At 37.7% G+C, this 72,089-nt stretch overlaps 5 protein-coding genes across 5 annotated transcripts; 3 read left to right on the top strand and 2 right to left on the bottom strand.

The window, feature by feature from the left end:
• Positions 1 to 22,462: 22,462 nt before the first annotated feature.
• On the bottom strand, positions 22,463 to 25,930 carry LOC132904196 (uncharacterized). Its single transcript, XM_060954110.1, has 3 exons — positions 25,831 to 25,930; positions 24,047 to 24,258; positions 22,463 to 23,326 (listed from the first exon to the last, which is right to left on the bottom strand). The coding sequence occupies exons 1-3, from the start codon at positions 25,928 to 25,930 to the stop codon at positions 22,463 to 22,465; spliced, it is 1,176 nt and encodes a 391-aa protein (XP_060810093.1).
• Positions 25,931 to 30,320: 4,390 nt separating this feature from the next.
• Positions 30,321 to 31,196, top strand: LOC132904195 (uncharacterized). The gene has a single exon (XM_060954108.1). It carries the CDS (start codon positions 30,321 to 30,323, stop codon positions 31,194 to 31,196), a length of 876 nt encoding a protein of 291 aa, XP_060810091.1.
• A 10,078-nt stretch (positions 31,197 to 41,274) lies between these two features.
• LOC106136118 (uncharacterized) lies at positions 41,275 to 42,210 on the top strand. The gene has a single exon (XM_060954107.1). It carries the CDS (start codon positions 41,275 to 41,277, stop codon positions 42,208 to 42,210), a length of 936 nt encoding a protein of 311 aa, XP_060810090.1.
• Positions 42,211 to 46,522: 4,312 nt separating this feature from the next.
• LOC132904261 (piggyBac transposable element-derived protein 4-like) lies at positions 46,523 to 52,552 on the bottom strand. Its single transcript, XM_060954188.1, has 4 exons — positions 52,219 to 52,552; positions 51,447 to 51,629; positions 51,216 to 51,359; positions 46,523 to 50,615 (listed from the first exon to the last, which is right to left on the bottom strand). The coding sequence occupies exons 1-4, from the start codon at positions 52,236 to 52,238 to the stop codon at positions 48,665 to 48,667; spliced, it is 2,298 nt and encodes a 765-aa protein (XP_060810171.1). The 5' UTR covers positions 52,239 to 52,552; the 3' UTR covers positions 46,523 to 48,664.
• A 15,638-nt stretch (positions 52,553 to 68,190) lies between these two features.
• Positions 68,191 to 69,066, top strand: LOC132904194 (uncharacterized). The gene has a single exon (XM_060954105.1). The coding sequence runs from the start codon at positions 68,191 to 68,193 to the stop codon at positions 69,064 to 69,066; it is 876 nt and encodes a 291-aa protein (XP_060810088.1).
• The last annotated feature ends 3,023 nt before the right edge of the window (positions 69,067 to 72,089 follow it).

The raw sequence follows: 72,089 nt of genomic DNA, 5'->3' as shown, positions 1-72,089 counted from the left end.
GTCAACCATTGGGTCTTACAGAGAACTTAATGTGGGGTTAAACAAAATATATATAATATATAAAATATATAAAAATAAATATATGTATTTATACCTACAAAAAATATAAAATAAAATAATTATAATATACATACAAAAAACTACAAAAGATAAACAATATACATAAATAAATAGGTGCAGCGATTACCGAAATGAGTGAAAAGGCGATATTAAATACCCTCGCGACACAAGAAAAACCTGTATACCCGCGATTTAAAACTAGAACGACTTGTCGATGTCCTGATGGACTCAGGAAGTGAATTCCAGAGCCTAACGGCCATAACGGCGATAGAATTGGAGGCAATACCTGTACGGTGAAAAGGGATAGCTCTTAGTTAACTTATTTGAAGAACGTAGGACTTTTTCGTGAGTAGAACTTAATAGTTGGAAGTCTTTTTTAAGATAGTCTGGGGCAAGCTGATTATTGAGAATGGTATAGAGCTGACATAAAATGTGAAGATTTCTACGGTTACGGATAGGGAGCCATTTTATCTGAGAACGGTATTCAAAAATATGATCGTACTTCCGAAGGCAGAATACAAACCTAATACAATTGTTAAGAATACGTTCTAATTTGTTGAGATGCTCTTCAGTTAAATCCAGATAACACACATCAGCACAATCAATTATAGGCAGAAGAAGTGCATGGGCAAGCAAAATCTTCGTCTTTGTTGGAAGAAAATGTTTTAAGTGTTGCAGATAATGCAGAACACTGTAAACTTTCCGACTGGTTGCAACAACGTGTGAATCCCAATGTAATTTGGTATCAATATGTATCTCCGAGACGTCCTGATCGTTACGAATTTGCGAGCCAATCACCACAGGGCGAGTGAGTCACGAATCCAAACGGGCAGAAATTTCCTGCACGTGCTCCGGAGGTAGGGAACGGGCATAACGTCCTCACGCCTCAAAAGTACGAACCGGAATGTGACTGGGGACCTTATTTATTCAAAAACCATTTTTGTTTGATAGCTTTAACAGCGAACAACCATAGCGAGTTCTTATACGGCACAGCGCCATCTAGTTTCAGGAATCTAAACTAATGCTAACATTACCGGCCCCCAAGGACTAGCTGGCTAGTCCTTTAAAAGGCTTGAAGTTATAACTATAAACCAAAACTAGAAATATAATTTAAACATAGAAAATAAAAGCATCGTCAATCAACTCCACTGAATAAGAAATCTAAATAACAAAAAAAATTAACCTAATTATCAAAAGGAAGGGGACATATTTTAGTGATTGGTCGTTTAAAAATATTATTTTTATACTTGACAGTTACCACCCTGTTCAATCCATCCTTTCCGGGGTGTTTTTCAATAATACGAACCAATAACCACTTTCTGGGAGGAAGTCTCTCGTCCTTGACAAGTACCATTGTACCAACATCAGGTTCCAAAGTGCAATGCCACCATTTACGGCGATTTTGTAAAGTGGTTAAATATTCGATACTCCAGCGAGCCCATACAGTTTGAACCATTTTTTGAATGAGCTGCCAACGATCCAGATGCGAAATTTTATCAGGGAGACTTACTTCCGGAACAGTCACGGTAGCTTCGTCAATCAGAAAATGGCTCGGCGTCAGTGGAGAAATGTCATCAATAGAGGCATAAAGGTCTGGAATTTACGCAAGCTTCAACTTGACTTAACATAGTGGTGTACTCCTCAAAGGTAAGATAAGTCTGGCCTATTACTCTCTTAATATGGGATTTAATGGATTTCACTCCCGCTTCCCATAACCCACCAAAATGGGGAGATCCAGGAGAAATAAAATGCCACTTAGTATTCTCATTAGCAAGAAGTTCTGAGATTTCTCCAACCACTGTGGATGACCTATTTTTAAACATAATATCCAATTCCTTTGAGGCCCCAACAAAATTAGTAGCGCAATCACTCCACAAATCACTACAGTGGCCACGCCTAGACGTGTGGAGAGATCGCTCACCAATTCTAAATGTATAGCCTTGGTAACAGTACATATAAACAAACAGATATAAGCTTTAGTAGTACGTTGACATCGTCCTGGATATAGTTTAAGTGTGACAGGTCCTGCGTAGTCTACTCCACTATTGCGGAAAGGTTTAGTAGGAGTAACTCTGCAGGTGGGTAATTGACCCATCAATTGGCTGATCGGAGTAGCAGAGTATTTAAAACAAGTTATACATTGACGTATAGTCTTTCTAACTAAATTCTTTCCTCCGATTATCCAATAATTTTTTCTTACAGTATAATGCGTCAATTGAGGTCCTCCGTGTAACGTCTTAAGATGGATATCTCTAACAATTAACAATGCTAAATGACATTTAGACGATAAAATATTAGGTGACTTTACATCAAATTCAATTTCAGCGTTGCGCCCTGTAGCTCTTAAAATCAGATCTTCATCAAAATAAGGAGTTAATGATCGTAATTTACTAGATTTAGAAAGCTTTTCTCCAGTCCTTTACCTTTGAATTTCATTGTGAAAACTATTTAATTGGGACAAACGAATACAAACATTCTTAGCCTTAATTAATTCGTCAACGGTTAAATAGTTAGGAAAAGATACAACGATAGTCTGATCAATCTCAGTCTGAAGGCGAGTTTTACATATTTGGTAAAACCTAAAAACGTAAGCAGTAACACGTATCAGTTTCTTAAAATTTGAAAACTTGGTTAAAAATTGCAATCCATCATTAATATCTACTACAGCCGAAACATGTACCTTTAACTTACTTTCTAGATTTGTTTCGGGAATATCAGGGTAACACAATGGAATATCATCGGATTCTTGCAAAAATTGTGGTCCATGCCACCACAAGTCACATAACTTTAAAGATTCAGGGTTCAATCCTCGCGTCGCACAATCTGCGGGATTGTCTTTTGATTTAATATGGTGCCACTGGTCAGTACTTAAAATATTTAATATCTCAGTAGTTCGGTTTGCCACATAAGTTTTCCAGTAGTTTGGGCTCTTTCTCAACCAAGATAACACAATAGTGGAATCTGTCCAAGCAAAAACGGAATCATTCGCAATCTTTAAACTAGTTTTAACATCCTTTAATAGTTTTGATAACAACACAGCTCCGCACAACTCTAATCTAGGTAGTGAAACTTGTTTCACGGGAGCAACTTTGGTTTTTGCAAGAACAAGTGAAACATATGTTTTATTACTAGTAATAACTCTAACGTAAATGACTGCGGCGTACGCTAGACATGAAGCGTCACTGAACCCATGAATTTCCATCTTCTCTATGTCATTAAATTGTGTAAAAAACCAACGATTTATTTGTAGGGTTTCCATGTGCAATAATTGGTTTCGATATAATAATAATATAATAATATTTCTTTATTTGCATAAACATGGTAAGTACAATTTGCTGTTACATTTTACAAGTATCACATGTTTGCCTTTGCGGCATGCAAAAAATATTTGTAAGACGCTGTATTTAGTCATAATGAAGGTTGCTATAATAATTCAAATTACATTGTCAGTATTCAATTATTACTACTAAATAAATCCATTTACAAAATATCATTTACACTATAGAATTGTTTAGTCAATAACATTCTTTTAATTTATTTTTAAACTGTTTCAGTGGTAAAATTTTTAGGTCATTAGGAATTTTGTTAAAGATTTTGATGCACATATTATAGCTATTTTCCTGATATAATATTGTGTTCGGTATCCGATCCAGTATCAACCTGCTTGTGTTTCTTGTACCTCTCTTATAAACATCTGAAGCTTTTTTGAAGATTTCTGGGTGCATTTTAGTAAATACACAAATTTCATATATATATAAGCATGGTAGTGTGAGTATGTTAAGTTTTATAAAGAGTGGTTTGCAAGATTCATAGTATCTTTTACCACAAATTGCACGCACACACTTTTTTGTGCTATGAATGCTATTTTTGCAAGTACACTATTTCCCCAAATCAACAAACCCTACCGCAGTACAGAACCAATGTAGCCATGATATGCCGTTAATGCTGTTTTTAGTGATACCGTACGCCGTAATTTATTTAGTACATATACGAACCTATTCAATTTTGTACACACTTTTGATACATGTGCCTTCCAATTGCATTCTTTATCCATTGTTATTCCCAAGAAAGTATGTTCATTTACTTCTTGTAATTGTTTACCATTATAGTGTAGTTTAAGTGGTTGTGTTTTACTATTTTTTGTTGTAAATTGCATGAAACTAGTCTTTGTGAGATTAACTTGTAGATTATTCCTATCTAACCATAATATTATTTTATTTATTTCATTTTTTTTTTCGTATAAATGTATGTCATTTTTATTATCTTTTGTTACAATAAGAGATATATCGTCCGCAAATAATACACAAGAATAGTCTGTTACATCAGGTAAATCGTTAACATATAAAAGAAATAACAATGGCCCGAGGACGCTACCTTGGGGTACCCCACATTTGCTAAATAACCTCTTCGATTTATATGTTTTGGTTACGTTATTATTATCACAGATTTGAATCTCTACATATTGAACACGATTTTTTAGGTAAGATGTAATCCATTTCAGTGGTGGTCCTCTGATACCATATTTTTCTAATTTAACTAGTAGATTGTCATGGGAGACAAAATCGAATGCCTTGCTCATGTCAAAATATACAACTGTCACTTTTTGTTTACTATCTAGGCCACTTATGATTCTTTTAGAAAGGTCAAAGCATGCATGTGTGGTTGATTTACCTTTTTGAAATCCATACTGTTCATGTTTTAGTAAATCATTGCTTATTAAATATTGTAACATTTGTCTGTATAGAGCTTTTTCGAATATCTTTGAAAATATTGAGACTAGAGTGATAGGGTGAAAGTTGCCTATGTGCAATTTTGAACCATTTTTATGTATCGGCTTTATTACAGAAATTTTTAATTTTCAGGGAAATTACCACTTTCAAATGACAAGTTAATAATGTATGTCAAAACTGGCGCTATTTCCTCTTTACATTGTTTGATTATTTTAGTTGCAAATCCGTCATGGCCCTCTGTATTAGAATCATTTAGCGATGAAATTAAGCTAATTGTATCATTTATGCCTATAGGTTTTAGAAACATACTATTTTCTTTCGTTTTAATACTATCTTTCATCGGTTTTGTGTTACCAGGAGCTAGATTTGCGAAGCAATTATTAAATGCATCCGCGATTTTTTCAGGGCAGTATATGATCTCACCATTTATTTCCAATGCAGTTATGTCAGAAATATATGTTTTGTTTTCTGTTTTTATGATGTTCCATGATGCTTTGCCTTTGTTTTTACTATTTTTTATAAAATTTTCATTATCATTTTTTTTTTGACATTTCTATGCACTTCTTCAAAACTTTTGCGTATTTTTGATATTTTATCTTACTTTCAACTGTTTTATTCAGATAATATTTTTTCCTTAATTTTATTTTTGTCAAACAACTTCGCTTAATTCCTTTTGTTATCCATTTATTGATCGCTTTTTCGGTGTCATTTTTAATTTTTTTTAGTGGAAAACAAAGTTTGTAAAACATTGTATAGATTAATGAATTTGTCATAAGCTTTATTTACATCATTTTCGATAAAAATTTCATTAAATGTCAAGTTATTTATGTGTTGCCTAAACATGTCGATATTTTGTCTTGCATAGTCTCTTTTATAATACCATGATTTCGAGCAATTTTTTTTTACATGGTATCCATCAAATCGCATTATTTGAGCTGTGTCATGGTCAGATAAATACAATTGTTTTACTATTGTTTCAGTTGCGGCTATGTTAGGGGAAGAGGTACTTTTGTTGGCCCCCCTTCAATGATTGACCTTTTGAACTTTTTAGGTAAATAATAAAGATTACCAGCAGAAAAATAACTAACCAAATAAAGAAAATACTACTATCATTTCTTAGCTAGCAACACCAATCGGTAGTTTTTGATTTGGTGTGTAGCAACACTGTCAAAAAAAAATATTTTGTTCGGGTGTCATGATCGCACCGAGATCCTGCAAATTCTTAAGAAAAACCGTTAAGATTGGGTAAGTTTATTAAATAAAATAAAATATAAATAAATATATACGGGACAAATTACACAGATTGAGTTAGCCTCGAAGTAAGTTCGAGACTTGTGTTACGAGATACCAACTCAACGATACTATATTTTATAATAAATACTTATATAGATAAACATCCAAAACCCAAGCCAATCAGAAAAAGTTCGTTTCTCATCATGCCCTGGCCGGGATTCGAACCCGGGACCCCCGGTGTCACAGACAAGCGTACTACCGCTGCGCCACAGAGGCCGTCAAAATTTGCTTTGTTTCTTGTTTATTATTAACCGGTAATGTAAATGAGTTGTGTTTTATCCTTCCATAGTTAATTAGGAGCTAGTTATAACTAAAATATAATCCGCCAACTGACTCAAAAAGGAAATATTATGAGGCCAATCATTGTATTGTGGATTTATATGGAAGTCCAATTGAATGACCTGACGGCCAATAAATAAAAAACGGTTTAACAATATTCGATACGATTTTAAACTTCATTTGTATTTATTTATATGTGCTATTATTAAATTTGTTGTGGGAACAGGCATAGGTAATATATAAACAAAAACTGGCAGGGCCAATCATTGTGTTTTTTAGTCGATTGACCATGCCAATAACTGCATGCAATGAGGGCCAATCACTAGATCGATTCAAAAGCGATGTAGTAGTGATGTGCGCGATTATTTAGGTAGGTACCTAGTAGGCGATGAAGGTACCTTTTTCTTTACTAAGTAATCCACACAAATTTTTAATTAACTTTTTAAAGTAAAAGTTTACTATTCATAGTACTAGTAAATTATTTTAATTATAAATTCTATATGCCTTTAGGAGTGATATAGGCAACTTTTTTTCCACTGTTAGTCCAACGGATGAAACCCGCGCAGAGTGGTAGTCTAATAGTATAATATAAAGTTAGCTAATATTTTATGTTATTGTATAGATCATGCCGAAACCACCATCCGGAAAACTTTATGAAAAAAAATATTCAGAAGAAGATTTAACGGCAGCAGTAGCTGCATATGAAAATGGGATGCCCAAAAGAGAAGCTGCTCGGAAATTTAATATTCCGAGAGCAACTTTACAGTATAGACTTAGTGGAAAACTTATAAAAACTAGACCAGGTCCACCAACCATTCTCACAGAAACCGAAGAGCAAAAGCTCGCCGAGTGGATAATCACCTCTAGCAAAAAAGGTTTTCCCAGAAGAAAGGAAGATGTTCTTTATAGTGTAGAGCAGTTCATGAAAAAAACACCAAGACCAAGTAAATTTAAAGACAACAAGCCTGGAGAAGGGTGGTATAAACTATATTTAAAGAGACATCCAGAAATTACCAAAAGAACTGCAGAAGCAGTTACCTCTGCAAGTTCCAATGTCTCTCAAGATAATATTAGAAATTGGTTCAAACAAATAGAAAAAACACTTACAGACGAAGAGCTTAAAATCCTTAAAGACCCAACTAGAATCTTTAATGGAGACGAGACGGGGTTTCAACTTTGTCCTAAACAAGGAAAAGTTTTGGCCGAAAAAGGATCCAGAGATGTCTACGAAATTGATATGGCAGCAGCTAAGTCAAGTATAACTGTCAACAACTTTTTCGGCTAGTGGGTCAGTTACACCACCCTTGGTAATATACCCATTGAAGCGGATGCGTGCAGATATAAGAGATTCTGTTCCCTCGCATTGGGGTATATCTCTATCTGATAACGGGTGGATGACCAAAGAAATATTTTCTCAATATATTACGAACATTTTATACCCTCACCTTAAAAGTAAAAATGTTGAATTTCCAATAATCTTTTTCGTCGATGGCCATAAAAGCCATATAAACTATGAATTGAGTCAGAAATGCAAAGAGTTAGGTATAGTATTAGTTGCGTTGTATCCAAATGCGACTAGAATCTTGCAACCAGCGGATGTGTCAGCCTTTAAACCCATTAAAAATAATTGGAGGAAAGCTTTGCTCGAATGGCGGCGGAACAATTTAAGGAAACAACTGACCAAAGTAGATTTTGGAGGAATCCTCACCACTGTAGTGGAACAGCACATAAAAAAAGAAACAATAATTAATGGGTTTAGAGTATGCGGATTATATCCCTGGAATCCTGACGCCATAAACTATGCCAAATGTCTAGGAAAACAAAGTTTTTGTTCTCCAGTTGAGACAGCGCCCAGAGAGAAAAAGAAACTGACTATGTCAGATTTTCAAAATCTTGTGAATCCAGATATTCTTACAATGCTTCAGAATGAAGTTTCGATCCAAAACAATATTTTTTACGAATCTTTAAAAAACATTTACAAATCACTGAAAGACGAAAAGATATCAGTCGAAGATTCAAACGATAAGGGATACTTATACATTGAAAATAATTGGGTATCAATCGAGGATCTCTCTATGGTTATAATTCCAGGTGCTAGTAAACCGGATGAAGTATTTTGCACTACCACAGAAGATAAAAGTAACAACAACATAAATAATATAGAAGAAATCAATATAGAAAGTTTTAATGAAGATAATTTAGATAACATATATATCAAGACAAAATGTATAGAAAACACTGAGAAAGTTATAATTCCAGGCGCTAGTAAACCGGATGAAAAATTTTGCACTACCCCAGAAGATGAAAGTAACAACATAAATAATATAGAAGAAATCAATATAGAAAGCTTTAATGAAGATAATTTAGATAACATATATATCAAGACAAAATGTATAGAAAACACTGAGAAAGTTATAATTCCAGGCGCTAGTAAACCGGATGAAAAATTTTGCACTACCCCAGAAGATGAAAGTAACAACATAAATAATATAGAAGAAATCAATATAGAAAGCTTTAATGAAGATAATTTAGATAACATATATATCAAGACAAAATGTATAGAAAACACTGAGAAAGTTATAATTCTAGGCGCTAGTAAACCGGATGAAAAATTTTGCACTACCCCAGAAGATGAAAGTAACAACATAAATAATATAGAAGAAATCAATATAGAAAGTTTTAATGAAGATAATTTAGATAACATATGTAATGAGACAAAATGTATAGAGAACACTGAGAAAGTTATAATTCCAGGCGCTAGTAAACCGGATGAAGAATTTTGCACTATCCCTACATTTATTGAAGACACTGAGAAAGTTACAGAAAACATGAAAAAATTGGATTTTCTTTTTGAAAAACTAGACGTCATTGAAGACTTTACCGAAATAACAACTGCGACGAAACTTGAGGATTTCCTTCCCAAGGCACCGACACCTAAGCGCAAAGGGAAAATGTTGTCTAAAAATTCTGGTGTGTATGTTTTAACCAGCGAAAAATGGTTCGAATATGAAAAGGCGAAACAAAACGAAAAAGAAAAAAATATAGCAGATAAAGAAGAGCGCAAAAAGGCCAGACAACTAGCCAAGCAAGCTAAAGAAATAAAGAAGGAAGAAAATAAAAGAAGTAATAAAAGGAAATGTACAGAGGAAAAGAAATTTAAGCCAATTGTGGGCAAAAAACGAAAAGTAGAAGTCAATAAAAATAAAGAGAAGAAAAACATTTCATATAAAAACGAGAATATCTTATGTACAAAAGAAGAAATAATTGCAGAAACTAAGAAAATAAATGTGAATGACATCGAAGTGAACAAAACACAACAACTGAATAATCTAAATATAGTTACTAAAAAGACTGATGACAAAGCGACTGATTACAATAAGACTGACAAGAAAAAGAAATGAAGAAAATGGGTGTTACTGAAACATTTATACGTACTAAACCAGCTGAGAAAAAGAGTAAAATAAATATAATTTCAAATATTTCCATTCCAGCAAATCATAATGTGAGGCGAATACTTTTCGACAACGACTGTGCTGTCAAGCCAGATATGGTTTTAAGCAGAGCTAAAATACTCAATCGACGAACCACATTCAGGAATGAACAAGAACTGCAGGAGTATTTAAATAAATGCAGTCCCTAGTTCCCCTTGTTTTTTACTAGCTTTTTAAAGATAATTTGGTTTTTTTTTTTAAGATATTTTTTTGTGCGTATAATTAAAGTGAATTTTAAGTTTGTTAAAGAATTTTTGATTTTAGAAGAACAAAATGTGCCTTATTGTTTTTATGTTAACTAGAAATGTAAAAGAATTTAACTTTTGTTTTTGTGACAGATATTCATAAGTGAATTTTTAATTTGTTTTAGATGAAAACAATGTTCCTTGTTCTTGTGATGTTAACTATAACTTGAGAATTTAATTATTTTAGTATAAGATTTTAATTTTTTATTTTATAAAGATTATTTAAAACAATCAAGTAGGTACCTATTATTTTGCCTCCTAGGGACTTAATAAAACTCCCTTTTCCCATCACTATTCCTTATTCCGCTACAATAATCGGCACACCACGTATGCAATGATTGGCACGGCCATTCTTTGTCAGGTAACTAGGTCAATTACTGTGCTCAAGGGGGCCAATATTACTACTTTTGGGTGTTGATTTAAAAAAAACACTTAAAACTACACCATAACATTAAGGCATAAAGCCCAAACTGTATCAAATATTTTATAAGTCCTTTCGGACTTGTGATATGTAAATTCAACAACAAGTTTCATGAAAATATTAAAAGAAACATCGGGTTAAACTGGGCACTATGCTTAAAAGGCCAATCATTGTACCTCTTCCCCTACTTGTTATATGGTCAATACAATTGTTTTTGCGAGTTGGTTCCTTAACGTGTAGTTTTAAGTTAAAATTTTCCACCAACTCCACAAGGTCAATACTATCTTGTGTTTGTTCTAATATATTTATATTTAAATCACCCGCAATGATAATTTTCTTTTTATCGTTTATAGTTAGATTTTCAATAATTAATTTTAATTTCTTAAAAAATATTTTAATGTTAGAAATTGGTGTTCTATATAAACAAACTATGAATAAATTTTGTGATGGAATTTCAACTCCACAACTCTCAAAATTCCTTGGTTCTGACAAATTGTTTACATAGGTAATCTCCTTACATTCAATGTCTTTTCTTATCATTATACAAACTCCGCCTCTTTTTTTATTTTCACGACAAAAAGACGATGCCAACTTAAATCCTGACAACGTTATATATTTTTCTTCGCCGCGAATCACAAAAGTTTCAGTGAAGCACATTGCATTTATAAAAAATTATCGGAATTAAAGAGCTCAGTTAGTATAATTTCTAAGGTATCTGTTTTTGAAAGTAAACTTTGTATATTCTGATGGATGACAGTAAATTTACTGGCGAAAAAAATCATTTTTTGTTGTTTGATTTGTGGACTTTTTTATATATTGTTGTTTTTTTTTTATTTATTTATTCTTTATTGTAACAATTACAATTTGTAAAGTACAATAGGCGGACTTAATGCCAATAGCATTATCTAACAGTCTACCATTGGGTTAAGCAGAGAACCTTTGTGTTCTTTGGGTGATAATAAAAATTTATAATAAACATACTTACTATACCATTTATACTATAAACCTATACTTAATATATACATATATATACCCATAAACTACACTACACATACATACATATATAAATATACATACATACATAACATACATACATAAACTCACGCCTCTTTCCCGGAGGGGTAGGCAGAGACTACCTCTTTCCACTTGCCACGATCCCTGCATACTTCCTTTGCTTCATCCACATTCATAACTCTCTTCATGCAAGCTCGGCGGTTTCGGGCACTTTTGACCTGACCCTTCACCAGGACGTCCTTAATTTGATCAAGATATGTTCGTCTAGGTCTTCCCACCCCGACCTTTCCCTCCACACTCTCCTTGTATATCTGCTTAGTCAACCTGTTTTCATTCATCCTCTCCACATGACCGAACCATCTCAACATACCCTTTTCTATTCCTGTAACTACATCTTCTTTCACATCACAACATTCCCTTATCACGCTGTTCCTTATCCGGTCACTCAATTTCACACCCAACATACTCCTTAACGCTCTCATTTCCACTGAATTTATTCTGCTTTCGTGCTTCTTTTGCCATACCCAACTTTCACTCCCATACATTAATGTCGGGACCAACACGCCCTTGTGCACAGCCAGTCGAGCCTTTTTGGATAGTTTCTGACTGCTCATAAAGGCATGCAAAGCTCCATTCACCATGTTCCCCGCGTTCACTCTCCTTTCAATATCACTATCACACTTGCCATCTGATGTAAACTTTGATCCTAGATATACAAACTCTTTCACTTGCTCAACTTTTTCTCCTCCAATCAAAATATTACATGCTGTCATTTCTTTCTCCATTTTAAAAACCAGTGTTTTAGTTTTACTTACGTTCACTTTCATTCCTTTCTCTTTTAAAGCTTCATGCATACAGTTTACCATCTCCTGTAACTCCTCCGCTGATGACGCCAGTATAACCTGATCGTCGGCATAGAGCAGACATTTGACGAGTAATTCATTCATCCTTAATCCACTTTCAGACTCTTTCAAATCTGTCAAACAACTATCCATAAATAGGTTGAACAGCCACGGTGACGCAACACATCCCTGCCTAACACCTTTCTCAATCTTAAACCACTCAGTGTGCGCTCCGTTTATCCTGACACAAGCACTCGAATCCTCATATAAGGATTTCAGTGCTCGTATCAAGAGACTGCTCACCCCATGCATAGAAAGTGCTGACCACAATTCATTCCTCTCAACTCTGTCATAGGCCTTTTCCAAATCCACGCATGTGCAATAGACTTTTTGACTCTTGGCCAAAAACTTTTCGGCTATGCACCGCAAAGAAAAGACCTGATCAGTACATCCCATTCCCTTTCGAAATCCCGCTTGAGCATCCCATATTTTGTCATCAGTTTCATTCCTGACTCTATTAATCAATACCTTAGCATACAATTTGCCGACGACGCTAAGCAGGCTTATACCACGATATTTTTTGCAGTCCAGTTGTGACCCTTTTCCTTTGTAAAGTGGCACAATAACAGCCTTACACCAATCTTTTGGTACTCGGCCGCTTCTCCAACACAAATTGAAAAGGCAGTACAACTGTCTGGCTATGACGCCTTTTCCTGCTTTAAGCATCTCGACCGACACTCTATCATACCCGGCAGCCTTACCCGCTTTCATACTCTTACGTGCTTCCACAATTTCAAACATTTCAATTTCGCCTTCCATCTCATTCTCTTTTTCTTCGCTATAGCAGAACTCTTTCTTATTTTCTTTCTTTTTTTCAAATAAACTCTCAAAATAGTCCTTCCATATCTTTAGCACACATTCTTCTCCTTTCACAACGCTACCATCCTGGCATCTGATCCTAGTCAGCTCTCTGGTTATAGTTTTTCCTCGGGCTGACCTTACGGATTTCCAGAATACTTTCAGATTTGACTGAAAGTCTTCTGATAGCCTTTTATCAAAATCCTCTTTATACTCTTCTTTCTTTCTAATCACAGCTTTCTTAACCAAATCTTTCATTTTTTTATATTCCTTACGTGCTTCATTCACATCCTCATCTATAACCTCTTGCATTCTTAAGTTAGCTTTTGCTGCTAACAAATCCAGCCATGCTTTCTTCTTTAATCGCACAAGTTCTTGCACATCTTTACTCATCCACGCATTTTTGTGATTTTTCCCTTTCCTTCTTCTACTTACACCACACACTTCAACAGCTACTTTCACAATTCTTTCTTTAAATTCCTTCCATCCATCTTCAATATTGCTCCTCTCATCTAAATCTTCAATTTCATCCTTCAGTCTATTAATATACTTCTTACCTACATCCATATCTTGCAAATTTTCTACTCTCACTCTTTCCAAAGCGCTGGTTTGCTCCCTTACCCTGTGCCGCCAGCGATTGAAGATACCCCTTATCCGGGATATCACCAGTAAATGGTCCGAGTTAATGCCAGCACCGCGATATGCACGGGTATCCAGCACTTTTTCTTCAATCTTTCATCTACAATCACAAAGTCTATCATACTTTTTAAAATACCTTCCACTCTTGTATAGGTGTGGATCTCTTTATGTTCAAACATTGAGTTCGACACAAAAAGATCCCACTCTAGACAAATTTCTAATACACTTCTTCCATTATCATTCACCTTTTCGTCACCAAACGCACCAAGCACCTTTTCATATCCATCACGCTTTACACCCACCCATCCATTAAAATCACCTAACATAATAATCTTCTCATTTGGCTTGGTAACTTTCAATACTTCTCTTACACTATTCCAGAACTCCTCGTTTTCGCTTTTTGCTGATGTTGTACCCCTCGAACCCACATCCCACGGTGCATAAACACCTAAAACGAAGATCCGAGTGATTCCAACTTTCAGCCTAATCCATAGAAGACGAGGGCTGACACACTCATATTCATTCACACACTCAGCCATTCGTGCAGAAAGGATTAGACCGACCCCTTGACAGCCTCGGCTGGTACTGGAAATTCCAGACGCATTCAATACGCCGTGTAAGGGCCGTGCTGCGTCGCGTCGCATCCTTTCCGCTTCGTTTCATTCACGCACAACACATCCAAACGTCTTTCATCCATCATCTGGCATACTTCCTCAATCTTATCCTTCATTCCTCCTCTTACATTCATCGTCGCAAAACGGCTTTCAGCAGACCGCATACCGCTCCCGCCGGGAACGAGACGTGATGGGGTGCGGACACCATCGCCATATTTATATATATATGTATATATATACATATATATATTATATATATATATATATATATATATATATATATATATATATATATATATATATAATTTATAAATATATATATATTTGCAGCAGATTACATACAGAGATTATTTACTCTCTCATGACTGAGTCAGAAACAACTGGACCACGTGCGACTTAAAACTGGCGCGGCTCAGAGAAGCTTGAACGGAATCGGGAAGTGCATTCCAAAGTCTGACAGCTGTAGCAGCGAAAGAATTTGAATAGAAACCTGTACGGTGAAAAGGTGTTGCAAGGGTCAACCTGTTAGAGGAACGTAGGATTCTTTCATGGGTGGAACTTAATAAGCTTGAACGTCTTCTCAATAAGTTGTTCTTCAGTTAGATCCAAACAACACACATCAGCATAATCAATAATGGGTATAACAAGTGCTTGCGCCAGCATTACCTTAGTTTTGATGGAAAGAAAATGTTTAAGACGTTGCAGGTAATGTAGGGACCCGTAGACCTTTCGAATGAGCTCAACGACATATGGGTTCCAGCAAAGGTTTGAATCAATAAGAAGACCGAGGTCTTTGACAGTCGGACTAAAAGGTATCGGAGTGCTGTCGAACATCAGAGGCGGCGTACTATTGAGGTATAAATTATTTATTTGATAGGCACTTCCCACTACAACCGCCTGACACTTTTTTACATTAACGTGAATCCCAAAGTTTTTAGACCACCCTAGTATAGTGTTTAAATTGTGATTTAATATGGAAATTGAACTATCTATGTCGTCTATATTAGTATGTGTATAAAGCTGCAAGTCATCTGCATAAAAATGATAAGAGCATGTTATATGAGACGAGAGAAGATTAATAAAAATAGAAAAAAGGATAGGAGATAAAATACCGCCTTGCGGTACGCCGGCTTTCAGATCACACCAGTCGGATGTCTCCGCACCGTTGCGAACCCGCTGCCGACGACCGCGAAGATAACTCGAGAACCAATCAATCACCGACGGCCTCTGTGGCTCAGCGGTAGTACGCTTGTCTGTGACACCGGAGGTCCCGGGTTCGAATCCCGGTCAAGGCATGATGAGAAAAGAACTTTTTCTGATTGTCCTGGGTCTTGGATGTTTATCTATATAAGTATTTATTATAAAATATAGTATCGTTGAGTTAGTATCTCGTAACACAAGTTTCGAACTTACTTCGAGGCTAACTCAATCAGTGTAATTTGTCCCATATATATTTATTTATTTATTTACCGAAGGGGATACGTTGCAACGGGTTAGAACAGTTAATAAAACATCAATATCGACAGTATTAAACGCGTTACTAAAATCAATTAACACCAATATGGTAACTTTTTGGTTTTCCATCCCCTTTCTTATGTCATCAGTAACACGAAGCAGTGCAGTAGTTGTACTGTGTCCGGGCCTAAAACCAGACTGATATCGATTGAGAAGATTGTTGTCAATCAAGTGTTTTAAAAACTAATTAAAGACAGATGCTTCGAGGATTTTAGACAGAAAGGGAAGGATGGAAATGGGACGCACATCATTTAAACGGATAGGATCAGGAATCTTGGGGAGAGGACGAACAAAAGCATTAAGCCATGAGGTAGGAAAACGATGTTTTATGAAGCTGGTATTTATAATGTGCGTGATGACAGGGAGAATAAAGCTGAGAATTGGGATCAACATCACGCGACTAATTTCATCTGGCCCAACAGCATTAGAAGTTATGGATCGGATGGTTTTTGAGACATCGTCCTCGGTGACTGTGGAAAATTCGAATAAACTACCATCAGGAACAGGCAAATCAAAAATATAAGAAATAGTACAGTTTTTAACTGTGCGATCCAAGAGTGGGACAGTTGTAAAATGATTGTTGAGAGCATTCAAGGAAAAAGGTATTTTTGAAGATTCATTTTTTATTTTGCCTATGCCCTGAGAATTGAGAAATTTCCAGAGATTAGCAGAAGAAACATTTTCGATGTGTTCAGTGAAATAGCGGCGTTTAGCGTTTCTACAAAATTGGTTGCATCGATTCCTTGCAGCTTTCTACAATAACCAATTTTCATTACTGCGTTCCCGTTTAAATCTACGAAAAGCATTGTTCCGTCGTCTCATGGCTATACGAACTGCATTAGTTATCCACGGTGCGGGAGGACGCTTTATTTTGACTGTTCTCACTGGAGCATGCGCATCATACAGAGCCAAGATTTTATTATTAAACAGACAAATTTTCTCATCCACTGTATTCGCTGCAGTCACCGGAGACCAGTCAATTTTAGAGGCGTCAGTTATTAAGGCCCTGTGGTCTATTTTTGAGAAGCAGCGCAGTTGGAGGATTTAAGGCTTTATTTTGGAAACTCTAAACTTGTAAGAGACAAAAATTAAGTCATGATGAGAAAATCCCGGGGCCGGTATTTGACCATGACTGGCGACAAGCTTTTCTGAGGAAGTTATTATCAAGTCAAGCAAGGTAGGTCTATGTTCTGTGAAGTGTGTTGGCCCAGATGGGAGAATAGAAAAATTAACCGACTTGACAATATTTAGTAATTTAGAAGTTCTAGAATTTCCCTTCAAAAGGCACGTGTTAAAATCCCCAAGGATCAGATGATGTGCATAGTCTGAACAAACCGATTCCAGAAGCGACTCAAAGGTAGAAAAATAATCTATCTTTAAAGAAGGGGAATAAAAGATGCCAAGAATAGATTTACAACCCTTAACTGTGACCTCTAACAAGATATACTCCATTGAAGCTGAATATTCAGAAGGTGACATGGAGATTACGCGGTAAGGAATGTCACTACGCAAATATATAGCAACACCTCCCGACCCCTTATCAACACGATCATTTCGTATCAGTACGAATCCAGGCAACGAGTAGCTAGTAGAAGGTAGATTAGGCTTAAACCAGGTTTCTGAGACAAGTACTGCACTCAGTTCATCAAAAGAAAAAGCTTCAACGAGGTCAGAGTAATGAGCGGGAATGCTCTGTGCATTTATGTGGCACACATTGAAATTTTGAGAAAAGCGGTGGAAGGCGTCCCTGACAAATTCTCCCAGTGTCCCTGAAGAGCCATGAGAGGCAAAACTGGAGGAACCAGAGTCCTCTGCAGTGCATAAGGAGTCATTATTGTTAATTGAATGTTGCTGTTGCTGCATAATAAATAAACACAATATATATATATGGTTCTTACAAACTAACTATTAATATAAGGGTGTATTTAGTTTGACGAACTAAAGCAAAAGTTCTCGCCAAACCCGCCAGCCGGACTTAACAAACAAAGGAAATAAAAAAGTAAAAACACAAATTATCACAAACCGAAGCAAGAACACCATGGCTGTATGTAAGAAACAACCAAGCATACAATTGAATGAAGTTGACAGTTACAAAAACAAAAAAAAGTTGACATTGACATTCACGAAATGAACGGCGAACGGCAATAGAAAAGAAGGAAAAAAACAAAGCAAAATATTTAAATAACGCCTGTGAAGTGTCATTTACGAAACAAATAACTATAAATTTTAAAACTGTCTACCCGTTTTTGAATAATATAAAACTATGTATTAAAAGGTTCTGAGTTTGTAAGCTTGCTACCTACTTCTTACAATTGAAATAGCCTACAGGCAAAAGTACACAAACCAAACAGTACAATAAGGAGACGTTACACCCTTTACTTGGACTTGCCTGCCTGCATCTGACGACGAGTCATGTTTTTAGCAACAATGGTGGCAGTTTTTTTGGAAGGCTGCGTCTGCAACAAGGAGCTCCGCGGTTGATCGGTTCGCTGCTTGTTTTCCACTGGCGACACTCGCTTGTTATCAGCATCTACAGCAGGAAACCTCTTCGTCAAAACGGCCAACTCAGCAGCTGTGGTGAACTTCACGCGGTCACCCGCCGGAGTCCTGACACAAATTACGCCATCTATAGTCCAACACCGCCTCATACCAAAGTGCAATCGAGTAGCCATGAACACCTCCTGCCTGGCACGAGTGAGGAACTCTGAGACACTTATTGGAGATCCTTTTAAAACAGTTTTTTTGTTCCACACAGTTGTTCTGGCATCTGTCGAATTGAATCGGACAAGAACAGGTCTTGCACGATCCGGTTTAGTAGCTCCTAAGCGGTGACATACTTTGATGTGACTACTACCATCAGTGAAACCAAATTGGTCAGCAAGAATGCTGCATATTGTATGAGAGATATTTTCATCGGAGTCCTCCTGTATGCCATTAAACAGCAAGACTTTCCTACAAGTCCTCATCTCAATGGAGTCAATTTTGCTGCTCAAATTATAGATCTGTTGTTTCAACAGAAGGAAGATTGAGTGCACAATATTCTTAAAATCTGAGTACTCTTCCCGCAACTGACTAACCTCTGCAGCAGGAGTGATGGTTAGCCGCTTCTCAAAATTGGCCATGCGATCAGCCAGTGACTTCTCCAGTTGCCAGTTGTTGTTTAAAATAAAACGGTATTGTCCCCTTTTTAGGCTTTGTATCATCTTTACATGTAGAAACTGTGCTGTGGCTGTTTGTGGTACACTGTGTTTTTAACTTATTGAAATAGAATGGAATACTTAGTACCTTTTTTTGCAATATCATATCTTTTTCTTACGCATTGAGAAGTAGAGGACCTGATACGTTCCCTTATTTTTCCTAAAGTCAGAAATTCTGATTTATAATCTGAATAATCGATACATACTACTCTGTCAAGAAAGTAGCAGGAAAAGATCAATAATACACAAACTGTTTGTTATTTATCCAAATTTATTTTATCACCTTCAAAATATGCTCCTTTAGAAACGATACACTTACGCCAACGAATAATCCAATCATCAAAACATTTTTTAAACGCTGTTTCCGGAATTGAGGTCAGTTCTCGCCGCGAATTCTCTTTTATGTCTTCTACCGATTGAAAACGGGTGCCACGAAGTGGTAATTTGAGTTTAGGAAAAAGAAAAAAGTCGGCTGGAGCCATATCTGGTGAATATGGTGGTTGCTCGATGGTATTTGTTGAGTGTTTGGTTAAAAATTCGTTCACAATGATGGCCTTGTGCGAAGGTGCATTATCATGGTGCAAAATCCAAGAATTTTCTTTCCACAAATCTGGCCTTTTTCGTCGGATTTGCTCTCTTAAACGCCGCATAACACTCAAATAATATTCCTTATTTACCGTTTGACCTTCCGGCAAGAATTCCGAGTGCACAACACCGCGATAGTCAAAGAAAACAGTCAACATGACTTTGACTTTTGAACGACTTTGGCGTGGTTTTTTCGGTTTCGGTTCAGTTGGAAGGCGCCACTCCGAAGCTTGTTGACTAGTTTGCATGTCAAACTCGTAAACCCACGTCTCGTCACCAGTAACAATGCGTTTCATGAATGTTGGGTCGGAATTGACTCGTTCTAGCATGTCCTCAGCGACTCTCATGCGATTGAGTTTTTGAAAAAAATTCAGGTCTTTTGGGACTAGCCGAGCGGCAACATGTTTCATACCCAAATTATTAGTTAAAATGGTACGGATCGACTCGTGAGATACAGAAAGTTCGGTGGCTATCTCTCTCAAAGTTGAATGAGGATTTTCAGTCACTATTTCCTTCACTTTTGCGATGTTAACTTCAGTTGCAGACGTTGATGGCCTACCAGAGCGAGGCAAATCTTCCATCACATCTCGACCGCTTTTGAACGCTTTGTACGACTCATAAGCACGAGTTTTTGATAAAGTCGATTCACCGTAAGCCTTCTGTAACATTTTCAGTGACTCCGAACACGATATTCCATTGGCAATGCAAAATTTAAGACAAACTCTTTGTTCGATGTTTTTATCCATTATGAAATTAGCAATACACACTAGATATGATATAACTAAAAATAGCACTGTATTTAATGTAAACAACAGATGCAACTCAAACTCCGCGTCAAAATGGAAAACAGTTGTGCCAATCTAACAACAACAAAAAAAAACTAAAATTTGAATTTGGAACCATAAATAAATAATCCATTCCCGATACTTTTCTGACTGAATGTACATTGATTTTAAAATAATAATTGATGTCAAAATAGGTGCAATTGTCAAAATGTGTAGTCCATAATTTAAGATTATAATTCAATGTCATTTCATTCAAATATATCTTCTGTCGTATAGGTACAAGTATAACAGAGCATTTTTTTTTAAAATTTACAGCTATACAAATGTTAGAGTGTAAAACATGCATGTCATTGTCGTTATTGCCAAAACCTAATATAATAATGTCATTAGTTGATACTTGCTTCGAAAATTGTTCACAAATTATGCCAACAAATCTGTACTAGATGCACCTGACATAATATATGCTGATGGTTTATAGAAGTCATTTCATTTTCCAAGCCTTGATTTAATAATATCTGTTGATAATCCTTTGAGATGTTCATCACCAATTATGAATATGTTTTTGTGCTTAGAATATTGTTTGTCGTCCGTAGTGCCATCTGCTGGTGTATTAGATAGATGAATTCGTTCACGTAATAATTCATTGCTTGATTTATTGACGTTGATGTCCATATTGCCATGTTTGATTTCCCGAGTCTGACTGTCACTGTCACTTGTCTGATTAAAATCGAATTTTGTACTGGCAATTCATCGTGTTCCTGCGACTTTTCCTGATTTGGAGTAACTTGGGGGTAGTTTTACATATATGTGACAGTTTGTTTACCTTCAGTTCGTATTCCGAGATCTTCTTTAATAGGCCTTGATTTTCTGTTACTAGGTTAGCGATTTCATTTTCCGCAATCAAAAGTCTTTCTTCTAATCTTGTATTTTTATTCATCAGTTCCTCAATAATAGCTGGATATGATTGTAATTCTGAGTAGCTTCTATTTGTGTTGTGATTTGGTGTTGATGTTAAAGAAGAGTATTCTTCATAATTTATTAAAAAAGATTTATTAAGAAAGATTAAATTCTTTTAAAAAAGTGCACAAGTTTTCAAAAGAATTCGATGTGGAAACATTGGCCTTGTATTTATTACGTTGCGTTACGTTATCTTTTTCATGTGAAGTGCTGTGTTTTGCTGTTTTAGGAGAGACAAGTTGATGTGAAAATGGTGAGTTACTTGTGCTTGGTTCCGACACAATTTTTTCCAAACATCTATGACATTTGAACGCTTTCTTGTGTGTTGATGTCATTATCCGAAAACGTTGAAATGAAACACTCGTACAATCCAAGTGATAAACATCTTTACACGCTGAACATACCAGTAGTTGTTTATTCATTATTTGTTGTTTACACTTTTTGCAACTAAGCGACATCTTGTGGTATTTTAATAAAATCTTGATGGAATGTGTCAATCAGCTGATCACGTATTTGAAATTTCGTAAATGTAACGGACAATTATATTTTTCGGTAAAAAATAAGCAATAACTCACTTTTCTTCAGGGTTTTTTCAGGAAAAGCTTGAATTTGAATTCTTGAACGAGAGGTATTGATAATTGTTTAATTTACCAAGATATTCGTAATGAGTAGTGATTCACTTGTCTGTTTACCTTTTCGTCAATTTCTGCACTGTATATCTTAAATAACGTTTATCCGTATTTACTATATTGGCACTTATAAGAAAAACAAATTTTCTCTAACTATTATTATCCTATATTCTATTTTTAATATTTAAAATAATAAGGAGCCCACTCTGATGCAAGATCACTTGGAAGTTCATCAGTCCAACTGACACCACTAAGCCAAAGTTTTTGCAAGAATATCTTTGCTATAATAATGATAGGACTTAAAAATCCTAAGGGGTCAAAGATTCTAGCGATATTAGACAGCACTTTGTAAAAGGTTTAACTGTATCTGTGACATCAAAGACATCTAACCGCGAGTTCCATTTAATACCTAATGCTTCAATAGTATTTTCTATAGTGATATCGATACATTCATTTGCGACTTTATCTTTATCTGGAATTTGTGCCAAAATCATGCTGCTGTTTGATGCCCACTTATGCATTAAAAACTGTCCTTTAGCCAAAACTTCAGTAATTCTACTTAGTAAATAAACTGCTGTTTCCTCGTCATTCGCACCAGTCAATAAATCATCCATGTAAAAATCGTTGTTAATAATGTCAAAACAGTCTGGATAAACAGACTTTTCATCTAAAGCTAATTGTTTAAGCGTGCGAATGGCTAGGAAAGGAGCACAAGAGGTACCATAAGTTACTGTTAGTAGGCGCTTTTCAGTGACATCTTCTAATGGAAAACGACGCCAAAGAATGCGTTGGTAGTCCACATCATTGTTAGAGATTAAAATCTGACGGTACATCTGCTTAATGTCAGCAATCAAACAAATCTTGTGTGTACGCCAACGTAAAATTAAATCTCGTAGGTCTTGTTGTAGAGCTGGTCCTATAAGCAGCTCATCATTAAGTGCTGTTCCATGTTCAGGTTTCGCCGATCCATCAAATACGACCCTTAACTTAGTTGTCAAACTAGACTCATTGACAACTGCATGATGAGGTAAATAATAGGGTTTGTGAGTAATCTTCTCCTGTGAACTGACATCTTCCATATGATCTAAATTTTGATATTCATCAATAAAGTCGGTATATTTCCTTTGGAATTCAGGTTTACGTATGAATCGTTTCTCCATCTGCAATAATCTCTGATGAGCAATTTTACGTGAATCACCAAGTCTTATTTCATACGATTCTCTAAATGGCAGACTTACTATATATCTACCTTCATTTGTGCGGGTGTGAGTTTTTGCATAGTGTTCTTCGCATTTGATTTCATCCAAAGTCAAAGGTTTCTCATGGGGTAAATATTCTTCTGTCTCCCAAAATTTTCTTAATAAATGCTCGATCTGAACTAGAGCTGACGAAACCACAATTGTGTGTGTGGACGGACTTGCTTGTGAATGTGCAGTGCCAGATACTAACCAACCAAGTTTTGAATTTTGGGCAATCAAAGATCCGCTTTGCTTAAGTCCTTCTAATAAAATCTCCGAATATATATCGGCACCCAATAAAAGATCTATTGGTCCCGGTTTGTGCATGTGAGTATCTGAGAGCGGTATTGTGTTAAATTCTGACCATTGTGATATATCCAATTCTCGTGTGGGAATAAGTGGCGTCAATTTTGTGAGTACATGAGCACAAATTTTAGTAACCCATTTCGAATCGAGTGGTGAATAGATATCAAAATTAACTACATAGCGTGATTTGACAGCGTGATTACTTATGCCTGTGATGTTTGTCTCAAGTAGTGTCTTTTTTAGATTAAGGAACTGAACAGCACACTCCGTTATAAAGGTAGCTTGCGAGCCCTGGTCCACCAAGGCACGTAAATGAATGAGAGTTTCATTTCTATTCTTAATACCAACTTGAGCTGTAGCGAGCAGGACTTGTTTTTCAGGAGAAAATACTTTCATACTAGTGATCTGGACAGGCTCCGATGAACAGGATTCTTTATCTGAGTCTGGAGAATCAGCAATGGCAGTTTTTGTGATTAAATTCTCATTGTGTAACAGCGTATGATGTTTGTAGTTACAAGTCCTACAAGTCGTGCGTTGCCTGCAATTTCTGATGGAGTGTCCTTTAACCAAACAATTGAAACACAGGTTATTGTTCTTAGCAAAATCTCTACGTTGTTCAACTGTCAGTGTGGTGAAATCAGTGCAATGACAAATATAGTGATTATTTTTGCAATAGGTACATTCAGTCTCTGTTTCAGTATAAAATGTTTTGACAGCCTTAGTCTTTTGTATTTGTGACGATGCAATATCTTTTCTGTCTCTTTTCTGAGTAACTTGTACCATTTCTATAGCCCTGAATCGTCCTTCTAAGTATTTATTTAATTCACTCAAAGTTGGTAAATCCGTTGAAGCACCCAGTGATTGCTCCCAAGCTTTGTGAGTTTCTAAATCTAATTTGGAAACAATAATATGTACAACAATCGGATCCCAATTTCTCGTTTCGATCTCTAAATTATTCAAACTATTAATGCACTCATTCGTAGTATCGAGCAAATCTTTTAAGCCTTTGGGACATTCGTAGGTGAGTTTCTTTTGATTAAGAAGGCGATTGAGTACATTATTAACAATTATTCTCTTATTGCTGTATCTGTTAACTAGTGTCTCCCAGGCTTTACTATAATTAGCGGCTGTGACATCAAAATGGCGAAGTAATTGTTCAGCTTCTCCCTTTAAACTGGACCTCAGATAATGATGCTTCTGAATATCACTGAAATCTTTGTCTTGATTCAGAACAGCTTTTCAAATATAGAGCTGTTTGAGGAAGTTTCGGTAGAACTAGTCTGTCTGGATTTCTAGTATTTCTTAGGTATATATCCCTAGTTTTAACAAATAATTCAGGGTTAATTTGACAAACCTACTCAATTCAAGAATATACAAGCAGGGAAGAGTAAGAAGACCAAGTTTCTGATATAAGGGTTTACAAGAGTGCCATGGAGCTACCCCACACATAGCTCTTATGCATTTTTTCTGCACGATGAAAGCTTTGTCTACTTCTGTAGAGTTACCCCAAAGTATTAAACCATACCTAAGAACAGAGCTGACATATCCATGATAAGCCGACAACATTGTGCTTTGAGTTGATGTTTTTGATAATCGATATAGTACATACACAAATCTATTTAATTTCTTACAAACCTGTTCAATGTGGGCCTTCCAGTCACAGTGTTTGTCCAGCACAATTCCTAAAAATGTAGTTTTGTTTACGTCCGAAATAATATTGTTATTATAATTTAAGCTAATTTTATTACGTTTGGATTGATAAAAATGAAATTGCATTATGTTAGTTTTCGTTAAATTAATTTGTAAATTATTGTTTTCAAGCCATTCGTTTACTTTGTCAATTGTATTTTTTATGTCAATTTCATTTGGATTCTTTGGGGATTTAATAATAATGGAAATGTCGTCAGCATATAAAATACAAGGGTGGGGGGTTATTTCTGGTAAGTCGTTTATATAAATGTTAAATAATAGAGGACCTAGTACACTACCTTGTGGTACTCCAAATTTATTTATTTTGGATGAAGACCTAACTAATTTGACTTCTCTATTTTCATTCAGATTGGCTATTTCTACGCATTCTGATCGATCACTTAGATAAGATGTTATCCACTTAAGTGCTGGGCCTCTGATACCATACTTCTCCAGTTTCTCTAGAAGTCTGTTATGAGAAACTAGATCAAATGCACGGGTCATGTCGAAAAATACTACTGTAGTTGCATTTTTATCATCCATGCTGTCAACAATTTGAGAAATAAGGTTGAAAGCAGCCAAGGTAATTGACTTACCTTTTCTAAAACCGTGTTGCTCGTCTCTCAAAATTTTATGTTTGTTAAAGAATTTTAATGCCTGTACTTGAAATGCACCTTCAAAAACTTTGGATATAATAGAATTTAATGTTATGGGTTTGATATTACAGAACTTGTCGGTGCTTGTGTGGGTGAAGAAGATTTTAGCATTATTTCTTCCTTTAAAGCTGTTTTAAAATCCAAATATATCTCTTGCGTGTTACTAAACAATTCTTTCGCTGACTTCCTACCTTCCGCACTAATGTCAGCATTTTTAAGAATAGAGTGATGTTCGTTGGAATAACTCATCCAATACTGCTCCAATAATTCCTTTCTTGTTTCTAAATAACTTAATGTATGACGAGACACAGATGTTTTCTTGTAATTAGTGTGCAGTTTTAATATATCTTCATACATATCTGATAAAATAGTAGCCATTTTTAAACAGTTGAATTAATATTATAAAACAGTTGACACCAGTAACCAGTTATATTATTCACAAAGAAACACTGTATTTATTTTAGTTTCTATAGCATTCACAGAAATTAATGTTTGTTCAAATTGTTATAAGTTTCAAGTTTACAAGAAAGCGAATATTCTAAGTGTTTGAACAACATGCGAAATTTTTACAAATTTTCTAAGTCCAGGGATTAGAACACGAAAATATTACAAGTCTTTCTCTTCGGATTTACACTAAGTCCACAACTAAACACTTTAAAATTTCACAAGTTTTTTAACTTCAAATTTTTCTAAGTCTAAAACACTTCACATTTATTTCACTGATAATCCGCTCGTTTAGGACCACTAATGTTCACAACTTACCGATAGAGGGAGTCACTTAAACACTGCACTGAATTTTTACGAACTTACGGTAAAACCCCCAATCATCGACACTTTAACGCACGAACTCTAGTATTTTTACAATATTTGTATTATTTTTATTATTTTATCATATTTTGAAGTTTTGAGTAAAATTTTAGGGTATTTTGCATAATATATTAAAGAAGAAATGAAAAAATAAACAAGATATACCAATATAGATTTATGGTATTTTTGGCCTAATATTCGACTGCAGAAATCCAGTTACCGACAACCGGTTTTCGACATGTTCCAGTAATCGAGATCTAGTAATCGACATGTTCTATTTATGGACACCCAATATTTAACGGTCCATTAATCGTGCACCCAGCCTAAAAATTTAGAATGGTAGCTTTAAACCGAAAAAAGTTATGAGCAATAAACCTTACTCACTTCCTTAGTGATTTCGCTAATAAAACTGGCTTTCCGTTAAAATCTTCTGCCGGTCGATATTTTAAGCTCCACCATTTTTATCAAAATAACCGAATGTAGAAAGTGACACTTGCAATGAGAGCTTGATGAACCTTGTCTATAACCTATGCTTCGTTTACGTTCAAATACACAACATTAGTATATCATTTTTTTACTTTACTTTTTATGTGTCGATCATTGGTGGTCTGTCGGACATTGGGTACTTTACTTTATTCGTCGTGGGGTCTTCCTGCATTTCCGCCGTTAGGCGGAAATGTGGGGCAGCTGTTCAGGGCTTGTGGCCCTTTTCAGCGACTGTCTTCGCTGCCTGCAGCGGCAGGCAGGTCACGAGCGTGGCCGTGGCGGCCACTAATGAGGTCTTCCTCTTCCTACGGGGTTAACGGGTGCCGCGGGTGCGGCGCCTGCAGTGGTGTTCGCTGTGACGATGGCTTCTCTCGGCGATGGCCAGTGTCTTCGGTCCGGCGGGCGAGCGTGAAGTGGCGCGATACCCACAAGGTGCGGGCGCGCCGACCTGTCCGCCCTGCCGAACATATCACCGGCCAGACGCGAGATGAACGCGTCCAGGCCCTCCCATTTAAGGTCCCGCTGGATCGTCGCGTTCCTCACGTACCGTGGGGCCCCGACGATGTCGCGGAGACATTGGTTTTCTTGAGCACGGAGACGTCGCCTGTTTGTCTCCGCGACATAGGCGTACCACGCCGGGGCTGCGTACGTGAGGCGGGATCTAACGTAGGTCTTGTAGATCCCGAGCTTCGTCATCGGCGGGAGGCTGGAGGAGAAGACTGGACGCAGTCTTCCCCTGGCCATCTTCACAGCTTGTACCACTGAATCGACGTGGGTCTTCAGGCGAAGTCCACGGTCGATCTTGACCCCGAGGTAGGTGACGTGTGGCTGCCACGCCACGTCCTTCCCGAAGACCTTCAGCGGCGGCGGTGGGGCGGCGTTCCCGGAGATAATGGCCTGCGTTTTCACCACGTTCACCGACAGTCTCCACTTATGGAGCCAATCCGGCAGGGCGTCTAGTGCCTTCTGGAGTTTCTTGGCGGCGTGCTTCGCGTTCATGGACTTCGGGAAGTACGCCGCGTCGTCGGCGTATAGAGCCAGCTTGGCTCCATCAGCGACCGGGATGTCGTCGGTGTACGCAGCGTAGCAGGCCGGGCTTAAGCAGCTGCCCCGAGGAACGCCAGCCCGGACGGGTTTCTCCGAAGAAACGGCGTCTTCGACCGCCACCCTGATCTTCCGCCCGTTCAGGAAGGCGGCCACAATCCTTATAAGTCTTCTGGGCAGGGGGCTCTTCGACAGTTTGTACAGCAACCCCTCGTGCCATACTCTGTCGAAGGCCTTCTCATTGTCGAGGAGCACGACAGCCACGGTCTCCTTGCCGTTGGCAGCGACTGAGATCTCGCCAAGGAGTCTGGCGATCTGGAGCGTCGTGGAGTGTTCGGGCCGGAACCCGAACTGCTCGGCGCGCGGCGGGATGTGCGGCAGTATGAGGCCGAGCAGCAGTTTTTCGAACACCTTCGAGAGGGCGCTGAGAAGCGTGATGGGCCGGTAGCTCTCAGGCTTGCGGAGGTCCTTTCCCGGCTTGGGCAAGAGGATCACCCTTCCGGTCTTCCAATGTGTCAGGTAGTGGCCCGAGCGCAGAATGCCGTTGAAGAGGCGCGTCACCGCCGTGATGAATCCCGGCGGTAGGTGGCGAAGCGTCTCGTTCGTGACGTTGTCTGCGCCCGGGGCTTTCCTGGGCTTTAGCTTCAGGATGGTCCTCTTGACCTGGCCGGGAGTGAAGAATACCGCATCCTCAAGCTCCGGCACTGGCTCCGCAAGGTACTCCCGAAGGTGCTCGACGACGCTGTCGTGGTGGGCCTGGTCCACGATCGGGTTCGGCGTGAACTGAAGCTCCAGATGTTCGGCGAAGATCTCAGCCCTGTCTTCGGCCTTGAACCGTGGGAGGCCATCGACTGCCAGCAGCGGCCGGACGGGTTGTGGCACGCCCGACAACTGCCGACAGAGGCGGTGAACGGAGGGGATATCACCGCCTACCGATATGAGGTGGTTCTCCCACGATCTGGCTGCGAGCTCCTCTAGTCTGTCCTTGACGGTCTCCACCAGCTTGTTGAGTTCGGCTTTGAGAGTTGGGCAGCGAGTGCTCATCCACAGCCTCCGCATTCTTCGCTTCCGCTCCAACAGCGCGGTGATGTGCGCCGGGAGCGGCTCGGGTTTGGCGGTGGCCGGCACGGGTGTCCGTGCGGCGTCGAGAGCGTGCTGGATGCTGCGGGTGATGGCACTCGCCGCAAGCTCGACCTCTTCGCTGGTGGAGACCCGCTTGAAGGCGACACTGGCCTTGTCGCCCTCTATCGCCTCTTCATAGGCGTTCCAGTTTATCCTCTTCCCCCCGGATCTCGTTACTGAGTAGTCGTGTCTAAATTATTGTTCATTTATTTTTTAGTTTTGCTTTTAAATAGTTAAATATTAAATTTGGTCAAATAAATGAAATTGAAAAATAGGAGTGCATAAGACAGAAGGAGTTTGCTTTCAACCTTACGTTGTGTGAGTGAAGAATACGGACTGTTATGGTGAGACTATTTACCGCATACGCACCCATTCATTCATTATACTAAGAGGTCAAGTTACACTGGACGGAAAGCGTTTTTGTAGGAAAGTCTCGATTGCCACCATTTTAAACAGATCCATGATCAACTTATGCTGGACGGAAAGCATTCTTATATGAAAGTCTCGATTACCACCAAGTAAACTAGACCTCTTACGGCTGAATAAAATCAACTATTGCTGTCTTTTACTGACTACTGCGACTGTGGCGTAATTGCAACAACTTTATGCTCGCCTGGTACCTGAGGTCCATTCCGCTACGTATGCGCACCGCGAATTTTGAATTTGACTAGCTGAGATTCAAATAACTCTTTCAACTTTCGTATACCCTAGTATTGCAACGTTCGGTGAGGTGGATACATTTTGGTGGGTGAGCTGTCTTTTGACTTGCAATAGTTAACTTTTCAATACATCTTTACTGGTCATTACTCCCTGGTACCATGTCGAATGAGCACATGAATAAAACACTGTCAGAATCAGACTTAACCCAAGTGAAACCATCGCCTGATTTTGTTCTTTCCCGTCAAAAGAGAAGAAGGGAGGCAGACGAGGACTCTGATATATGCAGATCTAGCTTCAAGGAGGAAGTTAAAGAGCTCATCACCTCTCTCATGGCAAAGCAGCAAACAGAAATAAATAATTTAGAACCGGTGTTAAGTGACATTCAACAATCAAATCTCAAGATAGAGAGCTCCATTTCTTTCCTCACTTCGCAAAATGAAGAACTTAAGAAAAAGATAACTCAGCTGGAATTACAAACAAGGAAAGACAAGGACTACATAACCATTTTAGAAAACAAAATCGAAGACTTTCAGATGACCCAAAGAAAGGCAAACTTTGGAATAAAAAATGTGCCAAAGGTTCCTGGAGAAACTAAGAGCGACTTAGTTCAGATGGTCCTTTCATTGGCTGAAACTGTTGATTGCAAGGTTGAGAAAAGAGATATATGTGATATATATAGGGTGAAAAGCAAGAATGAAGCTAGTAACTCACCGATAGTTGTTGAAACAACTTCTACACTACTAAAACTAGATTTTATGAAGACATGTAAAACATTTAATATCAAAAATAAGACAAAATTATGCGCCAAACACCTTGGGATGCGGAAGAAGGAAGACACGCCCATCTTTCTATCTGAAAACCTGACACCTAAAGGTTCTAGACTACATTTCCTTGCCCGTGATTTGGTGAAGACAAAGAACTACAGGTATTGCTGGACGGCATATGGAAAAATCTACGTACGAAAGGATGATAATTCACCTATCGTATTAATATCATCAGAAGACCAGGTTCAACATTTGCTGCAGGGATCCTGACTAGCTTCGTCTTTATATACTTTTCTGAAAATAATCATATGTCTTATGTCATTTATGTCTTTACTAACTGGTTTCTTTGTTTGTGTACTAAATAATGTAGTATATACAACACTAAAATTGCATCATATATATAGTCCAAATTTCAACATTGATATTCATATTATTCACTGTAGCTTTACTGTAAACTTATATTCACTGTTCACTCAGATATGGTACTGCCACTACACATGTCCCTTAAAATTTAATAATAACCTTATTAAAAATTTCACCACATTTCACTTGTCTAAAGTAGTTCTCACATATATAAGTTTGGTTATACTGACAAGCACTTACTTAACATTAAAGTATGGATAGTTCTCTAAATACTTTGAATGAAATAGACGACATTAAAATAGCACAATCTTATAACTGCAATTCTGAAGACTTGTCAAAACACATAAATGTAAATAAAAATGACTTAAAAATTTTCTCACAAAATATAAGGAGTGTCTATAACAACTTGGATGACTTACAGGTGACTCTGTCGGGCTTAAATTTTTCTCCAGATGTATTAATATTAACTGAATGTCAACTAAACCCGAAAAAACCTTTACCAATAATTCCAAATTACACAGGGTACCAAACGACTAATCATTTAAATAAAAACGATGGTGTAGTCGCTTATGTGACTAACAACATACATACCAGCGTAAGAGAAATTAAACTTTGTCAAGCATCGTGTTTGGAAGTCAAAGTAAATTATAATACTATTATACTAGGCATATATAGATCTCCTTCTAATACAAATGCGGAGCTTTTCCTGAATTCTTTAAATAATCACTTAGATTCTATAAAAACCAGCAAGTGTACTATTCTGACTGGCGATATAAACATTAATATTATACCTAAACAAGACGAACGACCTCAGGAAATGAGTAATAGGCTCAACTATTTATCTATGCTGTCTACACATGGACTCATGACAGGACATACTTTTCCTACGAGATTAGGTTCCTGCCTAGATCACGTAATGATAAAACTTAATAAAACCAAAACTAGTGCACATATTGCGGTTCTTAATACTTCAGTAACAGATCATTCTCTAATTTTTCTTAGTCTTTCTAAAACTAAAATCATTAGACCTCGTATAAAAACAAAAACTGTAACTGACTACAAAAAAGCTTTGCAATCATTGTTGGATAAAAACTTAAACCACTTACTTCTTCTAGATGATCCTAATCACCTTGTTCAACAATTGGTTCAAAAAATACAAGAGGCCCTGAAAGAAAATACTACCATCCAAAATATACCTAAAAGAAATAGAAATATAAAACCCTGGGTCACTCCTGGAATACTCAAATGCATAAGAAATCGTAATAAATTACAAAGTAAACTTAAAAATGATCCGTGTAATGAAATTTTAATTATTACTTATAAAAGATATCGTAATTATTGTACAAAACTACTTAGAAGCTTAAAACGTAAATATGAAAGAGAACTCTTGGCAAATTCATATAAAGATAAAAAATCTCTTTGGGACAACATAAAGAATATAACGTATACTAAAGAAACCAAAACAGATAATCTAAAGTTATTAGAAGTAAAGACTACTACGGAAGAATCTATAAATTACGTAAATAACTACTTCGTAAAAATTGGTCAATCGCTTGCGGAGGACATAATATCCAAGAATAATGCAGATTCCAGTGAGGGTCTTAAAGCTCCCAATACCCAACTTAATTCATTTGTTCTATTGGAAACCGACCCAGAGGAGGTTCATGATATACTTGTAAATTTAAAATCTAACAGTGCCCCTGGCTGGGACGGTATTTCAGCTCGTTTTCTTAAATTAGCTAAAAATGAAATCATACCAATTATTGTTTATTTAGTGAATCTATGCTTTATTAATGGTATATTTCCTAACATCTTAAAAAAGTCTATCGTAACCCCAGTACATAAGAGTGGAGACAGAGATTGTGTCAGTAATTACAGGCCAATTTCAGTTCTGTCTGCTATATCGAAAATACTAGAAAAAATTATAAATAAACGCATAATTGATTATTTAAATAAATATAACATACTTTCTGATTCTCAGTATGGCTTCAGAGGAGGCATATCCACAGAAAATGCTGTATCTGACATAACAACCTTAATATCTGAGAAGATTGATAAAGGCAACAAATGTTTAACTGTCTTTCTCGACCTGAAAAAGGCTTTTGACACGGTCTCTGTCCCCATTCTTATCCGGAAACTGGAACGTATTGGAATAAGAGGCATACCGCTTGAACTGTTCAGAAGCTACCTTACCAATCGTACCCAAAAAGTTAAAATCGGTCAAGAAATTAGTCAAGAATATGATATAACATTTGGTGTACCGCAAGGTAGTGTGCTCGGACCCACCCTGTTTCTAATCTACATAAATGATATATGTAAATTGGAAACAGGTGGCAGAATCTTCTGCTATGCAGATGACACGGCAGTTGTTTTTTCTGGAACTGACTGGGACGACGTTTGCCAGAATACTGAAATGGGAATGCGTAAGATTGGAAAGTGGTTAAATGAGAACTTGCTGACCCTTAATACCCAAAAAACGAACTATATATGTTTCTCCTTTAGTAACAGGTCGCAACCCGATAGTTCCTACACTATAAAAATACATAACTGTGACAACAACAACACCACTACTTGCAGATGTCCCGTTATTGAAAAAGTCAGTAAATATAAGTATCTGGGAGTAGTACTAGATCAGCGTCTGTCGTGGCACGATCACATAGAAGCTGTCAATAATCGCATTAGAAAATTGATATGGATCTTTAAAACACTCAGATTTGTAGCTAACAAAGCCCTGCTGAAACAAATATATATCGCACTAGCTCAGTCGGTTATAACGTATTGCATTCCCGTATGGGGAGGCGCGACTAAAACTAAGCTCTTACAACTCGAAAGAACGCAGCGTGCTCTGTTGAAGACTGCATTTTTTAAAGAATTCCGTTTTCCTACGAATGTATTATACCAAGAATGCGAACTTTTATCGATTCGAAAATTGTATATACTACTCACGATATTAAAACTACATAACTCCCTAGTGATTGACCCTAATGTCGCAACTACTAGAAGAAAAAAACCTAATTTACCTACAAGTATAACTAAAACAACTACAGCAAGAAGACAATATAACTCACAAAGTGCTTATCTTTATAATATTGTTAATAGAAAAATACCAATATACTTTAAATCAAAACAAGAATGTAAAATCATGTTGACAGACTGGCTCAAGAAACTTACATATGATGAGGTTGAGAACCTCTTTCATCGTTTAAATTAAAAGCAGTACAACAAGACATTCATAAACAGACACGTACAAAAACACACACAAAAACATTTTATTTTGTTATTACCCTATAATTTAGTTTAGATATATACTCTTGCATTGTATCAGTAAAACACATTATTATTATTTTTATGTTATGGAAGAGCGAGGTGTTCTGACACAGGTATTGCTATGCCTACTAGAAGGCCTCAACGACATGCATTGTAAACGTGTATTTACTGAATAAACGAATTTATTATTAAACGAATTTATTATTATTAGTTTATCTTGGATGTTCTCCTCGGCAGCGTGACCCTCGCCGGAAGGTCCCGGAGGATGAGAAGAACCGGCCGGTGATCTGACGGCAGGTCCGGGTAGACGTGCAGTGTTGGCAGCGCGGTCAGCCCTCTGTGGGCTACGATGTCGATGATGTCGGAGCCTCCCATCGTGTCGGTGTGGGTGGGTTCGTCGGGCCCCAACAGCTCGAAGTCGTGGTCCACAGCGGCCTGAAGAAGGCGTCTTCCGCTTTGGTTGACCCTCGTGGAGTTCCAGGCTGTGTGCTTGGCGTTGAAGTCGCCAGCCACAAGCGTTGGCGTGGTGGTGTTCATGAGGGACCAAAGCTCGTTGTTGTCGAGCTTGGCCCCTGGCGGTATGTACGTGGCAAACAGCCGCAGCTCGCGGCCGGCAACGCTGACGAGCACGCCGAGGGCGTACATCGTCTGGAACTCCACATGGTGAATGATGTTGCGCTTCACCAACACTGCAAGTCCCCGGTAGGCATGTCCACTGACCGGGCTCTTCTCGTCCTTCCGGTAGGCGATGTAATTGGGGATGCCAAACTTTTGGTCATCCCGCAGGTGAGTCTCGCTGACGAGGAGAACATCGATGCGCTGCTCCCGGAGGAAGTTGGCCAGCAAGTGTTTCTTCCTCCGGAGCGATTCCGCGTTCCAATATACAATCCTCAGAGACGTACCATCCATAATTAGAGGTTAGGGGTGGGTACGCCTCTGAGGGGGGCCGCGGGGACGAGGGCGGCCAGCAGTGCCTGCATCTGCTGCACCGACTGCACCAGCGCGTAGAAATGCTCCGGTGGGATCGGCGCAGGCAGGCGCGGGAACGGGTTGCGGTGCCGGGGGAGTCGGCACAGATGCAGCCGCTTCTTCCTCCGCCACGGGGGCAGAGCTCACGGCGGCGGCGTTCTTCTTCTTCTTTCTCTTCTTCTTCGGGAGCTCTGCTCCCGAAGAAGAAGAGAAAGAAGACGGCGGAGAGAAGAAGGCCTCCGCTGCCTCGGTCGTGGTGTTCTGAGGCGTGGGGGCGGTTCCGCTGCGAGCAACCGGGCCAGCTCGCCTATTCCTGGCCTCGCGCCGCAACACCGGGCAGGAAGAATGATTGGCCGGGTGCGGTCCACCGCAGTTGGCGCAGGTGGCAGGCTGGTCCAGAGGTCGCTCACAGTCTGTGGCCTTGTGGGGCCCACCGCAGCGCACGCAGACTGTTGACCGGTGGCAATTGACCGACGAGTGTCGGAACAACTAGCACCGGTGGCACTGGGCGGGTCCTTGTTTTTCCCTCCACGCCTCTACCTTCAGGGTCGGCCAATGTAGGAGCTCCTTGATAGCGAAGACCTCCTGGCAATTTGGTGTTCTAGCCAGGAGGGTGAAGAAGACACATTCGGGGCGATCTTCCCTGCCCCGGATGGCTTTAATGGCTTCCACGGAGAATCCTTTTCCTTCAAGGTCTTCTTTAAGTGCTGCCTCCTCCGTGTCGGGCGGCAGCCCGCGGATGACCTTTAGGGGGCGGTCCGACGGCAACGAGTATGAGTGCCACTGCACGTCCAGCGTGTTTATGTATCGCTGGACGATTCGGTACTCGTTGCCGTCTTTCGGGGTAAAGTGCACGCCTCTTCCGCGCGCGACGGCGGCCGGCGAGCGTCCCAGCAGCCGGCTTATTTCTCTAAAGTGGACCACCCAGTTGGGCAGGTGGTCCACGCAGATCCGCGGGTAGCGCGGCTCCCAGGGCGCTTATGCCGTCGGCGGGGCGGCTGAGGCGGCGGCGGCGGCGGCGGTGGCGGTGACGGTGGTGTTGGCTGCGAGGGCTGCAGTCGCGGAGGAGGCCGCAGCTGTGGTCGAAGTGGAGGCAGCGGGTGCTGAGGTGGTGGGCGGGTCGTGGGGCACCGCTCCCCGTTGTGCCCCCTTCCGTTGTGGCAAGGGAGCTCCGGCGCTTGCCGCTACCCGGGTGAATGACACCGCGGGAGCGTCCAGCGAGGGCGGCGTGCGTTGGGCGGACGTCTGGGCGGACGCCTGGGCGGGCCCCTGGGCGGGCGGGCGGCTGCTTGGGCGGGCGCCTGGTTGGGCGGGCGGGCGGCTAGTTGGGCGGGCGCGGGGTGCGAGCAAATCAGTCCCGCAGTCCTGGCAGAGGTTTTCGCCGGGAGCTATCCCCTCCTACGCAATAATACTTGCGGGGTGTTGGGGGGCGCGTTGTGAACAAGTTCCCCCCGACGGTGCGAAAACTTCAGTAAAGCTCGTGCTCGGTGTTGTCACGAAGAGCGACTGGCGAATCCCTTTACTTTATACAAAAACCATTTTTGTTTTATAGCTTTAACAGCGAACAACCATAGCGAGTTCTTATACGGCACAGCGCCATCTAGTGCAGGAATCTAAACTAATGCTAACAATTGTTTTATATCATTTATGAAAATTATGAATAGCAGTGGACCCAAAATGGATCCCTGGGGGACTCCTGATGTAATGGAAACACTGTTTGATTGAAATCCATTGACAATGACTCTCTGTGATCTATTTGAAATATAAGATGCAAACCATCGCAATAAATTTCCACGAATACCATTAAAGGCAATTTTATTTAAAAGTAATTCGTGATCCACTTTATCAAAAGCCTTTTTTTTTATCAGTATAGACCGCGTTCACTTGTATGCCACGATCCATATTCTGAAATAAGTCGTTAGCGAAAATAATCATGTTGGAAACCGTAGATCGATGTTTAACGAATCCATGTTGTTGAGGAATTAAAGCTTTGTGTAAAATAAGATAGACTAAATTTTGAACTAGACGCTCAAAAAGCTTTGCTAGTGTGCACAGAATTGAGATTTGTCTGTAGTTCTCACAGTCGTGCTTAGAACCACCTTTATGAATTGGAGTGATATTGGCTCGTTTCCATATTTCGGGGAATACTCCCTCTTTTAAGCATTTATTATAAATTAGAAAGAGAGGTCTGCATATACTTTTTGCAGTTTTTTTGAAAAACAAAGGTGAAAGTCCATCTGGGCCAGGGCCCTTGGAGACATCCAATAATGATAATTCTTTTAAAATATCTGCTTCAGAGAAATGAATGTCAGTTATATGTGTATCATCACTACTATGATCTATCGGAGGCTGCCAGTGACTTAGTGTTGGTGACGGAGGTTCAAATACAGACTGGAAAAAATCTGAGAACATGCCACAAACAGTTTCTGGATTATTAGACTTCATATTATGGTATTGCATTGTAGATGGTATATTGGATGTAGCTTTGCGATTTGATACGTATGTCCAAAAATGTTTGACATTTTGAGTGATACTATCCTCTACCGAGTTCATATATTTTTCGTAGTATTGTTCACAGAGTATCCTAAATTCTTTTCTGTATTGCGAAAAGGCTTCATAGTCAAATTGGTTTTTATATTTTTTCCATTTGATCCACGCTTTTTCTTTATTTTTACATATTTTGATCAAAGAATTAGAAAACCAGACTGGATAAGAAGAGCGTCTAGTACTAGCTAACGGAGTGTGTGGTTTGATTATACTATCTAAAGCATTTATAAAAACCTCAATTGCGTCTTCTGATGGAAGGTGGTTGAGCAGTTTATACCAGTTAGTGTTTTCAATCTCCAAGTCAATACCATCATAATCTGCCTTGTAGAAATTATATTTAGTAATAGAACGTCTTTTCATAGAATGCACAGAGTGTCGAGCAGTAGCATAAGCAACAAAAGGAGGGTGATGAGAGTTGGGTGGCAAAAGTGGACTAGCATTTTGTATGATTGAGGGTGCATTTGACATAAATAAATCCAAAATTCGTCCCAAGTCATTCACAAATCCGTTGTATTGCGATATATCAAGCACTGACATGAAGTTTACAAGTATGGACTGTTTAGCTGAGGATCCCACAGGATCTAAAGTAACAGGATTTGTTGTTGTAGAAAGAATCCATTGAATTTCGGGTAAGTTATAGTCCCCAACAATAAAATAGCTCTCAACACTTTCAGATACCAACATTTGTTCTAATGTTTCAAAGTGATTTTCGTACATGTAGGCGGGAGTTTGAGGTGGGATATAAGCAGCGCTAAACAAATGTCTCTTGGCGCTATCTAAACTGGATATTTCTACAACAATGTTCTCAATTCTGCTTGAATGAGATGGGTGTAAATCGGATGAGTAGACTAGTGAGGGTCTAAGGGTGCGCAATACAGCTACAAGCACTCCACCACCATCAAGCTTACCAGTAGCGACACGGTCGCGGTCTATTCTGAATACAATATAGCGAGGGTCTATAAATTCGTTGTTGTTGATGTCGGGCACCAACCAAGTTTCAGTTAGAATTATAATGTCATACGTGTTTGATAGAATATTCATATATAATGTGTATAATTTAGTGCGAAATCCGCCACAGTTCTGATAGTATATTGAGAGACCATTTGCATCAATTGTATTATCCATAATCAAGTTGAGATACAATATATACGTGTTTATAAATTAACTAGCTATAATACCCGGCTTCGCCCGGGAGTTGATATAAGATTACACGGTAGGTGAAATAAAAAAATAAACTTTGACGCTATAGTAAAAAAAATTATTGAAAACATTCGCTCATTGTTTACACTATTTGCTTATAAACAACATTTTTCATTTTATTGTCTGGAGTATATATATATAGATTTTTCGGATTTCCTACCCTTGAGCAAGCTACATATAGCTGACCGTGAGAGAAGCAGGGTTCTTTGAGGTTAATGCCACAATATTTTAAAGTTTGTCCTTGCGCTTTGTTAATTGTAAAACTAAAAGCTAATTTAATTGGAAATTGCAGTCTTTTAAATTGAAATGGCAATTCAGAAGAGATCAGTGGTATTCTAGGTATAAATACTGTTTGTCCTTTGTTCTTTCCAGAAATAAGTTCAGCTTCAATAATATTATTCGATAGCTGTTTTACGATCATTCTCGTTCCATTACATAGATTTGGAGAGCTGAGATTTCTAAGTAGTATGATTGGAGATCCAATTTTGAGACGAAGGCAGTGTAATGGCATTCCTGGTACTTGTAAAGAGTTCAGAAATTCTGTAGGGAAGTTGACACTTTCCTCACTGGATACCATCGTGCCCATCGATTTATATATTCTCTCTTCACCAGGTATTTTCTTTAGAATATTGAAATTGATATCGTCAACAACATTATTTTTAGTGGCCAAAATTGCTCTTTGAAATAACCACTCTACGTTGGTATAGTTTTGAACAATATTTGGATAAATTTTGTCAATTAGATCGTTTTCAGTAGTGGCTATGTTACAGAAATCACTATTGAGTTCAATGAGGCCGGTCGTTTGGTTAGTAGGATATGTATCTTCACCTATTTGTAAAAGTATTTTAGAAAATGGGCTGTTGTTTTATCTTTTGATAATTCAACTCTCATGTTTTTTGTTAATTGCAGTATTTGTACTTGTGACCAGAGATGTGACTTTTTTAAGCATGCATTGATTTGGTCTGCTGGTGTTAACTTGGGAATAACTGGAAGTGTTTGTCGAAAATCTCCCGACAGTATGAGTAGAGCTCCTCCCATTATTTCAGAGTTTTGTCGCAATTCTTGTAATGTTCTGTCCATTGCTTCAAGTGATTTTTTATGGGCCATGGTGCATTCATCCCATAAGATAACTTTAGCTTGTTTTAGACATTGACCCCGTCCAGATTTTCCTGAGATTTTACATACCGGGAATTGTTGTTCTGCTATATTCAACGGTAGTTGTAAAGCAGAATGGGCAGTTCGTCCTCCTTCCATAAGTGTGGCAGCAATGCCGGATGATGCTAGTGCCAGTGCGATGTGTTTTTTAACACGTATTTCTGCCAGTATTAGATTTAGTAGAAACGTTTTACCGGTGCCTCCTGGTGCGTCCAAATAAATAATTCCACCAGTGTTGTTAATTATCCGGTCCATTATAACGTTGTAAACTTTTTTTTGATTGTCATTGAGGAGTGGTTTGTTGTGAGCAATGTATTCAAGCAGTTCATTGATGTTGTAGCTTTTTCCTTTGTAATTTCGTAGTTTAACACACTGAAAGCATTTCTTTGTGGTGCTGGCATTCCAAGTTCTACTAAAGCTTGGTTTAGCTCTTTCGTCCGAGATCTCTTTGTAAGCAGACGTGCTACGCGGTTCAGTTTATTGTGCTCCATAAGTGTACACGCGAATTTAATTTCTATCAGAATTACATTAGAACGAAATCACATTATAAATAACGAGTACATTTCCGATACTAAAATTAAATAAAATAGCCGAGCAGCGACGGCCAAAGGTCACGGAACGCCACAGCGACGCGAAAAAAGGACATCATATTCTTCGTCTCGCTCCAGCACCGCGCCCCACTCACGTCGTAGCTGACCGTTTACCAGCGCTACGAAGCTACGACATCACCACCGCCCGCCACCCGATTCCCCTGTGCGAGCCGGCTACGAACTACGAGTGCTAACTGTTCTACAACGTTGCCGCTACGACCTGTTTGTTGTTTGCACTCTTTTGTTATTGGGTAATTATGGAACTTAATACTATTGCCACGGCGCCCACGTCAAGTGTATTGAATCGATCAGCATCTGACACCACCTTAAATGCGGCGGAAACAAACACTTCCATTAGTCCGCCGTCGCCTAGTTTTGTTTTCCAACGTTTCAAACGGAGAAGGGACGATGATCAGCATGAGTTTGTACTATCAACTTTTAAGGAAGACATGATAAAGTCAATGACAACAATGGTTAAATCACTCCTCACCGAACAAGAAAAAGAACTCAAAAAGATTTCCCCTGCTCTTTTAGAAATAAAACAAACAAACGCTAATATTGAAAGTTCAATTACTTTCCTTACGGAACAAAATAGAGAACTAAAAAATACAATAGAATCATTAAAGTCTCAAGCCAAGAAGGATAGAGAATACATAGTACTTTTAGAAGAGAAAATAGAGGATTTACAGCTTTCAAATAGGAAAACAAATCTGGAAATAAAAAACGTACCCAATCAGGAGAAAGAAACGAAAGAAGATTTAATCAATATGACACTGTCCCTATCTAAAACAATTGGCTGTGAAATGAATAAAAAAGACATAAGTGATATATATAGGATAAAGAGTAAGAAAATTAACCAGACCAACTCTCCTATTATCGTGGAGACTTGTTCCTCGCTCCTGAAAACATCAGTACTCAAGGCATGTAAAACTTATAATATCCGTCATAGGGACAAACTTCGAGCTAAACATTTGGGACTCTTAAAAAACGAGGAAGCACCAGTATTCGTCTCAGAACAACTGACAGCCCGTGGATCACGACTTTATTTCCTAGCCCGTGATTTGGCAAAATCTAGTAATTATAAATACTGCTGGACAGCCTACGGGAAGGTCTACATCAGGAAGGACGACGTTTCGCCAATCATAACTATTAAATCGGAATTACAGGTACAAAGTCTCATACAGACATCCTGACTAGCTCTAAGTACTCACGTTTTCGTTCTGCTTTTTTCGAAAAATTACACATTTTACATTAATCACCATAATAAATATATTATGCTAGAAACAAAAATTACGGCTTCTTCATTTAACAATACAATATGTAAGGACTATCATATTAGGACACTATTATACAACCTTAAAAAGATAATTACTATAAACACACATTATAATATAAATATTCCATCTCTTTTTCTTACAAACCACACAGTGAAGTTATATGATCAACATAAAAGTAAAATAAACAACAATTATTTAACTACAACTAATATAAACCCCTCAATAAACTATGGATAACTCACTCGAAACAATACATGAAATAGATTCTTTCAAAGTTGCTTATTCAATTGAAAGTCAGTTCGAAGATTTTGCAAAATATACCCATTCCCAAGCATCTGATTTAACTTTAATCACTCAAAACATACGCACCGTATATAGAAATATTGACGACCTCCAACTTTCTCTTACCAACTTTAATTTTGAAATTGATCTTTTACTTTTGACCGAATGTAGACTAAATCAAAATAGGACTATTGTGCCCATTCCAAATTATTCCTCTTATAGTACAAAAAAATTATTAAATCAAAACGACGGGGTTGTAGCATACATTAAAAATTGTCATAAAACAAATGTTAAAGAAATAATACTTGATCATGCGTCTTGTCTGCAAATCACCATACAAAATTATACTATTCTCGCGATATATCGATCACCTTCTAATATTAATGCCGATAAGTTTATAACATCTCTTAATAATCATTTAGAAGTCATTAAGTCATGCTCAAATATTATAATTTCAGGAGATATTAATATAAACATTATTTGTAAGACCAATGAAAATCCGTACGAGAGGTCAAACAGGCTACATTATTTAAATATGTTGGCAATGCACGGACTTATTCCAGGGCATTATTTTCCAACGAGAGACGGATCTTACTTGGACCATTTTATTTTAAAGTTAAATAATTACAACTCACAACCTCACATTGCTGTGTTGGATTCAACAATTACAGATCACCGAATGGTTTTTCTAAAGTTACTTAATATATTAAACAAAAATAAAAACAAAACAACTAATATTAAAACTACAATTAATTATGAGCAGGCGCTTACCTGTCTAGAGAGCTATGACTTTAATGAATTTTTACTTTGTAAAGATCCTAATATAATTACAACAAAATTAATAAATATCATCCAAAAGTGTCTATCTGAAAATACTACTTCTGCAACAATTACCAATAAAAATAGAGTTATTAAACCATGGATCACCTTAGGAATTCTGAGATGTATACGGAACAGAAACGCACTACAACGAAAAGTTAAATCGGATCCGAATAATGAAATACTTAAAATAACCTATCGAAGATATCGCAATTACTGCAATAACTTAATCAAAAAGCTAAAATTTAAATATCATAAGCAACAATTGGAAAGAGCTAAAAATAATCCAAAGAAAATATGGAATACTATGAATGAAATTACAAACCGAAAAGCATCTAAATCACCTAACTCAGACTTATCAAATTTAAAATCTAATCCGAAAGAATCTGCTAACGCTGTCAACGACTACTTTGCAAATGTCGGAAGGTCTCTGGCTGAAGACATTCTTTCTAAAAATTCCTTACCTAACGGCAATCTATATAAATCACCTCCAAATATAACTTCTCCCCCCACCAGAAATAGTGCCTCATCGTTTGTGCTCTTGGAAACTGATCACGAGGAGGTCTATTCTGTCTTAATGGGCTTAAAAACTGACAGTTCGCCGGGAGTAGATAAAATCCCAACAATATTTCTTAAAATGGCAAACCACATACTAGTTCCTGTAATTACCCACCTAGTTAACTTATGTTTCAGCCTAGGTGTATTTCCTCAGGAGCTTAAAAAAGCTGTAATCACACCAATTCACAAGGGTGGGACTAGAGACGATGTGAATAATTACAGGCCTATATCGATTTTATCTGTCCTTTCCAAAATATTGGAGAAATTATTAAATTCGCGATTAATTAGTTATCTGAACAAGTTTCTGTTAATATCGAAATCTCAATTTGGTTTTAGATCTAAGATATCGACGGAGGACGCGGTAGCTGCTTTAACTACTTTTATAGTTGAACATGTTGATAAAGGCAATAAATGTACCTCTGTTTTCTTGGATCTGAAAAAAGCTTTCGACACCGTCTCTATTCCAATTCTTGTGAGGAGGCTTGAAAGCATAGGCATAAGAGGCGCTGCTTTGGATTTGTTCAAAAGCTACCTTAGTGAACGTAAACAAATGGTTAAAGTGGATGGTATCATTAGTGAAGAGGCCGATATTGTTTTTGGAATCCCACAAGGTTCAGTCCTTGGTCCGACGCTTTTTCTCATTTACATAAATGACCTCTGTGACATGGTAATCCCGAACGGTAAAATAGTATCCTATGCAGACGATACCGTACTGGTCTTTGTTGGAGATACGTGGGAAAAGGTACGGCATTCGGTGGAAGAGGGTCTCATCAGGGTGTCGAATTGGCTTAACTCAAATTTACTCACTTTGAATAAAAGTAAGACAAATTATATGTGCTTCACTAAATATACCTCTACTCAACCAGCAGAAGACTTTGAAATAAAAATACATAACTGCAATTACATTTCCAACTTGCCCTGTGATTGTCCAGCTATCACAAAGGAAAAAACTGTAAAATACCTCGGCGTCATGTTAGACCAACGCTTATCCTGGCACTCACACCTGGAATTACTTATGAGCCGAATAAGAAAATTAACATGGACTTTTAAGACCTTAAGACATATCGCCAATAAAGCATTATTGAAACAAATATACATATCTCTGGTCCAGTCTGTTCTCGGGTACTGTATTCCGATTTTGGGTGGCGCAAACAGAACCAAATACTTAGACCTAGAAAGGGCACAACGAGCTCTGCTAAAGGTTATTCATTTTAAACCTTATCGTTTTCCTACAGAGACCCTGTACACACTGAGCGACGTTTTGACCGTAAGAAAACTATTCATATTGAACACAGTACTAAAACTTCATAAGTCACTGTCTTTCGACCCCAGACTCTTGTTAAAGCGTAGGAAGCATGTGGTAGCCCCAATATATGTATTCAAAACCGCTTTTGCCAAAAGACAATTTTTACACTTATCTTCACATCTATATAACCAGTTAAATAGAGAGTTAAATATATACCATCTAACTAGCCGTAATTGTAAAATACTTATAAACAACTGGCTGAAATCCCAAACATATGAAGAAGTCGAATCACTTTTATCTAGATTTAACTAAATTCCACCCCATAATGTTTAGTTTAAATTGTATAATTGCTTTCTGTTATTTGCATGTTTGTTCCTGTTATTTTTATTGTTTTTAAGCACTAAAACTTGTAATTGCACATTGTCTGCAAATAACATATATTTAACCCGTGACGCGTCCGCATTTCCTATAGTCTACACTCCGGTAACGTCCCGTACAATGAAAATTTTGCCGACTTTCCGCAGAAAAGTTAACTTTGTGCTTCAACCGTATAATTATATTCAATGAACTGTATACCTAAAAAAAGATAACGAAACGAGCATCAAGATAAAAGTAAAATTATATACTAATAAATACCTCAAGTATCATCTGTAGCCCCAAACATTTTAAAGATGACATTTTTTTGGCCGCCATTCACACTTTACACGTTAATTGCACGAAATTCATTCACACTTCATTAAAATATTTCCCAATAACACAAAGTTTAGTAAATTCCGCTACGAATGAGTATAATCACAACACTTGAACGCAAACAATTACTCTTCAATTGTTTATTAATTATATACTATGCAAATGACACACGATAAACAATTGCCGTCGGACACTGTCAATTTCGACCGTTGGCGAAAGCGCGAAGGCGGGGCGCGGGCGGGGTGCGTAGCCACGAATCGAGCAACATACCGTTAGCAACAAAAATGTAATTCAATCGTAATGTGTCATTTTTACGCAAGTTTATTGTGTGTTTTTTTTGCAAAATCCATAACGTGTTTTAGTGAATGAATCGACCATATTCCTTGCTAAGTATCGAATAATTTTATGTGGGTCCATTCTGTATAAATGTTGTAATACACCAGAATTCGGGTGTCGTATTTTAACTCCTAAATCTAATTAAAATACCACACAATACATTGACTATTAAAAACATATTCAGATAGCTTAACTAACGAATAAATAATATATATTTTTTACACTTACTAGTGGAAAAAAAAATATATTATTTATTCATTCGTTCATACAAATGATCTTGTTTTCCGCCCAGCCGAATATTGCTTCTCCGCGATAGATTTGTTTTTTTTTTTGTTTATAATGAATAAACCCAGAAACTACTGCACAGATTTTAATGAAATTGTCACAGAGACAGATTAAACCTTCAGGAGCTACTTTTTTACCACGGGCGGAGCCGTGGGCTACAGCTATAATAAAAAAAAGAACAAATCACATAGATCGAACGTGAGTTTGAGATTTGTGTAGCGATAGATAGATACTACTTACATTTATATAACAACATCCTCTTGGATATTCTTATATTCCAGATCCATCCTACTTCCTACTAATATAATATTATAAATGCAACTTCGTAAGGATGGATGTTTGTTACTTTTTCACGTAAAATCTACTGGATGGAGTTTGATGAAATTTAATACATAGGTAGAATTATTACCTGGAAATATAGGTTAATTTTTATCCCGAAATTCTCACGGGACCAAAGCCCAGGGGCGCAGCTAGTAATAGATCATTTGCGCTTTATCGCACCATTCTGCTATCACAGTTTGGTCTGATGGTTAGTCAGTCATCAGACTAGTCAGTAGAGAATGCCATATGGCATGAAGTCCACTTTTGTACATATTTTTTTGTTAATTTGTGCAATAGTGTTTTAAATAAATAAATAAATCAGGGGATAATGATAATTTTAATTATTTAATAATACACATTATAGCCATTCCACATTTTTTTTAATGAAAAATACAGATCACTTGAGAACCCTGGTCAAATGTCAAAGCATTTATTCAGAAATAAGACCTTTACAGGCACATATTCACTATTAAAAAAATTTCATTATATAATATTATCAAAGCTACAAACTATTAGCAAGTCAAATTCAAATTTTTTATTCATTATTATAGTATACTTCATATCTATTATAAAGAGGAAAACTTTGTTTGTTTGTTTGTTTGGTTGTAATGAATAGGCTCAAAAACTACTGGACCGATTTTAAAAATTCTTTCACCATTCGAAAGCTACATTATCCACGAGTAACATAGACTATATTTTATTTTGGAAAAAAAATAGGGTTCCGTAATATATTTGGATTTTTCGGACACAAACTGAAAAAATCAACCAAAAAGTTACTTATTTTGCGTACGCTGCCTAAACTACAAAAGATAGAACCATACAATGTTTTAATTAATTGTAGATCTTATAAATATCCGCGATTTCTGCTGCACGGCCTGTTGCGAAGTGAGCAAGACTTAGTTAGCCGCTGTGCGGGCGGTCCTTTAGTTAGTTCTAATAGAGATATATTTAGTATCGGCTGTGCATCCGTGCGAAGCCGGGGCGGCTCGCTAGTCACTTAATAATTGTCAAAACGTATGGTTTAACAACATTGGTTGACGTCAAATAAATTAGTTAAAACTAAGTTTACTGCCGCTTCCAAGGCGTCAGTGCAGAAGAAGCGATAACAAACTGCACTGCAGCATTTTCTTCAACAACGTGAACTTCACAATTATCCAAACTTAGAATAGGCAGTCGACGATGAAAGCTAACCTTTTTATTTATTCTTAAAAACTGCTCAAATTTAAAATTCAAATTCAAAATTTTTATTCATTACTATAGGATACTATATATCGCTTAATAATTGTCAAAACGTATGGTTTAACAACATTGGTTGACGTCAAATAAATTACTTAAAACTAAGTTTACTGCCGCTTCCAAGGCGTCAGTGCAGAAGAAGCGATAACAAACTGCACTGCAGCATTTTCTTCAACAACGTCAACTTCACAATTATCCAAACTTAGAATAGACAGTCGACGACGAAAGCTAACCTTTTTATTTATTCTTAAAAACTGCTCAAATTAAAAATTCTAATTCAAAATTTTTATTCATTACTATAGGATACTATATATCGCTTAATAATTGTCAAAACGTATGGTTTAACAACATTGGTGGACGTCAAATAAATTACTCAAAACTAAGTTTACTGCCCTTTCCAAGGCGTCAGTGCAGAAGAAGCGGTAACGCTGCTAAACAAATTCCTTCATTTCATGGACATTATCTGGCAACTACTAGCATTTCGCACTGCTGAGAAGAAACAACGAATGAATGTCTTAACTTTACCCACGAATCGCAAACATGGCATTAAATCCCGCTAACATTCATCACATTCACTCAATGATATTAAACCAAAAGTTAATTTCGGCGCCTACTCTTGCGAGATAAAACAACCCTACCAGGAAGTTCTTCAGCGGAGTGCCAAGTCTCCCAACAACTTCCTAGGCACATAAATTCATCGCAAGTTTTGCATTTGAAATTAACTTTTCTTTTAATATCATTCCTCAAGCAAATGTGGCAAAGCGATCTATTTTCGTTTCCCCGAAACATTAAAGGAACATGCAGCAAGTCTCTGCGAAGCCTCAGATGTTCAGTTTCATCTACCTGAATATCTCTTGGGGCTCTTTGGCAGTGTTTCTGCACGAGAGATTCGGCTAGTTGAGTGCGGAACATCCGATGCGACAACAAAGGCAAACCGCGACGCTTTAATGATTCGGTTAACATAACAAATGCATTTAGCACACTTGCATTTAGTAATCTTTTAAACATTTTTACATACCATTTCACACATCTCTTTCTCTCCAATAAATACATAGAAAGTTTTTGATCTTTAAGATCAACACCTCCCATGGTATTATTGTAATCCCGTACAGCAACAGGCTTTACGAGATCCCTTCCTGCCTTACGACCAACGTAAGTTTCGTCAGTGTGATAAGACGAAATCATGTTCACCATTTTGGAGTCCTTCCATGCAATACATGAAACGTCTCCAGAATGGCGAGCGATGATTGTCCCCTTTGGCACGTTCTGCGAAGCCTTCGCGATCTCCACTGGTACATGTTTGCGATTCGGACGCAAAGTGCCTAAATTATCAAACCCTAAACTCTTAAGGTATCTTGTCAAAGCTGGACAATTATAAAAATTATCCATTGTGACAAGATGCCCTCGATTTTCAAGGCCTGATAACAAATCAAGTACCACTTGCGTTGTTTTTCCAGCAAGGTATTCACTAGGCGCGACGAAATCGTTACCTGCGGGATTTTTGCCGGTATATATTCGGAACTGGTACAGATAACCAGTTCTCGACTCGCACAATTCAAAAGATTTAATGCCAAAGCGCGCAGCCTTTGACCTTATTGCCTGGATCCAAGACAACCGACCCTTGAATAAGGTCAAAGACTCGTCAATGGCAATATCTTGTTTTAAATTGTACAGAGCCGAGAACTGCTTATTTAAATGGACTATTACAGGTGCCAGTTTCGCTACTCTAGCTGAAAGTGAATACCCTTCCCCTTGCGGCAAATTCTGCGGAGCAGAATTGTCCATGAAGTGAAGAAATTTGTTTAGCAAAATGTACCGATTGTATGACATCAGCTGCCTAAAATAAGGCAGCTGCAGAATCCCAGTCGTGAGCCAGTATTCATGAAGTGACGTTCGGATGTCGATGCCCATCAAAATGAATAGGGCAATAAAAACATACATCTCGTCTAAGTTGGTGTCAGACCACCGACTTAGACGAGATGTAGGTGTTAATTGCCCTGATTCCCTACGTGCATCGATAGTTTGCCGGGCATATCGGTTGGTCTCCCGCACGATGGTCCCCATGAAGTCACTAGTAAATATACTAGTAAAAGCTTCATAGGGACCATCGTAGTCATGGATAGGTCCAGGAGTTGGACCAGAAAATATCTCAGCATGACCGCTAAAGGTATTATAATCGGCCTGCCACGAAAAATCACTCGATATGCCCGGCAAATTTTCGGCTGCGTCATCCAAGGCCCGGCTCATCTCCTCCGATAACGGCACTTGCTCCTCCGCAGCTGTTATTGGCAAATTTTCCTGCAATTCGAATTCATCATCGAATTCGGAGTCAAATTCACTCCCGACATTTTCTTGGTATATGTTATGTGGTACCCCACTTTTTGATGGCATATTAGGCTGGCTGGGTCCAGGCTGCTGTTCCATCTGTGTTGAACTCCCCGGGATATCTTGCAGCCACTTCATAATGTGCGTCGACTTTTGCTCGAACAATTCCTTCCCTTCTTCTTCGTCAATGCCCATTTCCGTAACCCGCTCTAGTGCGGAGGTGCTACATGAAACAAAAAAATATATCAATCACCTTTTAACAAAGAAACTTGACACATCATGTTCAGTTTAAAGGCTCAATGAGTAAATTATAGCCTGGGTTGTTACCAATTGTTACCCCGAGGCACCGCTCCCATGAGAATTTTGGGATAAAAAGTATCCTTCGTGATTTTCTTGCTTACCAGTTAAACAAGATTCACCAATATTCGTTTTGTAATTTTTGCGTAATTAAATAACAAACACCCAAAATTTCGCAATAAAAAACATCCAAACTTTCGCATTTATAATTCACTAGAGGCCGCCCGCGACTTCGTCCGCATGGAAACCCTATCAATCCCGCGGGAACTCTGGGATAAAAAGTAGCCTATGTGTTATTCTGGGTCTTCAGCTACCTTCATACCAAATTTCATGGTAATCGGTTCAGTAGTTTTTGCGTGAAAGAGTAACAAACATCCATACATCCATACAAACTTTCGCCTTTATAATAGTAGTAGGAAGTAAAGCAAATATACTGAAAACCTATAATCAAATTACTTCATCAAGTTTTTTTCTGGCTGCTCATTACACCTATTGCCTAAAAATTTGATTAAGAAGATTCACTTACAGCATTGACTGCTCCAGTTTTATTTTGAGGGGGAATTGGCGACGCACACTACCCCGGGGAGTTTGGCAGATTGGAACCAAAGCCGTGGGGTCCACATAATTTGAACCACCTGGTGTTCGCTGAACAGATAGTGCTTGATCAACGCTGAGAAATAAGTAAAATTATATGTTTAGGTATACGTGTAGCATAAAATATAAAATAAATATTTAAGTAGTTATTGTAAATACTTACACAACGGGCGGTTTCCAAATTTTTGGCATCTCCTCTACGTGTGGTTCCCTCCGCTGGTGCGTTGACACCATTTGCTCGATCAAGCACCGCCTCGATCTTGATGCCGGCGTCACAGACCGTGAACGGGATCGTGAACGTGATCGGGATCGGGATTCATTGATACGAGCCATAGCTCTTTGCTTGCTATAAAAATTACGAAACAATCTTAGTGCAGAAACCTAAATTAAAATTTACAACTTCCGCCACATAAACCTAAGCCTACCACTAAACACACACTCGATAAACTTATAAGACCTTTTTTGACTGAAAAATTTTGACTATGTTATTAAATAAACAAAGTGAAAATAATATTTAAAAGAAAAAATAATTAAACAAATTTGCAAAACTTTTTGCGAACGGTACTGTCTAAACGACTTCAATCGCGATCGCATTATTACAAGGTCAATGCCATGCAATGAAAAATATGGACGATCGGAATCACATAATTACGAATTATTGTTTATATTATAACTAGTTCAACAGAATTAATTAAAAACCCAGAGAGCTGAGTAAATTTACGTTAAACTTTATATAGTTTATATGGTACTTAGTTTGATAGAATAAATATGAAAACGAATGAAAACATTGTCGATCGTAGTTCGATTTCAGTTCGTAAAAGTGATGTCGATTTTTCGACATGAAATCATAAATTTAGGCCAGAACAAATAATGTTAATAAATAGGTTATTTAATAAGCTGTAATTTGATATGTAATACATTAAACAAACACTTACCTTCTAAAAGATTTTGACATAATTCCGCTAATAAATTTTACACACCGCACAATAAAAACAGTAATGGCGGAAGGCACTTGTCTTGTCGCGTACTTCACTCACGAATATGTTCTTATTTACAAAATTTTTGTTGATTGTCATTGGTTTAAAAAATAAAAAACGAAGGACAAAGACTTTCTGTTGGTTGTTACAGAAGTTTTGGGCGGACCAATGATATTTAAATGATTGAAAAAAAATACCAAAGACAACAGACTGCGTTATTGCCTCGGTTAGGAACTAGGACGCTTCGTGCCGTTTTACGTTAGTGCCTCGGTTAGGAACTAGGACGCGTTATGGGTTAATTATTTAAGAGCAGGTCTTTCTAACACAGGTTTATATAACTTAAAAGAAAGGCCCAACCTTGGTTCTAAAAATGTAATTTTTTCAAGACAATAAAGAATTTATTTATTTATTTATTTATTTATTTATTGCTAAACATTTATCTTCTAAGCGAATGAGTGTTTCATTGAAGATGTCATCATTGAATTCTATAGTCAGTTCTGGATTAGTTTGTCGGATTTGGTACAATATATCATCACTCATACTCCTCTTGAAAGCGTCCCATAGTCGTTTTGGGTTTGATGGGTTACATGTTGTTAGAATTATGGCGAATAACTCCCAAAGTTGTTCAGCTGAAGCTGTGAGTGTAGCTTCTTGTAGTGTTAATTCCCAGTGGTTATCGTTTTCCAATAATCCTAAGCGTTGACATGCTTCTCTGTACGTCTGGCATAGGTAGCCGTTAATAATAATCCTTAGATCTGTGAAACTTGTTGGTCCCCGTATTTCGTGTAACAACATCTGGAGATAGAAACATTCGGCATTGTTTGGATGTACAGTGTATACTCGACCTATTGTGTCAGCTTTCATGATTTCTGGATGACCCTCCTCTGGTATTCCTTGTTTTCGTCGTTGAAAAATTTTCCTTGTTTTGTCCCACGTATAATAAATAGGGACGTCAACATACAGTAATGTCTTTGCGAATGAATCCGTTTGGCACAGTTGGAAAAAAGCTGTTAATGTTGTGTTCTCAGGTGGTTCGCTTGCAATTTTTCTAGCCGACTCTCTTGTGAAGTAAACTCTTTGTCCATTCTCCAAATGTACTGCTAGATGCTGCACAGCTGGTTCGCGTTCATGTATGGGAAAACTAAAAATCCTCCATGCTGCTTCGTTACTGTTGATGTATCTTCCCATGTGGTACATGAGAATCTCATCATTTCTGTTATTTTGTTCGCTATTTTGGACTATTTGAAATACTGCCATATCACTACCTTTGTTTACGTACTTACATAATATGTATTTAATAGATTTTACTGAATTGCAGTATTCAACGTTTATGTGAGCTTGGAACATTTTCGAAAGTAGTGGGTTATATGGTACTACCCATTGGTTATCTATTTCCAGTTCGTCTTTGCCTTGTATTCGTATTTTTGCTGTGAAGCCACCATTTTTCGGTGATCGTCTTCTATATTTAGGGTAGCCGTCTTCTTCAGTTTTTGTATCATCCAAGTATGGTTTGACGCAAAAACGCAACTCAAATAATCGTTGTTCTGAATAGAGTTCAACTACTCGACAACAGATGGCGCCACTACTTCACTTAATTTTCAAGTAAAGGAATTAGAAAAGCTATTATATCTTTAAAAATACGCCCTTTAAGTTAAAACGGGAACTTTCTTGTTCGAGGGGGGATAAAGGGCTATTGCACTATATAAGTCCCTTTATCGTATCGGGAATCCTTTTTAAGTTTTATCGGCACACACATTTTATCAACTTAGTTTTAGTTTTATTATATATAATGATAATGATTTTAAAAGATAAAAATCCTCCTCTGTCATTAAGTTAATGGTATAATAAGTATATATAGTGTAAAAGTATATATTGAGACAGGTATGTATGTATATATGTATGCTAGGATTCATATTATAGTAAAATAAGTTCGAGTCCTCTGTCACTGATTTAGTAATACAATAATAATATGTAAATAAAACAAGATAGTATATATATAAGTAGTTATGTAGTGGTAAACGTATAATAGGTTTCACATGGTGTAATAAATTCGCATACTCAGTTATGGATTTATTGCTCAACAGGCTCAGATCGTTACATACAGGTTGCGGGATATAATATGTAAGCAAATGCAGCACTTTAAGAAATAAAAAATTAATTACTTCACATTGATTATACACTGAAAATACGTATACGAATAGGAACAATAAACACATGATAATGGTTACAATATTTTTCACATTGACAAATAGGCACTTAAGAGATCCGAACATTCTGTTTTGGCACGATTTTGGCGAGGTCATCGTCGCATCGGATAGCGAAGGCAGCTGAGTCATCCCGCTCACGAAGAAGGACTGTTGCATTCTTGATCCACACGTACTTATACTGATTCTGTCTAGCGAACTCACGGCATTTCCGAAATAACTGCTTTTTTTTTAAAGTCAGATGTTCATTAACGAATATTGCGGATGAAGTTCCGGGGATTGATATTTGTTCAAAAGGTGGTTATCAAGTAGATGTTTTGATAACTTGTTAAAGGCAGATGCTTCTAGAACCTTCGATAAGAATGAAAGTATCGAGATAGGACGTATGTCATTTAGATGAGTAGGATCTGGGATTTTTGGGAGACGTACATAGGCCATGAGCCATGAAATAAGAATGCGATTTTCTGAGAAACTGTTATTAATAATATGGGTGATGATAGGGAGGACATAAGAGAGGATTGGAATTAACATCACACGACTTATTTGATCTGGACCAACGGCATTAGAGGAGATGGAATGAATGATTTTGTATACGTCGTCTTCAGTGACAGCTGAGAATTCAAATGGCCTACTGTCGGGAGAAGGCGTAGCAAGAATAGAAGAGATCGAAGCTAATTTTATATTTTCATCTAAAAGAGGAACTGAGGAAAAATTATTGTTAAGCTCATTCAAAGTGAAAGGGAATTTTGAACATGATTTCTGTACTTTATCTATACCCTGAGAATTAAGAAATTTCCACATATTAGCATGAAGCATGATATTATCGAGTGATGAGGTAAATATGTGGTCAAGCCAGGTGTCAGGGGAGTCCTTATTGACGTGAGTGGCATTAAAAGGAAGAACCGAAAGATTGAAGGAGTCAACAATATCACGAAGTTTACAAGAAGAAGAGGTGTCGAGTAAGAGGTTAGTATTGATATCACCGAATACAAGGGAATGAGAGTATACAGAAGCTCAAGTACTGTCTCAAGAGAAGAAAAATAGTTTATACCTGGTGGACAATACATAACCCCCAATACAATTTTCTGGTGGCTCACTTCAACTTCTATAAAGATGTATTCGGCTGATGCTGAGTAAAAAGAGGGAGATTGGAACAAAATTTTATAAAAAAGATTGCTGCGTAAATATATGGCTACACCTCCACCAACTTTATCAGTGCGGTCATTTCTTATCAGTATATAGCCAGGTAATGCAACCAAAAATGAATCCAGGCAAGGCTTCAGCCAAGACTCTGAAACCAGAATTGCTTGGAGATGTTCAACCGTTCCAAGTTCTAGGAGATCAGTGTAGTGGGCTGCTACGCTTTGAGCATTGATGTGGCAAACATTAAAATATTTCCTAACGGGCATCAAGTCTTTACGCACTAAATCACCAAGTGAGACGGCATCATGAAAAGAATCTTCCCCAGCCGACTCAAAAGAGTCATCCATAAATAAATAATATTAGTTATATACTACTTAAAATATAATAAGATATACCTACTTAATATTTTAAAACAGAATACAAGTTCTAAATAAGTGCACTACCACCAAATCTGCAATGGCCTGCCGGCTTACAACGTAAGTAAGTCAATTAATGTTTACATAGCAACTAACTCAATTCACGAACTTAACAGTATAATAAAAAAATAACAAAGTAAGTTGTCATTGTAAAAAAAAATAAACTTAGGTTTGAACAAAAATTAAGTGTCTTAGTATGATACAGAAAAAAAAAACATTAAATTTATACATAACCAGGAACGTAGGTACCGAGAAAATTGCATTAGACGGAACGCACCGTTTGAAAGCAAACTAAAAACAAAACGAAACGAATTGTCACTGTCAATGCCACAAATTAGTTGGCAGTTGTTCTGTCACCAACTGAGTGGTCGGTACCTATCTCAGGTCGGTACGGTAGGAAGGTACTTAAAATATGTAAAACTGTAAAACAGAACTTCTGCAACTATCACTAGGACCCTAGCTATGTAGCACGCTATTTTACTTTCACCGCCCTTTTAGGCCGTTGCTTATCACTGTTCGAAGTGCCCGCCTTGTCAGACCTATTATCAGCACGCTCCATAGGTAGTGGCAATTTTTGGACATCTCAATATCATTAGCAGTGCTTATTAATTGAGGTCTACCATTTGGAGGTTTAACAAATATATTGCCTTCCTGACACCAACACTTGGTGATCCCGAATCTTTTGCGTGCTTCCATGAAGAGTGCCTGCCGTCTGCGTGTAAGAAATTCCGAAATCACAAAAGATGTTCCTTTGAGTGCAGTCTTCTTACGCCAAATCGATGACTTAAGGGAATATTCTGCAAACCGTACCAAGATTGGTCGAGGCCGGCCATCCCTTCTCTGGCCTATCCTGTGGCAAGCTTTAAATGAAGATGGGGTGATTCCGTCAATCCCCAGATTGTTGGAAATAATAGAAGAAACAGAGGCCACCACATCATCCTTGCCATTATTATCGGACTCTGGAATGCCGCCAAACAATAGATATTTCCGACGGTGCCGCATTTCTGCTTCGTCAAAGGACTTAGTGAGCTCGTTCATCTGTTCATGAAGCAATTGCAAGATGCCTAAGACATGGGTTTTAAAAGACTTAAAGTCCTCAGCGAGCCGAGCAACAGTCATTGGCTCCCTTGATGCTGCATGGAGTTGCTTCTCAAAATCAGCCATTCTGTTCAATAAGTTGGACTCAATAGACTTTTGTAGCTCGTGTATGGTGGCAATTGAGGTCATATTGAAGTGGCGAGTGAAGTTGGGAAGTACAAAGTGTTGTAGCCGGCAGTAGGTGCTTAAATTAAAGAGAACTAGCTGTTCCCGCGACTTTGTCCGCGTGGAATAGTTATTTTGTGCATCATTGAAGCCCTCAAGGAGGAATAATTTTCCCCGTTTTTTTCACATTTTTCATTATTTCTTCGTTCTTAATAGTTGCAGCGTGATAATAAATAGCCTAAAGCCTTCCTCGATAAATGGTCTATTAAACACAAAAAGAATTTTTAAATTCGAACCAGTAATTCCTGAGATTAGCGCGTTCAAACAAACAAACAAATTCTTCAGCTTTATAACATTAGTATAGATTATGCAAAAAAATTGATGATTGATGAACCTACGTGAGTGCGTGTTTGAGGATGCTATTCAATCACGAAAATTCTACTGGATGGATTTTGATGAAACTTACGTACCTACACGGGAAGAATAATGCCTGGAATAGAACATAGATTATTTTTCTTACAAAAGCAAAGTCCCGGGGGCGCAGCTGTTAAAAAACAAATAAATTCTAAAGACAAAAAAAGGAAATTATAATAATGGAAAGTTAAAGTATCTCTTTGTATACAACATTTGCTGTCTTGCCCATTGGAGACATCACAAAAAAACTGTCACAGCTGGTGACCCGCGGAAAGCGACGTAGAGCTGTCCGTGTGAGAAGCAATTCGTCCTGAGGTCGCCTCCGGCTGCTCCAAGCGTTTGACCTTGCAATTTGTTAATTGTCATCGCAAACATATAGCCACTGGAAACTGAACACGCTTAAGTTGAAATGGAAAGTTGTTGGGAATGAGGGGAATGCGTGGTATAAAAACAATTTCACCAGCTGCACAACCTGTAAGAATTTTAGCTTCTATAATATTGTTATGAAGCGAAAATGTATTGTGAGGGCAATGTTAAAATATTAAGGGTTTTGAAAAAATCTCTAAATGAATCTATTTGTTTTAAGCCGTAGATAGCTCGAATTGCCTTTTTTTTTGTAAACTATAATAATACTTTTAATTCTCATGTGGCGCCGTCTCGTATCGGGTAGTCAAAAAATAAATATCTAAACCATGGGAACTAAATCAATGGTGAAACGGTAAGTACTGGCGTTACTACATTGTGTGTTATTCCTGCTAATCTTGAGCGATGCATTGTCGCCGATGCGGGGCGCGTCAAACTACCTACATAAAAAAAAATCTTCTCAAAGATGTGGTAAAACGGTAAGTACCAGCTGTGACAGTTTTTTTGTGATGTCTCCAATGGGCAAGACAGCAAATGTTGTATACAAAGAGATACTTTAACTTTCCATTATTATAATTTCCTTTTTTTGTCTTTAGAATTTATTTGTTTTTTAACAGCTGCGCCCCCGGGACTTTGCTTTTGTAAGAAAAATAAACTATGTTCTATTCCAGGCATTATTCTTCCCGTGTACGTAAGTTTCATCAAAATCCATCCAGTAGAATTTTCGTGATTGAATAGCATCCTCAAACACGCACTCACGTAGGTTCATCAATCATCAATTTTTTTGCATAATCTATACTAATATTATAAAGCTGAAGAATTTGTTTGTTTGTTTGAACGCGCTAATCTCAGGAATTACTGGTTCGAATTTAAAAATTCTTTTTGTGTTAATAAATAGACCATTTATCGAGGAAGGCTTTAGGCTATTTATTATCACGCTGCAACTATTAAGAGCGAAGAAATAATGAAAAATGTGAAAAAAACAGGGAAAATTATTCCTCCTTGAGGGCTTCAATGATGCACAAAATAACTATTCCACGCGGACGAAGTCGCGGGCACAGCTAGTTTCTAATAAATTGAAAATTTTGCCAGCGGCTACAATCGTGTTATTTCTTAAATTCTCATGAGGCGCCATCTCGTATCGGGTGGGAAAAAAAATAAATATCTAAACCACGGGAACTTAATCAAAAAACAAAGCATAATGAATTAAATCAATAAAATGCTATTTTTTTAATCATCATTATAAATATGATCATTAATTATTTATAGCTTTTTATATCGATTCAAAAATGACGAAGTTCCATACAAACTTGCACCCCCTATTTCATCCCCTTGGGATAGAATTTCAGGATAAAAAGTAGCCTATATTCTAATCCAGGTTAATAGCTATATCTGTGCCGAATTTCGTTCAAATCCGTTCGGTAGATTTTGCGTGATGCGCGTACAAACATACAGACAGACAGACGGACAGACAGACGGACAGACAGACAAACAGACAGACAAAAATTCTAAAAAAAATTGTTTTGGCTTCTATTGACCCTAAAAAGACCCCTTATAATTTTTTTTCTTAAATATCTTCAATGTACAGACAAAGTTCAGTTACAGTTTTATTATATGTATATGTATGGATTACCTCATATATGTAGTTACAAACACTGCGGTGGTCCTATAGTGCTTCAGGCTTGATGTTAAAATGGATTTGAAGTAAATATATGTACTCTTTATATTTTAAATTATAAAAAATGCAGGAGCAAGATGTTATGGTTTTCTTCACCTACCGCCGAAAATCTATCTATATATATCCATCTATCAAATCAATATAACAATAATAGTAAAGCGCTCAAATTTGAACTATTAAAGAAAGGAATTCTAAGGTATTTTCTTACATCCCCCCCCCCCCCCCCCCCCCTTCCGAAATTGAAAATCTCCTTAGAGATTTTTCCTTTTCTGATATTTTTTTATCCAATGTCTTGTTCTTCTAATATTGAAACAAGGATGAGCTTAGTTATATGAAACAGATTGGACTCCATCTTCCTGTGACCTGTATTAATCTTATATATTGAATTTGAAATTTTTTCTTCCATTTTATACGGGCCAATCCATAACTCGACTAATTTTCTTCTATTTAATTTGTTACCATTTTCAACGTAAACCATATCACCTGTTTTGAAACTATGGTTTATTCTTTTCTTGTCTACTATTTTTTTTTTATATTCGTGTGATTATATTGTTCTTTCTAATGTTGTTATTGCACGTTGTGGTGCCTTTACTTATTACGCTACGCAACTAAGACCTGTGCACAGTGCAGAATTTATCTTCCACGCAACGTTGGGCAAAGGGTGAGCAGTACGCTAAAGGGTGAGCAGTACAGTTTTATATTTCTTTACTCCAGCGCGCATACGCAGCTAGCACAAATAATCATTCGTCGGGTGACTGATACCTGCTTACAATGAGTGTGCAACGTTCGCCGCCGGGCCTAGGCACAAGCGGAAGCGGAGGAGGCTCGCATCCTAATTTACCTTCACTCGCACAAAATGATGGTACCTCACGAGGAGACATGTTTATAATTCAGCGGAAAAGAAAACAGCCCGTTTCCGATACAGACTATAAAGAAGAATTGGATTCATTTAAGATTGAAATTATGTCATTCTTCAAAGAATTTGCTAAATCACAAATGGAAAACACTTCTCAAATAATACAGGACTTAAGTGAAATTAAAAAGGAAATTAAGAATCTCAAAACAACTACGTATACTTTGTCACAAAACTTTCATAATTTAAGCAAAGAAGTCTCCAAGCTTAAAAATGAAAGCTCAGCAACCCACCACAAAATCGAAACCCTCGAAAAATAAATAATGCAACTAAAAAATCATGATTCTAAAAAAGGCCAGAACAATGCCAACGAATATGGTCAATCTCAACTTCAATCCCTAAAATCGCCTGTCGCTTGTAACCAAGATATTCTACTCGAATTCCAAGACAGAGTCGAACGATTAAAAAATATAATATTGGAGGGTATTCCGGAAATAAATGACGCCGATCGCGCTACTAGGCAACAACATGATTTAGAAAAGACAATGGATAAATTGAAATCAATACACATTGATTGCCCGATGCCAATAAAAGTTATGCGTTTGGGAAAATATAAACCAGCGGAACAGACGAACGGGCGGCTCATTAAAGTATGCTTCAGCACTCCGGACCCTGTTCGCATACTCCTACGAAATAGGTCAAAGTTGAGCGATAGCGTTCGACTGTTCTCTGACCAAACCCCTAGCCAAAAAACATATCTCAGACAGCTCAAAACTGAATTAGCCAAATTTTTTGTCAAATCAAAAAACTTAATAGAAAAAGTCTAGTATCAAATGTCACTACTCCTTATAAAACTCATAATGTTACATGTACTTACGACAACTTATTTGTTAGTAAAAAATCTTTAAAGTTTTTTTATGCAAATCTTAAAAGCATTAGAAAGCCTGGCCGATTTGAAGAGCTACAAGCTATATTAAAATCAATAAATGAGACAATACACATTATTGTACTAACAGAAACATGGATTAAGAACCAAACCGAGGCTCAATCATTCTTCCTTCACAATTACACACATAGCTACAATATTAGAACGGGAAAAGATGGAGGAGGAGTGTCAATATATGTACATAATAGCATAAAACATGAGATAACAACAGAATCATATGAACATGGAATAAATTATTTGTGGATTTATATTAAAAAATTCGCTCTGAACATTGGTGCCATCTACAAACCGGATAAAAGAAATACAAATGAATTTTTGGATACCTTTTCGACCCAACTAGAAAACAAAAAAAGAGGAATTGTAATCGGTGATTTTAATATTGATCTCCTTGAGAACAAAAAAGATGCTATAGACTATAAAAGAGTGTTAAAAGAAGCTGATTATAAGATACTTAATTGCATAGATACCTACCACTGTACTAGAGAGAAAGATAACAAAAAATCCATAATTGATCACGTCTGCTCGAGCCTAAATGAAAATCCCTACAAATTAACGATTATTGATGTACCGATATCTGATCACAAACAAATAGTTGTAGAAATCTTTAAAAAAAATCATACTCTAAAAGAAAAAGTAAACTATTTTGCAGTAGATTATGTAGGTCTACATGAAACTTTCAGAACTATAGACTACTCTAATGAAAATCACTCATACGATCATTTGGAAAACCACATCAAACTCAGCATCACAAAAAATAAAATACCTAAAGTTAAGATACTCAATACACCTAAGGAAGATTGGATCACAAAAAATGTTATTGAAGGAATTAGAGAAAGAAATTTACTATGGGAACAACAAAAGATAGACAAAAGAAAGAGAGAAGCATATTGTAGAATGAGAGACAATGTGGCTACTTTAATTCAGAAAACGAAAGAAGAATATTACACTAAGAAAATCACCGATAGTCTAAGTGATTCCAAAAAAACCTGGGAATTGCTAAATTCTCTTGCTGTGAACAAGGTCAAAGATACCTGTATTCCACCTACACTTATTATAAACTCGGATACTATTCGAGATGGCAATCAAATCTGTGAAATATTTAACAACTATTTCTCATCTGTTGGTACTCAGCTTGCAAACGACATTCCTGTTAGTTTTCAACATAAACATATAAATACACTAACATATATAAAATCAAAACCCAATGCTGAAGTTTATGAATTTGAGCCTTGTACTGCGGATGAAATCATGGATATAATAAAGGATCTAAAGAACGATGCTAGTGCGGGTATTGACGGAATTAGTCTGAAATCAATCAAATGCCTTTTAAATCTTATCGCACAGGACCTTACAAACTGTATTAATAAATGCTTATCAACTGGCACTTTTCCCGATTCTCTTAAAATAGCGCGTGTCACACCCATCTATAAATCTGGCAAAAGAACGGACCCAAGTAATTACAGGCCGATTTCTGTCTTACCAATCATATCTAAAATCTTTGAAAAAGTCATGTACCGCAGGCTCAACAATCATCTTACTCAATTAAATTTCATTACTGACAAACAATACGGTTTTACGAATCAATCATCAACACTTACAGCTGCAATGGATCTGATTTCTCAAATTAAAACTAACATAGACCAAAAAAGTTCTGCTTAGGTATTTTTATTGACCTCAAAAAAGCCTTTGATACCATAAGTCATTCCTTACTTTTAGATAAATTAGAAAACCTTGGTATCAGGGGCACGGCTCTAGAAATCTTTCGATCATATCTCTCGAACAGGTATCAAATTGTAAAAATAGGAGACTATCGGTCCGAACCAAAAATCATCACATGCGGGATTCCCCAAGGATCTATATTGGGACCTCTTTTGTTCCTTATTTATATTAATAATGTCACAACGATCGGGCTCACGGGTCATATCACACTATATGCCGATGATACTTGTCTCTTCTATTTTGGAAATAACTTTTCAGATTTAGGTCGCAGAGCACAAACAGACCTGGATACGTTTAATTACTGGTGTCAATGCAACTTACTTACAATTAACATTAAAAAAACAAATTACATGATTTTTTCAGCTAAAAATAAAAAAATACTACATTATCCTGCTCTTACCATAAATAGAACAAATTTAAATCGCTCTAACCAAGAAAAATACTTAGGACTGTACCTTGATAATAAACTCACCTGGAAATCTCACATTGAACACCTAAGAGCTAAGCTTAGCTCGGTCTGTGGTATACTGCGAAGAATCAGAACTTGTATTCCATCCAAAGTCAAACATATGTTTATAACTCGTTGGTAAAATCACATTTAGAATACCTTATTGAAATCTGGGGAAGCGCAAATAAAACCAATATGAATTTAATACAAAGATCCCAAAATAAAATAATAAAAATACTCTTTAATTTTCATTACTTAACCAGAACAAAGGACATATATAAAAAAACTAACATTTTTAACCTAAAACAACTTTATACATATAAAATGTGCATTCTCGTCGAAAAAATTCTAAACGGAAACATCCACTCTCAAATAACTTTCAGTAAACGAACATATAAGCACCATTTAAGAAATACTAATAAAATAAAACTAATCACACCCCGAACCAACTACGGCAAGAGAAACATATTGTATGAAGGGGCGCAAATGTACAACAGACTGCCAAATAAACTGAAAGAATGCAAATCTTTGACTTTGTTCACAGAAAGATTAAAAAAACATGTCTACGAACAAGCTTAAAATAAGTGTTGTGACAACTGTGTTTATTTAAAAATTTTACACTGCTTGAACGCGTTACTTGTTAACTATTATTTTGTATTAGATTAAGGCTCATTGTAAGTGAATTTAATTCTTTGTGTGTCAAATAAAATATCTTTAAACCTAATGCAATTTTTCTGTTTTTAATCCACGCATCTGTTTCTTTTTTTAGTTTAAGTTCATCTGGTATGACTGAGACATTTGTGCCATCCAGCAAGTATGTTGGTGCAAAACCTGTTATTGAGTGTTTTGTGTTGTTATATTTACTAACGCAATTATGAGCTATATTGTCCATGCCATATTATTTGGTTTTCCATTTATACTGCATCTTATTTTATTAACAATTGTTTGGTTTAATCTCTCATTGAGTCCATTAGAAAAGGGTGAATTTACTGCAGTGAAAATTAGTGTGATACCGTTTTTACATAAAAATGTATTAAATTCTGTGGAGTTAATGCCTGGATATTGATCAGATAATACAATGCCTATCTCATTGCATTTTGGTACATTATTTAAAAGTTTTATAAAGTCTTTCGCATTCTGTGTCTTTGAGGTTACTATATAAGCGTATCGAGTAAAATGATCCACCAATAGGTGTAGGTATCTTTTTGTTGTCCTAGAGCCTCCAAATCCTCCAATGTGTCTATTGAGACAATTTCAAATGGTTTTGTGGCAGGTTCCAATTGCGACATTAATCCATATCTAGTTTGCTTTTTAGTCTTATTCTTTATACATACATCACATTGTTTGCACAAATCTATAATATTCCTAGTTAAGTGATTTGCTGTGTACAATTTTCCAATTTTCTGTTGCTTTGCTTTATACCTATATGGCACATATTTTCATGATCAATAATTTTATAAATTTCATACTAAATTCTTCTGATAGTACGATTTTTACTTTTTTATTTATTCTTTTATAATATATATTGTTTTTATACATTAATTTGTTCTTATATTTTTTTATATCTTCATTAGATTTTTGATCTGTCAATATACCATGCAAAGTTATTAAGTTAACTATCTTTAACTGTTCATATTCATCTTTCGGTTCTAAAACAGGATTTCTGCTCAAACAGTCTGCTTCTAAATTATTCCTTTCTGGTATATTTTATTGTGAAATCATATTGTGATAGATAATAGGACAAGTCTTCTAGTTCTTTATCGGTTCTTGACTTGATATTTAAGTTTTCCAAGGGTTTGTGGTCAGAGAATACTGTAAAGTGTTTTCCTATTAGCCAGTATTGCCAATATTTTATAGACTTTTCAATAGCTAAGCATTCTAAATATATAGCTTTCTTTTTCTTCTGAGCTTCGTTTAATTTTTTAGAGAAATATGCTACAGGTTTTTTGCAGTATTAAAACAAATACAGCCGAATGTTTCCATTTGACAACTGAAATAAAACAAACTATACCTATAAAACAAAGTAACGACATTTAAAGTTACTTTGTCGATCTCTTTTTACTACTTAACACAATCTTTAATTCGCCTTTTTATTATTCTAAATCTGACGCCATCTTGTGTTTACAATATCATCTTATATTATTTTTCTATATCTTTCTCGCTATGAACACACCATTATACAGAATAGAATAGAATAGATTTATTTTCAAAATTGGATACAAGGTATCACTTATTGACGTCACATAACTTAAATCTAATTATAACTACTACCGCTTCCAAAGCGCATGTGTAGAAGAAGCGGCGGAACAAACTACACTGCAGCATTTTCATCGGACGTCAATGTACAAATATAGATCTCTTAAATCTAAATCATGGACGAATACACATTGTCTACATTAAAAAGCCTGAATGAATGTAGAACTAGTTATTTCAATACGAATTCGATATTACGTCAAATAAATAAAGATAAAATAAAATATGTACACACTGTACAAATTATGTCAACACCATGTTAAAAATGCACAAGCATTTAAGAGGCTGTAGGTGACCTACCTACCTTACATGTGTATATACTACTCTGTCAAGAAAGTAGCAGGAAAAGATCAATAATACACAAACTGTTTGTTATTCATCCAAATTTATTTTATCACCTTCAAAATATGCTCCTTTAGAAACGATACACTTACGCCAACGAATAATCCAATCATCAAAACATTTTTTAAACGCTGTTTCCGGAATTGAGGTCATTTCTCGCCGCGAATTCTCTTTTATGTCTTCTACCGATTGAAAACGGGTGCCACGAAGTGGTAATTTGAGTTTAGGAAAAAGAAAAAAGTCGGCTGGAGCCATATCTGGTGAATATGGTGGTTGCTCGATGGTATTTGTTGAGTGTTTGGTTAAAAATTCGTTCACAATGATGGCCTTGTGCGAAGGTGCATTATCATGGTGCAAAATCCAAGAATTTTCTTTCCACAAATCTGGCCTTTTTCGTCGGATTTGCTCTCTTAAACGCCGCATAACACTCAAATAATATTCCTTATTTACCGTTTGACCTTCCGGCAAGAATTCCGAGTGCACAACACCGCGATAGTCAAAGAAAACAGTCAACATGACTTTGACTTTTGAACGACTTTGGCGTGGTTTTTTCGGTTTCGGTTCAGTTGGAAGGCGCCACTCCGAAGCTTGTTGACTAGTTTGCATGTCAAACTCGTAAACCCACGTCTCGTCACCAGTAACAATGCGTTTCATGAATGTTGGGTCGGAATTGACTCGTTCTAGCATGTCCTCAGCGACTCTCATGCGCTTGAGTTTTTGAAAAAAATTCAGGTCTTTTGGGACTAGCCGAGCGGCAACATGTTTCATACCCAAATTATTAGTTAAAATGGTACGGATCGACTCGTGAGATACAGAAAGTTCGGTGGCTATCTCTCTCAAAGTTGAATGAGGATTTTCAGTCACTATTTCCTTCACTTTTGCGATGTTAACTTCAGTTGCAGACGTTGATGGCCTACCAGAGCGAGGCAAATCTTCCATCACATCTCGACCGCTTTTGAACGCTTTGTACCACTCATAAGCACGAGTTTTTGATAAAGTCGATTCACCGTAAGCCTTCTGTAACATTTTCAGTGACTCCGAACACGATATTCCATTGGCAATGCAAAATTTAAGACAAACTCTTTGTTCGATGTTTTTATCCATTATGAAATTAGCAATACACACTAGATATGATATAACTAAAAATAGCACTGTATTTAATGTAAACAACAGATGCAACTCAAACTCCGCGCCAAAATGGAAAACAGTTGTGCCAATCTAACAACAACAAAAAAAACAAAAATTTGAATTTGGAACCATAAATAAATAATCCATTCCCGATACTTTTCTGACTGAATGTATATCAATTATACATTTTACTATTTTATTTATACACGTTTATATTTTACAATTCAAACCTTAACAAATTTTATATTTACAATTTATTTATTTACAATATATACACTTTCCTAATTCTAAATATTAATAATGTTTACACTTTATATTTACAATCTAAATTCTAATATACATGATATCAATATTGAATATCGTATCGGATGTGCCGTGTACCAGTCAGTTGTAGTCGCGGTCTTATGGAAACGCGTATTATCCCCGTAGATCAAAACCGGTTTCGCTGGGCGTTGCGCGAGCGCATTCCTCGGCCGCCGTCGCTGACCATCGGCCAGTCGAGATCATATCCTGACGCGGAGCTCATGTCGCTTGTACATTCATTGCTAACGCTTTGTTTACATTATTACGCACGTACGCAATTAGCTGAACTATCTTTTCTATAGCTTATCTTCCGAACTTTTCTTTCTATCTGTGCTGTGATCTTTCATTTCTATCTTGCTATTCACTGTGCTTTTATCTTGCCTTCTGTTAAATAAACTTTATAAACATTTCCGTGAGTTAAGTGATTTATTTGCTACCTACACACAATTACAATGAAGGTAACTCCTATCTTTTGGCTATACCTAAACTGGTGACCCCGTCTCAAGAACCACAGAAAATGGCAAGTGATAGCGAAGAATCAATGAAGTCGGTACAACGAGAAAAAAGCGCACCGGACTTTGGTCAACGAGACACTACCGAAGCGCGCGTTTCCACGGTACCATCGGACGTCTACAGAGTCGGAGTTCGGATTGCACCATTTTGGCCAGATAAACCTATGATTTGGTTCGCGCAGTTGGAGGGCCAATTTCTAATATCTAACATCACCGCTGATACGACAAAATTTTATTATGTTATATCTCAGTTAGACAACCAATATGCTGCAGAAGTTGAAGATATTATTGTTTCCCCTCCGGCTACCAACAAATACGAAAAGCTTAAAAGTAAACTCATAAAGCGTTTGTCGGCCTCAAAGGAGAAGAAGGTCAAGCAACTTCTTATGCACGAAGAGCTTGGTGATAGAAAGCCATCCCAATTTCTTCGACACCTTCAACACTTGGCTGGACCCGGCGTTCCCGAAGATTTTGTGAGGACTATTTGGACGAGCCGCCTCCCTCACAACATGCAGCAGGTCATCGCTTCGCAAGCCTCGTCACCAATAGAAACCTTAGCAGATTTAGCAGACCGTATCCAGGACATTGCACCTCCAGCGCCTACGGTAGCATCCACGTCTTCTTCAAATTATTCCGCCATAACTATGGAAGATATGGCGAAACAGATTGCGGAGCTTACTAGGCAGGTGAAAGCCCTGACAGCCCATAACCGTTCCAGATCGCAGAATCGATCCAATTATGGTAACCGCAACCGCAGCCGATCCAATTCGCGCTATAGGAAGCAACCACTGTGCTGGTACCATGCTAAATTTGGAGGCAAAGCCAGGAAATGCATCACCCCCTGCGATTTTAAGGCGGAAAACTCCCAGGGCAGTCGGTAATGGCGACTGACGATTGCCCGCAGATGACTGGTCGCTTGTTCGTGGTTGATAGCAGATCCAAAGTTCAATTCCTCATTGATACCGGAAGTGACTTATGCGTCATACCGAGGTACATGATCAACGAACGACGTGCTAAATCAAACTATGAGTTGTGTGCAGCCAACGGATCTACAATAAACACTTACGGTTCAGTACAGTTGAATTTAAATCTTGGACTTCGTCGAGACTTTCCATGGCAGTTCATCGTGGCCGACGTTACCAAGGCAATCATTGGTGTGGACTTTCTTAGTTTTTATAATTTAGTTGTAGACATAAGAAATAGACGCTTAATTGACAGCAGCACCAATGTTTCAACTCTTGCTAGCATTTCTTTTACAGAATCAGCCGTACCAAGTGTTAAGGTCTTGACTGGCGAAGGGAAGTACTTCAACATTCTCGGTGAATTTCCACGAATAACTCGACCTGCTGGTACACCACATTCGCCTAAACACAACACAGTTCATTATATTAGAACCACTCCAGGCCCCCCAGTTTCTTGTTCTCCTCGGAGATTGGCTCCAGATAAACTTAAAATCGCCAAGCTGGAATTCGACGCTATGCTCGCAAACGGCACAGCACGTCCTTCTGACAGTCCATTGGCGTCGCCTCTTCATCTCACTCCTAAAAAAGATAATAGTTGGCGTCCATGTGGCGATTATAGGCAACTCAACTCAAGAACGATCCCTGATAAATACCCGATACGGCACATACACGACTTTGCCAACAATCTATCAGGCTGTAATGTGTTCTCAACAATAGATTTGGTTAAAGCCTACCACCAGATCCCCGTCTTCGCGGACGATATCCCGAAGACGGCAATAACTACACCCTTCAGACTATACGAATTTCCGTATATGACGTTTGGTCTGAGAAATGCTGGCCAAACTTTTCAGAGGTTCGTCGACGAGATGACTCGTGGACTCGATTTCTGTTTTCCCTATCTGGACGATTTTTTAATATTTTCTAAAACCGAGACAGAACACGAGGACCACCTGCGTCAAATCTTCACAAGAATGAAAGAATATGGTATACTTATTAATACCGCCAAATGTGTTTTCGGCAAGCCCGAAGTATCCTTTCTTGGCTACACCATTTCTCATTCGGGCGCTAAACCTACGAAAAATAAAGTCCAGGCCATAGCTGATTTCCCTTTACCTACAACCATCAAGCAGCTTAGGAGATTCTTGGGTATGATTAATTTCTATAGGCGATTCCTACCTAACTCTGCCCAAATCCAGGCTCCCCTGAATGCCTTGCTTGTGGGATCGGTAAGAGGATTAGAACCAGTCAACATTACAGGTGACGCGCTAAGAGCTTTCAATGAATGCAAAGAAAGCTTAGCTAATGCAGCTATGTTGGCACACCCAGACCCGCAGGCTAAGCTGGCTCTGACTACGGATGCATCCGATATCGCCATTGGCGCTGTCTTACAGCAGCACATTAATAATAGTTGGCAGCCGCTTGCGTTCTTTTCACGCAAATTGAGCCCCTCCCAACAACGTTATTCTACGTATGATAGAGAGCTCCTTTCTATTTACGAAAGTATCAAATACTTCAGGTTTATGTTAGAGGCTAGACATTTTGTTATCTACACTGACCATAAACCGTTGTGTTTTGCTTTCCACGAACGCAAGGCCAATTGCTCACCCCGTCAGTACAGGCATTTGGACTACATCTCGCAGTTCACAACTGACATTCGTCATGTAGCCGGTAAAGACAATGTCGTAGCCGACACTCTTTCCCGTGTTGATGAACTGCAGATGCCGGTTGACTTAGAGCTTCTTGCCAAGTCCCAAAAATCAGATCCAGAACTGTCCAAAATACTCCAAGGCGAAACTTCACTTCGTCTGGAAAAAACAACTGTTCCAGGGAGTCGTTCTTTTTTGTACTGCGACGTCAGCACTCCGACTCCCAGACCTTTTGTCACAAACGAGTTCCGTCAACAGATTTTTAGGCACCTTCACTGTTTTAGTCATCCCGGTGCAAACGCTAGTGCAAAATTAGTTGCTCAACGTTACGTTTGGCCTTCAATGAGGAAAGACTGTCGTGAGTGGTCTAAGGCATGTTTGGCTTGTCAGCGAGCCAAGGTAAATCGTCATGTATCTTCACCTTTAGGTACCTTAGATTTACCGAAAGCACGCTTCAAATATGTCCATATAGACCTGATTGGTCCCCTCCCACCATCTGCTAGTTTTAGATATTGTTTGACAGCAGTCGATCGCTTCACGCGATGGCCTGAAGCTGTCCCACTCGTCGAAATTACCGCAGAAGCAGTGGCCAAAGCCTTTGTGTCCAACTGGATTTCCCGATACGGCTGTCCCACAGATATAGTCTCCGATCGCGGAAAACAATTTGAATCGTCCCTATTTCAACAGTTGGCCAAACAAATAGGATTCCGACACCGAAAAACAACCGCATACCATCCCCAGTGTAACGGATTAGTTGAACGTTTTCATCGCCAACTAAAAACAGCCATAACGTGTCATAGCGATGTGAACTGGACGGAAACTTTACCTTTAGTCTTACTGGGCATACGTAACGCGATTAAAGAAGATTTACAGGCCACTCCATCTGAACTTCTCTATGGAGAAACCCTACGAATGCCAGGTGATTTTTTTGGTGACAAATCAGTTTGCCACACCACCGACATCCGCGATTTCGCTGCTCGCTTACGCTCATTTGCCACTAATCTCCAACCCGTCTCAACTTCACACCACAATAAGGAAAAAGTGTTTATATATAAAGACCTGGACACTTCTAGTCACGTATATGTCAGAGATGACACTGTCCGTGGTACTTTTCAACCCGCTTACAATGGTCCTTACGCAGTGGTCAAAAGAGGTCCCAAAGTTTATAAGTTAAAGGTCAAAAATAGAATCGTCACAGTATCTATTGATCGGCTAAAACCAGCCTACATGCTGTCTGACATCCCCACTAGTAGCAATAGTAGTGATAGGTATGCTAAAAATATTTTATCCCCACCA

Source organism: Amyelois transitella, chromosome W (assembly GCF_032362555.1).
Source record: "Amyelois transitella isolate CPQ chromosome W, ilAmyTran1.1, whole genome shotgun sequence".
NCBI classification, from domain to species: domain Eukaryota; kingdom Metazoa; phylum Arthropoda; class Insecta; order Lepidoptera; family Pyralidae; genus Amyelois; species Amyelois transitella.
The sequence above is the reverse complement of the archived record's forward strand: the minus strand, read 5'-3'. Positions and strand labels throughout refer to the sequence as shown.

What these genes read in the sequence shown, in the direction of transcription:
- LOC132904196 (XM_060954110.1), bottom strand. Translation starts at nt 25,930, where the DNA reads ATGGATGATAAAAATGCAACTACAGTAGTATTTTTCGACATGACCCGT. An exon ending in AGAGAAACTGGAGAAGTATG is followed by an intron (nt 24,259 to 25,830) that starts GTATCAGAGGCC and finishes GTTTGGTTAAAG; the next exon opens with GACACTCCATCAGAAATTGC. An exon ending in TCCTGCTCGCTACAGCTCAA is followed by an intron (nt 23,327 to 24,046) that starts GTTGGTATTAAG and finishes ATTGCTCATCAG; the next exon opens with AGATTATTGCAGATGGAGAA.
- LOC132904195 (XM_060954108.1), top strand. Translation starts at nt 30,321, where the DNA reads ATGTCGAATGAGCACATGAATAAAACACTGTCAGAATCAGACTTAACC.
- LOC106136118 (XM_060954107.1), top strand. Translation starts at nt 41,275, where the DNA reads ATGGAACTTAATACTATTGCCACGGCGCCCACGTCAAGTGTATTGAAT.
- LOC132904261 (XM_060954188.1), bottom strand. Translation starts at nt 52,238, where the DNA reads ATGTCAAAATCTTTTAGAAG. An exon ending in ATGTCAAAATCTTTTAGAAG is followed by an intron (nt 51,630 to 52,218) that starts GTAAGTGTTTGT and finishes TAATTTTTATAG; the next exon opens with CAAGCAAAGAGCTATGGCTC. An exon ending in AAACTGGAGCAGTCAATGCT is followed by an intron (nt 50,616 to 51,215) that starts GTAAGTGAATCT and finishes TGTTTCATGTAG; the next exon opens with CACCTCCGCACTAGAGCGGG.
- LOC132904194 (XM_060954105.1), top strand. Translation starts at nt 68,191, where the DNA reads ATGGCAAGTGATAGCGAAGAATCAATGAAGTCGGTACAACGAGAAAAA.